The 70,605-nt window shown below is 45.5% G+C and overlaps 4 protein-coding genes, 1 long non-coding RNA gene and 4 other non-coding genes across 10 annotated transcripts in view; 8 read left to right on the forward strand and 1 right to left on the reverse strand.

The window, feature by feature from the left end:
* The first annotated feature begins 34,583 nt into the window (after positions 1-34,583).
* LOC125514252 (uncharacterized) lies at positions 34,584-38,863 on the forward strand. 2 transcript variants are annotated; one of them, XR_007286332.2, is made up of 2 exons: positions 34,584-35,212; positions 35,451-38,863. It is a non-coding gene; the product is annotated as an uncharacterized LOC125514252 (long non-coding RNA). The 2 variants fall into 2 exon arrangements; XR_015603229.1 differs by having other exon boundaries at positions 38,564-38,863.
* TRNAK-CUU (transfer RNA lysine (anticodon CUU)) lies at positions 35,298-35,370 on the forward strand. The gene has a single exon. It is a non-coding gene; the product is annotated as a tRNA-Lys (tRNA).
* TRNAK-CUU (transfer RNA lysine (anticodon CUU)) lies at positions 36,079-36,151 on the forward strand. The gene has a single exon. It is a non-coding gene; the product is annotated as a tRNA-Lys (tRNA).
* TRNAK-CUU (transfer RNA lysine (anticodon CUU)) lies at positions 36,693-36,765 on the forward strand. Its single transcript has one exon. It is a non-coding gene; the product is annotated as a tRNA-Lys (tRNA).
* TRNAK-CUU (transfer RNA lysine (anticodon CUU)) lies at positions 38,364-38,436 on the forward strand. Its single transcript has one exon. It is a non-coding gene; the product is annotated as a tRNA-Lys (tRNA).
* Positions 38,864-50,585: 11,722 nt separating the features above from the next.
* On the forward strand, positions 50,586-51,225 carry LOC125534438 (metallothionein-like protein 1). The gene is made up of 2 exons (XM_048697668.2): positions 50,586-50,744; positions 50,830-51,225. The coding sequence occupies exons 1-2, from the start codon at positions 50,692-50,694 to the stop codon at positions 50,996-50,998; spliced, it is 222 nt and encodes a 73-aa protein (XP_048553625.1). The 5' UTR covers positions 50,586-50,691; the 3' UTR covers positions 50,999-51,225.
* A 12,524-nt stretch (positions 51,226-63,749) lies between these two features.
* On the forward strand, positions 63,750-64,380 carry LOC125534449 (metallothionein-like protein 1). The gene is made up of 2 exons (XM_048697675.2): positions 63,750-63,908; positions 63,999-64,380. The coding sequence occupies exons 1-2, from the start codon at positions 63,856-63,858 to the stop codon at positions 64,168-64,170; spliced, it is 225 nt and encodes a 74-aa protein (XP_048553632.1). The 5' UTR covers positions 63,750-63,855; the 3' UTR covers positions 64,171-64,380.
* Positions 64,381-66,401: 2,021 nt separating this feature from the next.
* LOC125514276 (metallothionein-like protein 1) lies at positions 66,402-67,064 on the forward strand. The gene is made up of 2 exons (XM_048679597.2): positions 66,402-66,560; positions 66,645-67,064. The coding sequence occupies exons 1-2, from the start codon at positions 66,508-66,510 to the stop codon at positions 66,814-66,816; spliced, it is 225 nt and encodes a 74-aa protein (XP_048535554.1). The 5' UTR covers positions 66,402-66,507; the 3' UTR covers positions 66,817-67,064.
* Positions 67,065-69,222: 2,158 nt separating this feature from the next.
* Positions 69,223-70,605, reverse strand: part of LOC125514264 (uncharacterized) — a 1,424-nt gene continuing 41 nt past the window's right edge. The window contains exons 1-3 of the mRNA XM_048679577.1: positions 70,457-70,605; positions 70,223-70,348; positions 69,223-69,504 (exon numbers count right to left, since the gene is read on the reverse strand). The exon at positions 70,457-70,605 is cut by the window's right edge and continues 41 nt beyond it. Coding sequence (XP_048535534.1) covers positions 69,424-69,504; positions 70,223-70,348; positions 70,457-70,605 — 356 coding nt within the window. The 3' untranslated portion in view covers positions 69,223-69,423. The remainder of the gene's footprint in view (positions 69,505-70,222; positions 70,349-70,456) is intronic.

Below are 70,605 nucleotides of genomic sequence, written 5' to 3' on the forward strand. Positions count from 1 at the left end.
AGGTTTTGAATTTCCTCTTCCTACTGTCAACAAGAAATATGCTATTCTTATTGTTGGGGATGTGCATATCCCCGTTGAGGTAACCTAGTGTTATTCGAAATTTCTCCGATTTCATGTTATTCGAAGTGAGTTTGTTAACAAGACCTGATCAACCTTGTTAGTGGATTCCTTTTGATGAGCATGAGATGGGTGAAGTTAGAAAGCACAACTCTCTATACCCTCCTTTTACTTTATGTTATTTAGTTTAAGTAAAGCAAAAATAGTATTTTCTGTCTGTTTTTTGAATTATCCTTGCAATAAAAAATACCCCAGAAATAAAAGTTCTCCAAATGCCCTGAAAATTAAATATGACTTTTTCTAGAATATTTGAGAATATTTGGCACTAATAACACAACAGGGGGAGCAGCCATGTGCCCACAAGGGTGGAGGGCGCGCCCACCCCCCTAGGCGTGCCCCTCTGCCTCGTGGACCCCATGTGGGTCCCCTCCACTTATTCCATCCACCACACAGTCCTTCTTCCTCCCAAAAAAATCACTAGCCAGCTCAGACACGAGTTCTTGCTCATCTTGCTGCCATTTTCGATCTCCTTGCTCAAAGCTCCATTCACAAAACTGCTTTGGGGGATTGTTCTTTGGTATGTGACTCATCCAATGGTCCAATTAGTTTTTGTTCTAGTGCTTTATTTATTGCAAATTTTTGCTGCTCAGGTGACCCTTTTCTTGAGCTTGCATGTCAAATTTATGTGGTCAAAAGTAGTTTTAATGCATGATATGGCCTCTAGGCACTTGTAGGAGTAGTTGCTATCAATTTTGTTGAGTTTGGCTCACTTTAATTTTAAGTTACTAAAAATTTCAGAAAATTTTCAGAGGAAGAAATATGTTTAGGAAAATGTACCAAGGTGGTTCCTTAAGGAAACAAGGACCCAGGCCCGCAATACACGAGCCGGACAATGAACTACCGAGGGAGTCGCAAGTGCGACCTTGTGAATGGCCGTCATAGGACTTCATGGTTCGAGCGGGAATCAAGGAGGAATTTGACGCATATGTGCGTAATGGTGATCTTGAGAGCTTCGAGGCAGATAAGTGCGGTCAGTACTACTACCTCACTGATTCCTTTGGAGAAGGTTTGAATTTACATCATCACACAATTCTCAAACTGTCCTGTTTGATCTTTATGATAAATCTTATACCATGGACTTAGAAGATTTTAATACTGCTTGTAAACTCCCATAGTGGGGTAATGTTAGTGAACCATGTAAATCTGAATATAAGAATTTTCTTGCTAGTATCACTGTGGGGGAATCTAGGGAAATCATGCAAGCTACCATAGGGAGCATCCATTTTCCTGCTATACATTATTTTGCTCTCTTTATAGGTAGATGCATAAATGGTAAGGATGGAGCATGTCACATGTGTGTTCCAGATCTTAGTGTTCTCAAGAGTGATGTATTAGGAGATAGACAATATAACTTGGGGGCCATTGTTGCACGTAGGTTGCATAATAACAAAATTAATGGAGATTTCTTTGGTGGAAATTATGCAACCCGTTTAGCTGATTTTCTTGAGATACCCATTCGTGGATATGATATTGAGTTGCCTCCTGCTTATTTAGATTATGATGCTATGGTTCGTCATTAGTTCATTGAGAGGAACAATCATCCCCTCCAGTACCGACTAATCTTTGACAGACGACGCACCTATCACGTTGCTCTCCCTGCTCCTACTTTCTTTGACTTTCAGGCAAAAGGGAGATATGTTATAACCAGGGAGGAGGCGGACGAGTACGACAGGAGGGCGGAGGCAGCTCGCCTCCAAGCTGCAGCTCATCAGGCAACTGCCGCTACATCTTAGTATGACCCCAGCTACAACTTTGATCCTTGGGCATAGACCAACTTAGGCCAAAAGCCTAAGCTTGGGGGAGTACGTATCTCTCACCGACATTACATTCATGTTCACACACTCATGTCCGTTGTCGGTGCTCATGCTTTTTCATTGTATCATCCATGCTAGTTTATTTTGTTTTTAAGCTTCCTTCTTGTGTGTTTGAAAAACCTTAAGAAAAACCAAAAAAATAATTGTAGCTTTTAGCTAGTTTACTTTCCATGTGTGTAGTAGTAGTAATTAAGAAGAAAACCCAAAAAGATTTCTCGTTCTTCTTTTGCTTGTTGGGAGCTTTCCCGTGTAAATAGTTTTGTTTCTTTTCTTTCCTTTGGGGGTTGAGAGGAGAAGACCATAATGAAAATGTTGAGTGGCTCTCGTATGCATTACTGTTGATCTAACAAAGAGCCCATATTACCTTATCTTCTCTCTTGAATTGAATGCTTGCAGATTCTAGCTTAGTCCAATGCACGTGCACTATTATTATTATCCACACCGTTCGGTCGTGCAAGTGAAAGGCAATAATGATGATTATTTGATGAACTGATTGAGATGAGAAAAGTTGGTATGAACTCGGCCTCTCTTGTTTTTCTAAATATGATTAGTTCATCATTCCTAATTCAGCCTATTATGAAAGAAACATGTTTGCAATGACAATTAGAGATTGTAGTTGCTTATGCCATGCTTAATTAGCTAGGAGTTTATAATGGTTTACCTTGTGTGCCAACATGCTATTAAAATGGTTGTGATGTGGTATGATGGGGTGGTATCCTCCTTTGAACGATTCGAGTGGCTTGACTTGGCACATGTTCACACATGTAGTTGAAAAAAATTCAACATGGCCTCTAAGATATTTATGTTCATGGTGCATTATATCCTACTAATGCTTGCATTCGGTGTTGATTAATTTTAATGCATGTTCATGACTGCTGTCGCTCTCTAGCTGGTCGCTTCAAAGTCTTTTTCTAGCCTTCACTTGTACTAAGCGGGAATACTGCTTGTGCATCCAATCCCATAAATCCCAGTTGCTATGATGTTTGAGTAGATCTGTTTTGTCCTATGGGCTATTTGATGATCAAGATTGGTTTGAGTTGCATGTTTTATTATTGGTGCTGTCCTATGGTGCTCTCCGTGTCACGCAAGCGTGAGGGATCCCCGCTTTAGGGTGTTGCAATACGTTCATGATTTTCTTATAGTGGGCTGCGTGAGTGACTGAAACACAAACCCGAGTAAGGGGGTTGTTGCGTATGGGATAAAGAGGACTTGATGCTTTAATGTTATGGTTGGGTTTTACCTTAATGATCTTTAGTAGTTGCGGATGCTTGCTAGAGTTCCAATCATAAGTGCATATGATCCAAGTAGAGAAAGTATGTTAGCTTATGCCTCTCCCTCAAATAAAATTGCAATAATGATTACCGGTCTAGTTATCGATTGCCTAGGGACAAATAACTTTCTCGTAACAAAAAGCTCTTTACTAAAACTAACTTAGTTGTGTCTTTATCTAAACAGCCTATACTTTTTATTTACATAATCTTTATTATCTTGCAAACCTATCCAAAAACACCTACAAAGTTGTCGGTGTACTAGAGTAGGGGTACCCTAGTATCCCGAACTTGTGCACGGGCAGTCGCAGCTTCCCGCGGCAAGGCTTGCCGGGTGACCGCCAAGATCCTCCGTGGTTCCTTTGGAGCCATTCAAGAACAAAGTGTCCAAGTCAAGAAGACAAGACCCCAGCAAGAGGAGCTTGCCGGGAAAGCCACTCAAGGCATTTCAAGGAACTTGCCGCGGCGCACCACGTGTTCCGGCAAGACCCGGTGAGCGACAAGCTCCCGGACGCGGCAAGACAACGACCGCGGCAAGGCGCTCGCCGCGGCAAGCCACCTCTCCGCGCCCGCGCTCCAGCACATCCACCAACGTGTCGCTCTGGGGCCCTTCCAGGCGTACGTGGCGGAAGGCTGTGTAGCTAGGGACGTGCGGTGGCAAGCGGCGCTGACAAGATCGCCATCGTGGCGAACGGTGGCGTCCCTGGCGGTCCCTTTTCGCACTGTTTAGGCGACACAAACGGGCATTTAAGACCCTTGTCCCCTGCCGTCAGGGTTAGGTATGATACACTGTAGCAGGTAGTTGTGCCTACCATAGCACCTTTCCATTTTTGCCCTTTACCTCCGTTGCCACCTGTCGGTAGCCCCTTGAGCATATAAAAGGAGGCCCGTGTGCAACGTAAAAAGGGGGGGCCAGTTCGAATACTCACGCTCGGTCTTGCTGGCCGCTGGTGTGTACTGTAGCACTCTGCGCTCCCGAGCTAGAAATCAATACAAAACCATGAAGCAGGAGTAGGGTTTTACGCATCCGTGCGGCCCGAACCTGGGTAAATCGCTCGCGTGCTTCGCCTCGATTTGCTCTTTGCACGATCTCCGCCCCCGCCGAACCGAAAGGGACCCGACCCGCCGGTCCCATAGGTGCCCGTGGATCAGCACCCCGGCATCTTTGGCGCGCCAGGTAGGGGGCGTCGAAGTTGTGTGAACCAGATCCGGCGTTCTCGCGAGCTAGATCTTCATCATCTTCATCAACATGCCGCCGAAGAAGAAAGTTTCAAAGGCAGCTGCTCCGTCCGCGCCGAGCCAGCCACCGCCGGAGCAAACGGTTGGTGGGGCAGGCGCCGGCGGAAGGACACGCGTCGATGAGGGAACTCACGGTGCTGCCAGGTCCCAGGACAAGGCTGCGCTGCCCATCGGCGGCGTAGCCGGCTCCCACAATGACCGGACGCACTCCAAGACCTCGGCGTCCGTGCATGCACCGCGCCCATCTCAGGAGGCGCGGGACCGGCAGCGTCATGGTACTCACGGTACCATGCGTTCGCTAGATCAAGATCGAGCTGGTAGATCTCGGAGCGCTCAGGACCACCATGCACGTCAACCTGCTGGCGCGAGCGAGACACGGTCGCCTGGACGAGATACTGCTCCTTCTAACGTAGTTAGAAGTCCGAGCATATCCCGCTCCTCGCACCGTTCGCCACCGCCACCCGCCACCGCAGCAGAAGCTCTGGCGCGAGCTCAGCTGCTCCTAGACTACCCTCCAGCGGCGGACAAGATCGACGACTGGAGGGCCACTATCCAGAGTCTCATCGGCTTCGCCAACGGCGACACTCCATGGCAGTCGAGCACGTCTCAGCCGCGGCAAGCCAGCCAGGCACGAGCCAGAGACGACAAGACTGGTGGGGGTGCAACTACTGTGCACTCTCCACCCCGAAGGCCAAGATCGCTGACTCGCCGGGTCCACCTTGACAGCGACTCCACCGCGTCGTCAGATCCGCGAGCTCGTCGCGATCAGCGCCAAGTTCTTCAAGAACGACAACAAGAAGACGCTCGTACTCGCATCGAGCGCCGGAGAGAAGCGCGGCGTCAATCAGACCAGCGCGCTGGGCCCTCTGTTGACATGCATGCGCCAGGGGAACCAGGTGACTTGCCATACGCAGTAGGTTGCCCTACGTTCACTCGTGAGCTGCGGCAAGTCCAGTGGCCCAGTACGAAGAACTTCAAACCAGATGTACCAGAGAAGTACGACGGCAAGTCGCATCCGTCGGAGTTCCTCAGCATCTACACCATCGCGGTGCAGGCTGCTGGGGGGCGGGACGACAAGATCCTTGCCAACTACTTCCCGTTGGTGCTCAAGCCCAACGTCAGGTCCTGGCTCATGCACTTGCCGGACAACTCCATATCCTCCTGGGCTGATCTATGCCATCAGTTTGTTGGCGCCTTTACAGGCGGCCACAAACCTCATGGCCAAGAGAGTGATCTTCATCTGCTCGTCCAGAAGGAAGGAGAGCCCCTGCGCAACTATATTCAGAGGTTCAGCCGTGTACAGTACAACATCCCAGACGTCCACCCTGCCGCGGTCATCAGCGCGTTTCATCAGAACGTGCGTAACCGCAGGATGCGGGAGGAGATGGCGATGTGCAGGATCAGAGATGTCAGTGAGCTATATGCCCTGGCCGACAAGTGTGCACGCGCTGAGGAAGGGAGGAGACTCCCCGGAGAGAAGACGGGAGCAGAAGGATCTGACAGTGAGGATATTGCCCCGGCAAAGAAAAACCGGCGGCGGAACAGGAAGAAGAAAGGCAAAGAGGTGCTAGTCGTTGAGCAGCCCGGCAACGAAGGTGGCGCTAAGAAGGCCAAAGTTGGTAGCTCCGGCAAGGAGATTGCCGCATGCGCCAACTGCCAGGCTGTGGCAGCCGCCGACAAGCAGGACGGCTCCGACAAGCAATACTGCAAAATTCACCGCACCAAGGGCCATGACCTCCAGAGCTGCAAAAAGGTCGAGCAGCCTGTCCAGCAGCAAAAGGCTGAGTACGAGCGGCGAGACAAGGAGAGGGCCCAAGGTGGCGCTGCAGAATCTGGCAAGAAGCGCGCCGGCCGAGGAGGACGCCGCGGTAAGGCCAAGCAGCGGCAAGGAGACAGACCTCCCCACGGCCGTGACAACGATGAAGACGACGACGATGACGAAGACATGGATGATGTCGAGACCAGTGAGCAGGAGTTTCAGAAAGCCACAGAGGTCTTGTGCGTTGACGGCGGCACTTCCCTGCACACTTCACACCGCCAACTCAAGCAGTGGGTGCGGGAAGTCAATGCAGCGGAACCACCTGTCGAATCGCGCAAACTTCTGAAATGGTCCAGCACGCCTATCATCTTTGACATTGAGGACCACCCTGATCGCACAACTGCGGTCGGGTGTTTGCCGATGTTGGTTTCACCAACTATCCGCAACCTCAAGGTCACCAAGATGCTAGTTGACGGCGGGGCCGGCTTAAACCTGATCTCCTCCGCTGTACTCCAAAAACTCCAGATCCCCGACAGCGAGCTTGAAGAGACCGGCACATTCCAAGGAATCAATCCGGGAAGGAGCAAGCCGAAGGGGAAGGTCACGCTGCCGGTAACATTTGGCAGCGAGCTAAACTTCAGGACTGAGAAGGTCACATTCGACGTTGCCGATATTCCATTGCCTTACAATGGGATACTTGGCCGTCCAGCACTCGCCAAGTTCATGGCAGCCTCTCACTACGCATATAACATGCTGAAGATGCCAGGCCCGATAAGCGTCATTTCTGTCCCCGGCGACAAGAAGGATGCTCTTATCTGTGCCGACAAGATCTACCGGGAAGCAGCAGCCACGGCAGATCGCAATCCACTTGCCGCTAAAGCTCCCGGGGGGAAGAAGACCAAGTCCGGCAAGAGTTCTGATGCCCACTCCAGCAAGCGCACCTCTTCGGAGTGCTGCGCTGCCGTCGAGGACGCACCATCGAACTCCACCGGCAAGTGCAAGAAGACGATGGCAGCTCCGCCAGAGACGAAGAAGGTATCCGCCAAGGAGGACGGCACTGGTGGTACCTTCACCATCAGTGCCACGCTCGACCCTAAATAGGAAAGCGCGCTCGTTGCTTTCCTACGGGTGAATGTCGACGTGTTTGCATGGCAACCGTCTGACATCCCCAGTGTTCCCAGGAAGGTAATTGAGCACCACCTTGCCGTTTGTCCCCATGCGCGGCCCGTCAAGCAGAAAGTCAGGAAGCAGGCAGTGGAGCGCCAAGAATTCATTGCAGAAGAGATCAAGAAACTGGAAGCAGCAGGCCTTGTCAGAGGAGTGCTCCATCCCACGTGGTTGGCCAATCCTGTAGTCGTGCGCAAGGCAAACGGGAAATGGAGACTTTGTATCGATTTCACCGATGTTAACAAAGCTTGTCTCAAAGACCCATTTCCTTTGCCGCGCATTGACCAGATTGTTGACTCCACCGCCGGATGTGATTTGCTTTCATTTCTTGACGCATACTCAGGATATCATCAGATCTTCATGGCAGAAGAGGATGCGGAGAAGACCGCATTTATTACTCCATGTGGCACGTGCTGTTTCATACGGATGCCTTTCGGATTAAAAAATGCTGGTTCGACATTTGCAAGAGTAGTCCATGTTGCTCTTGAGCCACAAATACACAGAAATGTGGAAGCCTACATGGATGATATAGTGGTCAAGAGCAAGGACAGAGCAACCCTGATTCAAGATTTAGACGAGACCTTTGCAAATCTGCGCAAGATCAGCCTCAAGCTCAACCCAGAGAAGTGTGTGTTTGGAGTTCCCTCCGGCAAGCTTCTCGGGTTCTTCGTGTCTCAGCGGGGAATTGAAGCCAATCCCGACAAGATCAAGGCCATTGAGCAGATTGAAGCACCAAAGCGCGTCAAGGATGTACAGAAAATTGCCTGTTGCGTGGCTGCTCTCAGCAGGTTTATCTCTCGGTCTGCTGAGCGCGCCCTGCCGTTTTTCAGATTATTGAAAAAGGCAGGTCCAATGAAATGGACTCCGGAAGCGGAGGCTGCGCTGCAAGACCTGAAGAGATACCTGTCCTCCCCTCCAATACTTGTTGCACCTAAGCCACAAGAGAAGTTGCTGCTATACATAGCGGCAACCAATCAAGTGGTTAGTGCTGCGTTAGTAGCAGAGAGGGAGGCAGATGATGAGCCAACAACCGCGGCAAGCGCATCCAGCGACAAGCAGGGAGCCTCCCCGACAAGCTCTAGTCCCGACAAAGATGGATCTGCGCAGATACACGACGAGATACACAAGAAGATGGTGCAGCGCCCAGTTTACTTTGTCAGTTCCCTTCTGCAGGGGGCTAGATCAAGGTACTCTGGTGTGCAGAAATTGCTTTTCGGCCTTCTCATGGCCTCGAGAAAGCTGCGCTATTACTTCCAAGCACATGAGACCACAGTTGTCACTCGCTTTCCGCTAAAGAGGATACTGCAGAATCCAGAAGCGACAGGCAGGATTGTTGAGTGGGCACTGGAACTGTCAAGCTTTGGCCTCAAGTTTGAAAGCACTTCAACTATCCAGAGCAGAGCATTGGCAGAATTCATAGCAGAATGGACGCCAACACCAGATGAAGAAATTCCAGAAACGAGCATCCCCGACAAGGAAGCAAGCAAAGAGTGGCTGATGTACTTTGATGGTGCCTTTTCGTTGCAAGGCGCCGGCGCTGGCGTGCTGCTTGTCGCACCCACCGGTGAGCACCTCAAGTACGTAGTCCAGATGCACTTCCCCAAAGAGCAAGCAACGAACAATACTGCAGAATATGAGGGCTTGCTTGCCGGTCTCCGGATCGCGGCAGACCTTGGGATCAAGAAGCTCATTGTCAGGGGTGACTCACAGCTTGTCGTCCGCCAAGTAAACAAGAGTTATCAGAGTCCGTTGATGGAAGCTTACGTCGACGAAGTGAGAAAGCTAGAAGAACACTTTGACGGCCTACAAATGGAGCATGTTCCAAGGGCTCAGAACGCCATTGCAGATGGCCTGTCAAAGTGTGTCGCACTTAAGTTACCTGTGGAACCAGGGATCTTTGTGCTCAAGCTGACTCAGCCGTCCGTAACGCCATCAACTGGATAGAGCAAGAAGAGGAAGTTGGTTTCTGGTGACTATTTGTCGGCAGAGCTCCCCGAAGCCGCCGCCAAGAAGGTCCCCAAGATCAACGCCAAGAGTGCTGAGGAGCAGTCTGCTCCGGCAGACCCTAGGGTTTGTTCCGTTGAAGCAAGAGCTCCTGACAAGTTTTGCTCCGGCAAGCTTGCCGGGGAACGTCACGCTCCGGCAAAGCCGCAGGTTCTTGCCGTAGAAGCGGATATTCCCGCAGCGGTCCCCAAGATCAACACCAAGAGCGCTGAGGAGCAAGATGCTCCGGCAAGCCCTAGGGTTTGTTCCGTTGAAGCAGAAGCTCCCGACAAGTTTTGCTCCGGCAAGCTTGTCGGGGAACGTCAAGCTCCGGCAGAGCCGCAGGTTCTTGCCGTGGAAGCGGATGTTCCCGCAGTAGCAGATTTGCCTTTAGTCCTTGTTGTCGAGCCACAAGCTCCAACATGGGCACAGCAGATTGTCCATTTCCTTCAGACAGGAGGACTTCCCGAAGAGCAAGAAGAAGCGGAGAGAGTATCCCGGCAGTCAAGTATGTACCAGTTTGTTGACAAGACACTGTACAGAAGAAGACTCAACGGTGTGAAATTGAAGTGTATTCCCCGGGAAGATGGACAAAAGCTGTTGGCAGAAATACATGGAGGCATATGTGGTCACCACATTGGCGCAAGAGCACTTGTCGGTAAAGCTTTCCGGCAAGGTTTCTTCTGGCCAACAGCCCTCCAGGATGCAACTGCACAAGTAACCAAGTGTGAAGCGTGTCAGTTTCATTCCAAGCAGATACACCAACCAGCTCAAGCTCTCCAGACGATCCCTTTATCCTGGCCATTCTCGGTCTGGGGGCTCGACATCCTCGGCCCCTTTCCCCGAGTTGTTGGGGGCTTTGAGTACTTGTACGTTGCAATCGACAAGTTCACAAAGTGGCCGGAAGTGGAACCAGTGAGGAAGGTGACAGCACAGTCAGCAGTCAAGTTCTTCAGGTCGATTGTTTGCCGCTTCGGGATCCCTAACAGGATAATCACCGACAACGGCACGCAATTTACGAGCCGCACCTTCACGCAGTACGTCCAAGATCTAGGCGCCAAGGTCTGCTTCGCTTCTGTTGCTCACCCGAGAAGCAACGGTCAAGCGGAGAGGGCAAATGCTGAAGTGCTGCGCGGGCTCAAGACCAGAACTTTCGACAGGCTGCACAAGTGCGGAAGAAACTGGATCGAGGAGCTGCCGGTGGTTCTTTGGTCGATCAGAACGACGCCAAATCGAGCCACTGGACAGACACCTTTTGCTCTAGTCTATGGAGCAGAGGCAGTTATCCCCACGGAACTCGTATACGGGTCACCTCGAGTGCTCGCTTATGATGAGCTCGAGCAAGAGCGGCTGCGACAAGATAACGCGCTGCTCCTTGAGGAAGACCGTCTTCAGGCTGCTGTGCGAGCTGCTCGCTACCAGCAAGCTTTGCGCCACTACCATAGCCGCAAAGTTAACGCCAGAAGTCTCGAGGAAGGCGACCTTGTTCTTCGGCGCGTTCAGTCCGCCAAGAATTCCAACAAGTTGACGCCGAAGTGGGAAGGCCCTTACCGGGTGAAACGAGTCACTAGGCCTGGCGCTGTCCGCCTTGAGACCGAAGATGGCATTCCGGTGAGCAACTCCTGGAACATTGAGCATCTTCGTAAGTTTTACCCGTAAGGCGCGGTTGTCGGAACCTGTTCCGGCAACCACCTTTTGTACAAGTCTTGCCGCTGTTGCATGCAATCCTTTGTACAAAGCCGGGCGCAGATCCCGTGCATAAGTAAAGCTCATGTGCTCCGCACATTTTGTCAATTTTATGCTTTCTATTTTCTGGCATATATGATCTGACACTTTGTGCAGCACCTACTCCACGGTAAGCAATAACGAGCCATAAGGCTCCATATCTGTATTGCCTCTTCTTCCTTTTGAAAGCAAGGTTCCCCTCGCCCACAAGTTTGCCGGGGGGGAAAGGAGAAGACGATGGATGGTATGGGCCAGGCGTCGTTCAAGAAAGTTTCGCCTTGCCGGGAAGCAAACAACAGAAAAGCTAAGTTGCCAAAGTTTGAGCAATCGAATTTTTTTAAATTTTAAGTTATCTCCCTTGAACGACCACACTTTGTATGGGAAACCTGTGCGCGGAGGAACCAACTCATAGCTAGTTGCCCCCCTACTTTGTTTCGAGTCCGCTCAGCAACTTAAGTGAGCCGCTAGCGCCCTTACTTTGTTTTGAGTTCGCTCAGCAACTTAAGTGAGCTGCAACTAGTTGCGACAAGGTTTCTTGCCGGTAGCGGCACCGCCAGCAGGCTGCTGACGTTCCGCACTCAGCGCTCGCAGCTCAGGTGCCTGCACCGGCAAGTTCCCTAAAAGCGTAGGGCAAAAACATACAAAGGGAGGAATCAAGTAAAGGGAGTAACGTTGCAATCATTGCCCACAATCAAGTTACATTACAAAGATAGCTTGTCGCAGCTCTAACAGATTGTTTTCATGACATGATGGGCAGCGACAAGAAAAGAAGAAATGAGCGGCCTAATCTACGCGATCGCCTTCGACCCGCTTGATCCCGCTCACCTTGTCCACAATGGGTGCGACAAGGGCCTTGAGCTCCTCCAGATCAGCTTCTGGCGGCAAGGACCTGAGGATGTTGGTGAGGCGGAGGCCCGGATTGCGGAAGGCCACCTTCATCAACACTTTCTTGAGGGCTCCTGCGCAGATCTCGCGCGACTCGTCAGCTAGTTGCTTGGGGATCCTCTCTCGGAGTCGCTGAAGGGCCGTCGCCACGCTCTTGAAGAATAGGACGAGCTTGGCGCTAGGCTGGAGGTTGTCGTCGGAGGGAAACCCAAGATCTTCCATCCCCAGCTGCGCCAGCTCCTTGTCGATATCTGTGGCGGCGTTCACCAGACTCTCCGTCCAGTGCGTCACAGTCTCCCTGAAGGTGTTCTGGGCGGTGGCAGCGCTCTCCAGCAGCGCCTTGTCGGCCTTGATTTCCTCCTTCAAGGCCGCCTCCCGCTTCTTGGCGCTGTCCAAAGTCTTGGTCAAAGTGATTAGCTTCAACTCAAGATCCACGTTGGAGGCCTTGGCAACGCTGAGCTCCTTGCCCTTCTCAGAGAGATCGGCCTCCAGCCGCGCCACCTTCGTCTTCAACTCCTCCTTGGTGGCCTCGGCGGCGGCGGCGGCGTCCTCCGCTTGCTTGAGGGCTCCGCCAAGATTCTCCTCGTGCGAGGCAAGCTCCTCCTCGTGGGCGTCGAGATTGACCTTCCGCTGCGCCAGCTCGCCCTCTTCCGCGGCTAGCTTCACAGCGGCAAGTCGCTGGCGCTCTTCGGCTTCAGCCTTCTCGAGGAGAAAGACCTTCCGCGCTTCAGCGAGCTGCTCCCACTCCTCCGCCAGGGATCGGAGGGCTTCCCGGTGGAAACCTCTGAGATCTTCCGCGCGCTTTTCAATGTCTGCTCCCGCCTTCGCGACAAGCGCCTCGCGGGACTCCAGCTTGGCTTGTCGCGCGCGGTAGAGCGACATCAACCTGCGCAGCAGGCGCTCTTCTTCGGGCTCGTTGCTGCTGCTGCTTGGTGCGTCGACCAGCTTCAGCCCCGCGGAGGCGAGCACTTCTCTGTCGAAGACCTCCCCCTCGACCGGCGCTCTGGAGCTTGATGCCCAGGGAAGATTGATGAAGACGTCGTCGCCGGCCTTCAAATAAACGCCCGGCTGGGGCTCCTTGGAACTTGGCGCTGCGGCTTCGGCGGATGGGTCGGCGGTCAGCGTAGCGCCTGGCGCTCCTGCGGCCTCAGGGCCGTCAGTATGATCGCCAGATTCCTTGCCAGTTGCTGCGGCGTCAGCCTTGGCGGCCTCTGCGCCGGTGGCGTCTCCGGCACCGACTGCTTCATCGGCGGCGACCTCTGTCTCCATCTGCTCCACAGCGGATGGATCTGACAGCCGGAAAAGGGGAGAAGAGTCAAACAGAATCCAGCAGAAACCCATAAAGATCAAGAAAAGAAGGATCCAAGAGAAGTTTTGAAGCAAGGGGAGTACCTGCACCAGGCTCTGCGGTTGTGGTCTCCGTGGTCGGGGGGCCGCTGGCGCTGTCCCTCGCCGGAGAACCCTCCCTTGCCGGAGACTTCTCCCTCACCGGGAAGCCTTCCCTTGCCGGAGAATTCTCCCTTGTCGAGGGATTCTCCCTTGGCTCTTGGTGGGGCTGCTCGGCTCCTACACAAGTCAACAAGCAGATATCAGCAAAGACAAGTACCCATGCGCGCCTCGCCGCGGAAAATAATTCACACACTTACGCTGGGGGCTGCCATGGAGGAAAGTCGCCGGCTCTGGCAAGGTTGTCTCGGGCGCACCACCTGTTGTCACAGTGGGCTCGTCCTCGATGATGATCACCGGGGCCTTAGCTCTCTTTGCCGCTCTCTGGGCCAGAGTCCTAAAGAGGAACAGATTCAGGGAAAAGCAAGTGAGAAACAAGACCAACAGCAAGAGTTGAAGAAATGCAAGTACAACAAGAGAAGCTTACTCTTCTTCTTCTTCCTCGTCGGAGCTTAACGCGGAGAAGTCGAAGCCTGGCGCGCGCCCGGAGCGAGGAGGCGGAGGAGAAGCTTCCCTTGGCCGCTTGCCGGGAGCAGTGGCGGCGGTCTGAGACGACCCCGCTCCGGCTGTCGGCGCGGCATGAGTAGCGGCAGGGACTGAAGCGGTGGTCCGGCTAGACTCCGCTCCAGTTGTCGTCGTAGCATGAGGCGCTCCCGCGGCAACGGTGTTTGCCGTGGTCGAGCGTGTCACGCGGCGTGGCGACTGTTGGCCCGCTTGCCGCTCCGCCACATCACCAACCTTGCGGAGACGCCTTCTTGGTGGGGATGGAGGCTCTGCTTCTGGTGGGCTGTCTGAAGACGAGGTGGAAGAAGAGTCGATTTGCAACGAGCCGCTAGCGTCCTTGGCGGGCTCGCTCGGCTCGGTGTCTTGCCCGGCAAGCCCCTTCTTGCCGGCAGGCTCCCCTCGCTCGGCACGGCTTGCCGCTTCTGCTGCATCGGCCTCCTCCACAGTGAACCCGAACTCGCCCGCGGCTGCGGCTGCCGCTGCCTCCTCCAGCCTAGTGGCGATGAGCGCCATCTCCGCATCCGTGGTGTCGCGGGTGAGGCCGTCCTTCTCGTCGAGGTGGATTGGCACTTCCACCAAGTCGTCGAAGAATTGCTGCACGACCTTGTCTGCAGGCTCCTGCCAAGTTGGCACAATCCCGTGCGAGTCGCACTCTGGCATCATTGCACGGATGCGGTCGAGCGTGGAATTGTTGCACAAAGGCACGACGCCCCCGGCAACCTGAACACCTCGGGATGCTGGGGGTCATATTTGAACAGCTCCTGCAGCATCGCGTTGAGCTCCAGGACTGTGAAGTTGTAATTGATGCCTGGCCGCAGCCTCATGATGTCTGCCGCGTTCTTGAACTCCCAAGTGGGCCTCCCCCGTTCCTGCAGGGGAGCGATGCGGCGGCGAAGGAAGTCTGCGCCAACAGCGCCAACAGTAAGCCCGGCAAGCCTCAGGCGCAGGATCCTGGTGATGGCAATCTTCAGCCTGGCGTCCTCCGGAGCCATGTCACTCCAATCGCTGCCGCGTGCTACTGGGGTTCGGCGTCGGAAGGTGAATGGCTGCGGGCTCTCCTCGTCAATCCAGCACCAATCAGCTCTCCACTCCTCCCACTTGCCGCGGAATTCTCCCTCTAGATAGGTCTCTTTCTTGCCGGGCCTTGAGATCCAGGCAATCCCCCCGGATAGAGGCTCTCCTCTCTCTACTCGGGGTATGAAAAAGTGGCGGAAGAGGGCTACGTTGGGTAGAACTCCGACAAAGTTTTCGCAGAGGTGTGCGAAAACTGCCATTGTCAGGACGGCGTTGGGGGTGAAGTCAAGGAGATGGAATCCATAGGTGTTCATGATGTCGCAGAAGAAATCAGAGAAGGGCGGGCAGAGCCCGCAATAGAAGAACAATGCGAAGAAGGGGTACCCATTCGGAGCCTTCTTCCAAGCGGCGGCGGGGAGAACCTTTGTGCGCGGATGCGCGCGCGTCTCCGCCGACCAGAACAGATAGTAGTTCTCCCTCAGCTCCTTCGCGCCGAGCTTGGGAGGGAAAACGGACCGCTCCTTCCGCAGCGCCGCGAGCCGCTGCGCCTCGGTCGTCTTCACGGTCTTCCCCTTGTCGGCTTTTGGAGCCATGGCGGAAGTAGTGGAGGAGGTCGACGGCGTTGGTGGTGCTAGTGGCGATGGGGGGCGGAGCGCTGCTCTCTCTCTCTCTCTCAGCTTTGGGGAGGCAAGGGAGCGGCGGAGATTTCTGAGATTGGGAACGGCAACGGGCGAGTGGGCCAACTGCCCCTGTTTCCCCTGCTTATAAAGGGGGAGGGGGCGGACGTTCCGCATTTCCGAATAAAGAAACCCCCACGACCTCTCCCACGACGCCGCATTCAACGCGTGCCGTTCGGGGAGGGCGCGGTGGATACGGAGTGAGATACGGCGTAACCTAGGCCGCGCGTGCCCGTGCCCTGTTTTGGGCCTGGCCCAACAGCGCTCGGCACCATGTATGGCCCAGGCCCGGGGGCTCCTGTCAGTGTACTAGAGTAGGGGTACCCTAGTATCCCGAACTTGTGCACGGGCAGTCGCAGCTTCCCGCAGCAAGGCTTGCCGGGTGACCGCCAAGATCCTCCGTGGTTCCTTTGGAGCCATTCAAGAACAAAGTGTCCAAGTCAAGAAGACAAGACCCCGGCAAGAGGAGCTTGCCGGGAAAGCCACTCAAGGCATTTCAAGGAACTTGCCGCGGTGCACCACGCGTTCCGGCAAGACCCGGTGAGCGACAAGCTCCCGGACGCGGCAAGACAACGACCGCGGCAAGGCGCTCGCCGCGGCAAGCCACCTCTCCGCGCCCGCGCTCCAGCACATCCACCAACGTGTCGCTCTGGGGCCCTTCCAGGCGTACGTGGCGGAAGGCTGTGCAGCTAGGGACGTGCGGTGGCAAGCGGCGCTGACAAGATCGCCATCGTGGCGAACGGTGGCATCCCTGGCGGTCCCTTTTCGCACTGTTTAGGCGACACAGACGGGCATTTAAGACCCTTGTCCCCTGCCGTCAGGGTTAGGTATGATACACCGTAGCAGGTAGCTGTGCCTACCACAACACCTTTCCATTTTTGCCCTTTACCTCCGTTGCCACCTGTCGGTAGCCCCTTGAGCATATAAAAGGAGGCCCGTGTGCAACGTAAAAAGGGGGGGCCAGTTCGAATACTCACGCTCGGTCTTGCTGGCCGCTGGTGTGTACTGTAGCACTCCGCGCTCCCGAGCTAGAAATCAATACAAAACCATGAAGCAGGAGTAGGGTTTTACGCATCCATGCGGCCCGAACCTGGGTAAATCGCTCGCGTGCTTCGCCTCGATTTGCTCTTTGCACGATCTCCGCCCCCGCCGAACCGAAAGGGACCCGGCCCGCCGGTCCCATAGGTGCCCGTGGATCAGCACCCCGGCAAAAGTACTTCTAGTTTCATACTTGTTCTAGGTAAAGCGAACATCAAGCATGCGTAGAGTTGTATCGATGGTCGATAGAACTTGAGGGAATATTTGTTCTGCCTTTAGCTCCTCGTTGGGTTCGACACTCTTACTTATCGAAAACTGGTGCGATCCCCTATACTTGTGGGTTATCAAGACCTTTTTCTGGTGCCGTTGTGGGGGAGTCATAGTGTGGGGTGAATATTCTATTGTGTGCTTGTTTGCTTTATCACTAAGTAATTTTATTTGCTGTTCTTAGTTCTTCTTTATCTTTAGTTATGGATATGGAACACGAAATACCACAAAAATAGGTGTACTTGCTGCTCATGGAGATGAGGAACCTCCTAAAACCCTCGATGCTCGTTATGTGACAGATATTATGTACTACTTTGATAATCCAGAGAAAACCCCATTCAATTTGGTAATGGGAGACACGTTGGATCAACGTGAATACTTTAGGGATTATCGCTTGACTCAAAAAGGGAAACTATTATGGGATCAAATGTATATGTTATATTGGTATGCTAGGCAACTATGCTTGAGATATGATTATACTTGTTGCTCTAGGATGAAGTCTCCACACCTTCCCTTTTCATGTAATTTTAATGATAATTAAACCTTGGCTTCTTATGCTAGAGGTATATATGACTACTATGATGTGGAACAAATAGAAGAATTTGTTGCTTTTATGGGTGCTTATGAAATTGAATCTATGTTCAAAGAATATGAAAATCTTTATGATGCTGTTTACAGACCTGAAAATTTAGCTATCCTTAAATATTGTTATGAGAATTATGAATACAATTCCGACATTGATGCGTTTATTGAGAAAGTCTCCGCTGTCCAAGAAGAGACTAATATTTTGCAGGAATCTATGGAAGAAGAAATTGATGAAACTGTGAGCTCACTGGATGAAAAAGATGAGGAGGAGAGCAAAGAACAAAAGGAGGAAGAGCGGATTGATCACCCGTGCCCACCTTCTAATGAGAGTAACTCTTCAACGCATACATTGTTTAATTCCCCTTCATGCTTACCGAAGGATGATTGCTATGATAATTGCTATGATCCCGTTGATTCTTTTGAAATATCCCTTTTTCATGATGCTTGCTATGCTTGTGGCCAAGATGCCAATATGAATTATGTTTATGGAGATGAACTTGCTATAGTTCCTTATGTTAAACATGAAATTGTTGCTATTTCACCCACACATGATAGTCCTATTATCTTTTTGAATTCTCCCGACTACACTATATCGGAGAAGTTTGCCCTTATTAAGGATTATATTGATAGGTTGCGTCTTACTATTACACATGATGATTTTGATAGATATAATATGCATGTGCTTGCTGCTCCTACTTGCAATTATTATGAGAGAGGAACTATATCTGCACATCTCTATGTTTCCAATACAATAAAATTGCAAGAAACTGTTTATACTATGCATTGGCCTTTACTTTGTGTGCATGAATTGTTCTTTTATGACATGCCGATGCATAGGAAGAGATTTATACTTCGTTGTAGCATGATATACGTTGCTTTGTGCTCACTACTAAATTACAAATCATTGCTAATTAAAATTGGCTTTGATATACCTTGGGATCCGGGTGGATTCACTACTTGAGCACTATATGCCTAGCTTAATGGCTTTAAAGAAAGCGCTGCCAGGGAGACAACCGGGAAGTTTTAGAGAGTCATTTATTTCTGTTGAGTGCTTTCATATAGTTTAAAAACAAAAAAATAAAGAGGGGAACCCAAAACTTTTCAAAAAGAAAAGTGAAAGTGAGATAGACGAGCATTGTGAAAGTGGGGGACGTCCTTGAACTTTGTTCATGCCCATGGAAACTTTTTGAATCTTAATTAAAGAAACTTTTCAACAAAAATAATCATCCCCTTGTAAAATTCCATTGTACTATAAAAATAATGTGCCAAGGTTTGCCTTTAGGATGTTTACTTTGCTTGTTGGTTTGTACGGTGCAGGACAGAAACTTTGGCTGTAGCGTGTGATTTTACTTTTTTTTACTGGAACGTCGAATGGTTCTGATTCTTTTTGCACTGTCTTTCTATAAAAATTGTTTATTTTTCCTAATTTTGGCAGAATTTTTCAAGTATCATAAGTATGGTGAATGTTCAGATTATTACAGACTGTTCTCTTTTAGACAGATTCTGTTTTTGATGCATAGTTTGCTTGTTTTGATGAAACTCTCGATTTATATCAGTGGATTAAGCCATGAAAAAGTTATATTACAGTAGCTAAAATTCCAAAACAAAATATGAATTGGTTTGCAACAGTACTTAGAGTAGTGATTTGCTTTATTATACTAACGGATCTTACCGAGTTTTATGTTGAAGTTTTGTGTGGAGGAAGTGTTCGATGATCGAGAAGGTCTCGATGTGAGAAGAAGGAAGAGAGGCAAGAGCTCAAGCTTGGGGATGCCCGAGGCACCCCAAGTAAATATTCAAGGATACTCAAGCGTCTAAGCTTGGGGATGGCCCGGAAGGCATCCCCTCTTTCTTCAACAAGTATCGGTATGTTTTCGGATTCGTTTCGTTCATGCGATATGTGCAATCTTGGAGCGTCTTTTGCATTTAGTTTTCACTTTTCTTTTATGCACCATGCTGGTATGAGACAGTCCTTGGTTGATTTATAGATTGCTCATTGCACTTCACTTATATCTTTTGAGTATGGCTTTATAGAATGCTTCATGTGCTTCGCTTATATCATTTGAAGTTTGGATTGCCTGTTTCTCTTTACATAGAAAACCGCCATTTGTAGAATGCTCTTTTGCTTCACTTATATTTGTTAGAGCATGGGCATATCTTTTGTAGAAAGAATTAAACTCTCTTGCTTCACTTATATCTATTTAGAGAGATGACAGGAACTGGTCATTCACATGGTTAGTCATAAAATCCCATAAAACTTGTAGATCACTAAATATGATATGTTTGATTCCTTGCAATAGTTTTGCGATATAAAGATGGTGATATTAGAGTCATGCTAGTGGGTAGTTGTGGATTAGTAGAAATACTTGTGTTGAGGTTTGTGATTCCCGTAGCATGCACGTATGGTGAACCGTTATGTAATGAATTCAGAGCATGAGGTATTTATTGATTGTCTTCCTTATGAGTGGCGGTCGGGGATGAGCGATGGTATTTTCCTACCAATCTATCCCCCTAGGGGCATGCGTAGTAGTACTTTGCTTCGAGGGCTAATAAACTTTTGCAATAAGTATGTGAGTTCTTTATGACTAATGTTGAGTCCATGGATTATACGCACTCTCACCCTTCCATCATTGCTAGCCTCTTCGGTACCGTGCATTGCCCTTTCTCACGTCGAGAGTTGGTGCAAAATTCACCGGTGCATCCAAACCCCGTGATATGATACGCTCTGTCACACATAAGCCTCCTTTTATCTTCCTCAAAATAGCCACCATACCTACCTATTATGGCATTTCCATAGCCATTCCGAGATATATTGTCATGCAACTTCCATCATCATCATATACATGACTTGAGCATTCATTGTCATATTGCTTTGCATGATCGTAAGATAGCTAGCATGATGTTTTCATGGCTTGTCCATTTTTTGATGTCATTACTATGCTAGATCATTGCACATCCCGGTACACTGCCGGAGGCATTCATATAGAGTCATATCTTTGTTCGAGTATCGAGTTGTAATATTGAGTTGTAAGTAAATAAAAGTGTGATGATCATCATTATTACAGCATTGCCCCCCAAAAAAAGAGAGGCCAAAGAAGCCTAATTAAAAGGGGGGCAAAGAAGCCCGTAAAAAAGAAAAAAAAAAGAGAAAAGAAAAAGGGGCAATGTTACTATCCTTTTACCACACTTGTGCTTCAAAGTAGCATCATGTTCTTCATATAGAGAGTCTCTTGAGTTATCACTTTCATATACTAGTGGGGATTTTCATTATAGAACTTGGCTTGTATATTCCGATGATGGGCTTCCTCAAATGCCCGAGGTCTTCATGAGCAAGCAAGTTGGATGCATACCCACTTAGTTTCAGTTTGAGCTTTCATATACGTATAGCTCTAGTGCATCTGTTGCATGGCAATCCCTACTCCTCACATTGACATCAATTGATGGGCATCTCCATAGCCCGTTGATTAGTCGCGTCGATGTGAAACTTTCTCCCTTTTTGTCTTCTCCACACAACCTCTGCCATCATATTCTATTCCACCTATAGTGCTATGTCCATGGCTCACACTCATGTATTGCGTGAGGGTTGAAAAAGCTGAAGCGCATTAAAAAGTATGAACCAATTGCTCGGATTGTCATCAGGGTTGTGCATGATGTGAATATTTTGTGTGGTGAAGATGGAGCATAGCCAGACTATATGATTTTGTAGGGATAACTTTCTTTGGGCTTGTTATTTTGAAAGACATGATTGCTTTATTAGTAGGCTTGAAGTATTATTGTTTTTATGTCAAATGATAGACTATTGCTTTGAATCACTTATATCTTAATATTCATGCCATGATTAGATTATGTGATCAAGATTATGCTAGGTAGCATTCCACATCAAAAATTATCTTTTTTTTATCATGTACCTACTCGAGGACGAACAGGAATTAAGCTTGGGGATGCTGATACGTCTCCGTCGTATCTATAATTTTTGATTGTTCCATGCCAATATTCTACAACTTTCATATACTTTTGGCAACTTTATATACTATTTTTGGGACTAACATATTGATCCAGTGCCCAGTGCCAGTTCCTGTTTGTTGCATGTTTTTTGTTTCGCAGAATATCCATATCAAACAGAGTCCAAACGGGATAAAAATTGACGGAGATTTTTTTTGGAATATATATGATTTTTGGGAAGAAAAATCCACGCGGGACGATGCCCGAGGGGGCCACAAGGCAGGGGGCGTGCCCCTGACCCTCGTGGCCACCCCGTAAGGCGGTTGATTCTCTTCTTTCTCCGAAAGAAAGCTAATATCTAGATAGAGATCGTGTTAAAATTTCAGCCCAATTGGAGTTACGGATCTCCGGGAATATTAGAAATGGTGAAAGGGTAGAATCTGGGAATGCAGAAACAGAGAGAGACAGAGAGACAGATCCAATCTCGGAGGGGCTCTCGCCCCTCCCACGCCATGGAGGCCAAGGACCAGAGGGTAAACCCTTCTCCCATCTAGGGAGGAGGTCAAGGAAGAATAAGATGAAGAGGCCCCCTCTCCCCTTCTCTTCCGGTGGCGCCGGAACACTGTCGTGATCATCATCATCACCGCATCTTCACCAACAACTTCACCGCCATCATCACCAACTTCCCCCCCCCTCTATGCAGCTGTGTAACCCCTCTCTTACCCGCTGTAATCTCTACTTAAACATGGTGCTCAACGCTATATATTATTTCCCAATGATGTATGGCTATCCTATGATGTTTGAGTAGATCTGTTTTGTCCTATGGGCTATTTGATGATCAAGATTGGTTTGAGTTGCATGTTTTATTATTGGTGTTGTCCTATGGTGCTCTCCGTGTCACGCAAGCGTGAGGGATCCCCGCTGTAGGGTGTTGCAATACGTTCATGATTTGCTTATAGTGGGTTGCGTGAGTGACTGAAACACAAACCCTAAGGGGGTTGTTGCGTATGGGATAAAGAGGACTTGATGCTTTAATGCTATGGTTGGGTTTTACCTTAATGATCTTAAGTAGTTGCGGATGCTTGCTAGAGTTCCAATCATAATTGCATATGATCCAAGTAGAGAAAGTATGTTAGCTTATGCCTCTCCCTCAAATAAAATTGCAATAATGATTACCGGTCTAGTTATCGATTGCCTAGGGATAAATAACTTTCTCGTAACAAAAAGCTCTTTACTAAAACTAACTTAGTTGTGTCTTTATCTAAACAACCCCTATTTTTATTTACGTAATCTTTATTATCTTGCAAACCTATCCAAAAACACCTACAAAGTACTTCTAGTTTCATACTTGTTCTAGGTAAAGCGAACATCAAGCATGCGTAGAGTTGTATCGATGGTCGATAGAACTTGAGGGAATATTTGTTCTGCCTTTAGCTCCTCGTTGGGTTCGACACTCTTACTTATCGAAAACTATTGCGATCCCCTATACTTGTGGGTTATCAACGGTATCTACCTGCCGTTCCAAGTAAATTTGTATGTGCCAAACTCTAAACATTCAAGTAAACATTCTGTTTTCTATACTCGAATAGCTCATGTATCAACTAGGGTTGTCTGTATCCTCCATGCTAGGCGGGTTATTCTCAAGAGGAGTGGATTCCGCTCCTCACTCACGAGAAAATGGCTGGTCACCGGGATGCCCAGTCCCATGCTCAAATCAAATCAAAATAATTGCAAACAAAACTCCCCCAGGATTGTTGTTAGTTGGAGGCACCCGTTGTTTCGGGCAAGCCATGGATTGATGCTTGTTGGTGGTGGGGGAGTATAAACTTTACCATTCTGCTTGGGAACCGCCTATAATGTGTGTAGCATGGAAGATATCGAGATCTCTCGGTTGTTATGTTGACAATGAAAGTATACCGCTCAAAATATTATTCATCTCTATTTCAAAACCAAGCTCTGGCACCTCTACTAATCCCTGCTTCCCTCTACGAAGGGCCTATCCATTTACTTTTATGTTGAGTCATCATCCTATTAACATGAAAAGTGGCATTGCCTTTGTTGCAATCAATAACAGCCCCTGTAGTATTCAAAAAGGGTCTACTAAGGATAATCGACATACTATCATCCTCGGGAATATCAAGAATAACAAAGTACGTTAAAGTAGTAACGTTTGCAACCTCAACAGGCACATCCTCACAAATACTGACAGGTATTGCAGTTGATTTATCAGCCATTTGCAAAGATATATTAGTAGGTGTCAACTTATTCAAATCAAGTCTACGATATAAAGAGAGAGGCATAACACTAACACCGACTCCAAGATCACATAAGCAGTTTTAACATAGTTTCTTTTAATGGAGCATGGTATAGTTGGTACTCTGGGATCTCCAAGTTTCTTTGGTATTCCACCCTTAAAAGTGTAATTAGCAAGCATGGTGGAAATTTCAGCTTCCGGTATCTTTCTTTTATTTGTAACAATATCTTTCATGTACTTAGCATAAGGATTCATTTTAAGCATATCAGTCAAACGCATACGCAAAAAGATAGGTCTAATCATTTCAGCAAAGCGCTCAAAATCCTCATCATCCTTTTTCTTGGATGGTTTAGGAGGAAAAGGCATGGGTTTCTGAACCCATGGTTCTCTTTCTTTACCATGCTTCCTAGCAACAAAGTCTCTTATCATAACGTTGATTCTTTGATTGTGGGTTATCAAGATCAACAGCAGGTTCAATCTCTACATCATTGTCATTGCTAGGTTGAGCATCAACATGAACATCATCATTGACATTATCACTAGGTTCATGTTCATTACCAGATTGTGTTTCAGCATCAGAAATAGAAATATCATTGGGATTCTCAGGTGTGTCAACAACAGGTTCACTAGAAGCATGCAAAGTCCTATAATTTTTCTTTTTCTTCTTCTTAGAAGAACTAGGTGCATCAATATTAGTTCTCCGAGAATCTTGCTCACTTCTCTTAGGGTGGCCCTCAGGATACAAAGGTTCCTGAGTCATTTTACCCCCTCTAGTCATAACTCTAACAACATTATCATTTTTCTTATTATTTAATTCATTGAGCAAATATTCTGAGCCTTGAGTACTTGTTATACTTGAGTGGTAACCATAGAAACATGTTTACTAATAGGTTTAAGTTCACCTTTAACTCCAGACATATAATCACTCAAGTGTTCAAGCATATCAGCATTGCGTTTCAATTGTCTACCAACATAAGCATTGAAGTTTTCTTGTTTAACAATAAAATCTATAGAGAGACTTATTACAAGGAATATCACCTTCATCAAATCTATAGAGAGAATTTACCTTTACTACCTGTGTCGGGTTATCAAGACCATGTATTTCTTCAATAGGTGGTAAATTCTTAACATCTTCGGTTTTAATACCTTTTTCTTTCATAGATTTATTTGCCTCTTGCATATCTTCGGGACTGAGAAATAAAATACCTCTTTTCTTTGGAGTTGACTTAGGAGTTGGTTCAGGAAGTGTCCAATCATTTTCATTATTCAACATACTATTCAATAGTAATTCATCTTGATCAACTATTCTCTCCTTGAAAACACAACCAGCACAACTATCCAGGTGGTCTCTGGAAGCATTGGTTAGTCCATTATAAAAGATATCAAGTATTTCATTTTTCTTGAGAGGATGATCAGGCAAAGCATTAAGTAATTGGAGTAGCCTCCCCCAAGCTTGTGGGAGACTCTCTTCTTCAATTTGCACAAAATTATATATTAATCCCTTAAAGCAGCTTGTTTCTTATGAGCAGGGAAATATTTAGCAGAGAAGTAATAAATCATATCCTGGGGACTACGCACACAACCAGGATCAAGAGAATTAAACCATGTTTTAGCATCACCCTTTAATGAGAACGGAAACAACTTAAGGATAAAGTAATAGCGAGTTCTCTCATCATGAGTGAACATGGTGGCTATATCATTTAATTTAGTAAGATGTGCCACAACAGTTTCATATTCATAGCCATAAAAAGGATCAGATTCAACCAAAGTAATTAACTCAGGATCGACAGAGAAATCATAATCCTTATCAATAATAAAGATAGGTGAAGTAGCAAAAGCAGGCTCATATTTCATTCTAGCATTCAAAGACTTTTTTTAAGCTTAGCTAATAATTTCTTAAGATCAGATCTATCATTGCAAGCTAAGAAGTCTCTAGCAGTTTCTTCATCCATAACATAACCCTCAGGCACAACAGGCAATTCATATCTAGGGGAGAATCTTCATCATCACTTTCATCAATATTATCAGTTTCAATAATTTCATTCTCTCTAACCCTAGCACATTGTTCATCAAGAAATTCACCTAGTGGCACAGTATTATCAAGCATAGAAGTAGTTTCATCATAAGTATCATGCAAAGCAGAAGTGGCATCATCAATAACATGCAACATATCAGAATGAATAGCAGGAGTAGGTGTCGCAAGTTTACTCAAAACAGAAGCTGAATCAAGTGCAGAGCTAGATGGCAGTTCCTTACCTCCCCTGGTAGTTGAGGGAAAAATCTTGGTTCTTTTAGCTTTCAAGTTCTTCATAGTGATCAACAGATATAAATCCCAAGTGACTCAAAGAATAGAGCTATGATCGCCGGCAACGGCGCCAGAAAATAGTCTTGATAACCCACAAGTATAGGGGATCGCAATAGTTTTCGAGGGTAGAGTATTCAACCCAAATTTATTGATTCGACACAAGGGGAGCCAAAGCATATTCTCAAGTATTAGCAACTGAGTTGTCAATTCAACCACACCTGGAAACTTAATATCCGCAGCAAGGTATTTAGTAGCAAAGTAATATGATAGTAGTGGTAACGGTAGCAAAAGTAATATTTTTGGTTTTATAGTGATTGTAACAGTAGCAACGGAAAAGTAAATAAGCGTAGAACAATATAGGAAATGCTCGTAGGCAATGGATCAGTGATGGATAATTATGTCGGATGCGATCAATCATGCAACAGTTATAACATAGGGTGACATAGAACTAGCTCCAGTTCATCAATGTAATGTAGGCATGTATTCCGAATATAGTCATACATGCTTATGGAAAAGAACTTGCATGACATATTTTGTCCTACCCTCCCGTGGCAGTGGGGTCCTATTGGAAACTAAGGGATATTAAGGCCTCCTTTTAATAGAGTGTCGGACCAAAGCATTAACACATAGTGAATACATGAACTCCTCAAACTACGGTCATCATCGATAATGGTCCCGATTATTGTCACTTCGGGGTTAACGGATCATAACACATAATAGGTGACTATAGACTTGCAAGATAGGATCAAGAACTCACATATATTCATGAAAACATAATAGGTTCGGATCTGAAATCATGGCACTCGGGCCCTAGTGACAAGCATTAAGCATAGCAAAGTCATAGCAACATCAATCTCAGAACATAGTGGATACTAGGGATCAAACCCTAACAAAACTAACTCGATTACATGATAAATCTCATCCAACCCATCACCGTCCAGAAAGCCTACGATGTAATTACTCACGCATGGCGGTGAGCATCATGAAATTGGTGATGGAGGAAGGTTGATGATGACGATGGCGACGGATTCCCCTCTACGGAGCCCCGAACGGACTCCAGATCGGCCCTCCCGAGAGAGTTTAAGGCTTGGGGCGGCTCCGTATCGTAAAACGCGATGAATCCTTCTCTCTGATTTTTTTTCTCCCCAAACACGAATATATGGAGTTGGAGTTGAGGTCGGTGGAGCGTCAAGGGGCCCATGAGGCAGGGGGCGCGCCCAGGGGGGTACCACGCCCCCACCCTCGTGGACAGGGTGTGGGCCCCCTGACGTGGATTCTTTTTCCAGTATTTTTTATATATTCCAAAAATAATCTCCGTTGATTTTTAGGTTATTCTGAGAACTTTTATTTCTGCACAAAAATAACACCATGGCAATTCTACTGTAACAACGTCGGTCCGGGTTAGTTCCATTCAAATCATGCAAGTTAGAGTCCAAAACAAGGGCAAAAGTGTTTGGAAAAGTAGATACGACGGAGACGTGTCAGCGTCGTGAAGGGGGGAGGGCCTCAATCCACTCTTCTCCGGCGGCTACACATGCGTATGTGGGTTGCATGCTCAATGATGAGGGCGCCACGCCAGCTTCGGCCAAACGTGGCTCGGGGAGCTCGGGTAGGCAACCCAAGAAGACGGCGGGCAGGAAGCCGGGGCCCAAGGGCTCGACTCCGGCGGTGCCCAGCGCGGCGGCTTCCTTGCGTGGTGTGCTAGTGACGGAGTTGGCGGCGGTGGATGTGGGCATCAAGGCCAAGCGGTCCAAGGCGACTCCCGTGGTGACGCGGGAGCCGAGCGCCAGGGCGAAGGCCAAGCTGGGTGATCTTTCTTCCATGGAGAGCGCCAAGCTTTGTGCTGCTGACAAGAATCTGGACGTGTCAGGTAACCCGTTACCCTCCTTCAGGATCCTTATCGCGTTTTCGGATGATCATCTTGCATCGATTCTTAATGACAATGGGATAGCGGTGGTGGCTAGTTCCAAGGATATAGTTTCGCTAGTTCGTGCGCGAGAAGAGGCTCAAGCAGTGACCACGAGCCCAGGGGGCAGTTGGTGGATCCTAGGCCCGAAGGGGAGGTAGAGGCGAGGGAGGCCTCTGACATCCCCTTTTCTAGCCATGGCCCAGCAAGGAAGAGAGTGCCTAAAGCGGTGAGATCCCATGGAGTTCGCCTTCAGAAGCAGATTATATGATGAGATACATTTTTTGGAACATCCGGGGTTGCGGACACATAGGGCGTCGTCGGCAGCTTAGGAAGTACATGGCCAAGGAACGTTTAGATGTTGTGGCGCTGCAAGAGACGATTAAAGCAGACTTTACCTTCCGCGATTTAATCCCGTTAGATCTGTTACAAGGGTTTGATTGGCGCTGGGTTCCTTCTTCTAGTCATTCGGATGGCCTTCTCATGGGATGTAAGCGTGATGTCTGTGATGTAATCCTATGGGAATTTGGCATGTTTTTCATTGTGGCTACGATTCGACATCGCGCTTCGGGGCTTATCTGGGTGGTAGTGTGTGTTTACGGTCTTGCGGATCACTCGCGATCCGCGGCTTTTCTGGATGAGGTCACCTCGCTGGTAGGGGCCAAGCGGAAGCCAACCTTCCGGTGATAGTGGGAGGTGATTTCAACTTGATCCGCTTAGGAGCGGACAAGAATAACGCTAATGTGGACTGGTCAAGGGTGACAATGTTCAACAACGCGATTGCGGCGGCATCATTGCGAGAGGCCGCTCGTACGGGCACGAGGTTTACCTGGACAAACAAGCAACTTTGCCCGGTCCGTTGTGTGCTTGATAGAGTGTTTTTCATGTCGGAATCGGAAGTGTTGTTCCCTATATGCTCTTTGGTGGTGGAGACTAGGATAAGTTCCGATCGCATCCCGCTCATCTTCTCCTCAGGGGAGGAGTCGATTCGGTGGAGTAGTAGGTTCTACTTTAAAACCGTATGGTTCGAAGTAGAGGGCTTTGAGCTCATGCTAAGAGAGCGATGGGCAAATGTTTCATCATAGGTTGGGCCCCAACGGGGCCCGGCCGAGTTCTAGACTCCGACGGCGGCCAAGATGCGTGCTTTCCTCAGGGGTTGGGGAGCAAACCACGGCAGCGAATCCAAAAAAGAGAGAGCTAGGCTAACTGAGGAGATTGCGAGCCTAGATCTTGCGGTGGACGTGAGAATGTTCTCTGAGCTGGAGTGGGCACATCGGTATTCTCTTGAAGACCAGGTGCTGAGCATCTTGAGAGAGGAAGAGGAGTATTGGCGCCGTAGGGGCGGCGTTAAGTGGGTGACAAAAGGAGACGCGAACACGGGCTACTTTCATGCATATGCTAACGGGCGGAAACGGAAGAGCTCTATTTTGTGCCTTAACTCCGATAATGGGGTCTTGGTCACCCAGTTTGAGATTAGCAGTCACATTTATGATTTCTTTATCGGGCTGTTGGGGATGGCCGAGGAGAAAAAATGAGTCTTCGGGAGGATTTGTGGGATCCTTCCGAGCAGGTGTCCCAGGCAGAAAACGGACTCGCCTTGTCCTTCCTCCTGGAGGAAATTGACCAGGCGTTGGCCTCCATGAAAACGGGTACTGTGCCAGGACCCGATGGGTGGCCCGTGGAGTTCTTTAAGAGATTCTGGACTTGCTTTAAGCACGTTTTCCACGCAATAGTTAACGGATTTGCACTGGGTCAAGTTGACCTCTCCCGCCTTAACTACGAGGCTATTAGTCTAATTCCTAAAGTTAAGGGCACGGACAACATTAAGCAGTTCAGGCCTATAACGCTTATCAACGTCCCGTTTAAAATGTGTGCCAAAGCATACGCCACGAGGCTGGCCCCCATTGCTCAAAGGGTAATCCAAAGGAGTCAGGCTGCTTTTCTCAAGGGGCGCAATATATTGGAGGGCCCAATTGCGCTTCTGGAGATTGTGCACAAGCTGAAACATTTGAAGGGGAAAGGGGTTCTGCTCAAACTAGACTTCGAGAAAGCCTATGATCGCGTGAACTGGGAGTTCGTGCGGGAGGTGTTGCTCAAGAAGGGCTTCGAGGCGGGTGTATACATGATCTCTGAATTTGGCATGCATACTTCTAGATGCTTGGCTCTCATAATGATCTCAGTGTCCTCTAGCGATCTCCTCTTTTTGCAAGGCTTGTTGCCAGTGACAATCCACCTTGCAACTATGTTCTCAATGACGAGTACAACATAGGATACTACCTAGCCGACGACATCTATCCTCGATGGAACACATTTGTGAAGATATTTCACCATCCTAAAAGCACCAACAAACCTCAATTTGCAACTATGCAAGAATCTGCTAGAAAATATGTTGAGAGAGCTTTTGGTGTGCTTCAAAGACGCTTTACGATTGTCCATGGATCTATTGCATATTGAAAGCCCGCGATCTCATGGAATACCATGACAACATGTGTTATCTTACAAAACATGGTCATCGAGGATGAGAGAGAGGGTCCATAGGACTTTCGATATCTCTTTAATGAGCACTCAGTGGAGCGGGGACATAACCCAAACAGGATCGAGGCCTTCCTCCAAGGACATTGAAGGATAGAGAATCGTCAAGCTCACAATGGACTTCAAGAAGATCTTATTGGGCACCTTTGGCGCCTTCGTAGCACTTGATTCTTATGCCTTTTATCATGTTATTTGGATCATTAGTTCATTGACCGTCTGTTGTGTTTTAATTTGCATGGTTATGTTTGAGAACATTAAATTTGATGTGTATTTGAATTGTGTACTTGATTTTTTTTCTTAAGTATTGCCCTAATATGTTGTGATGAGTTTGGAAATGGTTGGATGAGTGATAAAAGAATATTTTTAAGGGACCTGCTAAGCTTGATGTAACTCGAACTAGTTCACGGACACATACATGATTTTTTGCTGGACCTAACAGGTCGAAACTGACTCAAACATGCAGCACATGCTCACTTTTTGGTAGTAATTTAATATTAATACTTATTAAACTCATAATTAATTTCTTGCAAAATAGAAAAATCAAATAGGAATCGTATATTTTGAATTGCGCCACATCCCACCCGCCCAAGTCTCTCTATCTCTCTCTCTCCCTCCCTCTCCCTCTCCCCTCTCCCTACACCATTTATCTCTGAAAAGATTTGCAACCGCCCCGTAATGTTTGCTAACCACATGCTCATGAGTCGTGAGTGTAAAAAGTATGTAAAACCTTTATGTACGAATAGCACTGCTCATCCCCCCCCCCAACACTCCCACTCTCAGCCTCGAACGGGCCAACCCACATCTTCCCTCTATTTTATTTTTTTCTTTCACGAAATTATAGTTTCCACCCCAAATCCATTTAGATGTCGTCATATCTCCAAAACCATATAATTTACACCCCAGACATGTCAAAATACCACTAAAAACATGTCAAAATAAGATTAATCAAGCCTAAAGTGTCGTTTCACGTCCCATCATAGGCTGATGCGGGCTGCCCCTGCCTGCAGTAAAGGTCCGACCCATTAGTGCATATACTAAAACAAGAGAAATAGGGAGGGAATCGATCTCAGGTGGCCTCAGTGGTGGGTGGTGCTTCTAGCCATTGCGCCAAGGTCGGGTTCGTGTTAAGATAGGAGGTGCAACCAACTAGAGGAAAAAGACATGTTTTTCTCCTTTTTATTTTCTTTTGTTTTTTGTTTGATTTTCTTATTTCTTCTCCGATCTCCTTTTTGTCGTTGTTATACTTTGGTTTTTTTCTTTTCTTTTGGTTTCACTTTGTTTCTTTCATTCATGGGTTTTATCTGTTTTCTTTTCCTTCTCATTTTTCTTATTTATTTTTTATTTTCATTATTGGTTTTCAATTATTTTTCTTTGTTACTTTATTAGTTTTCATAGTTTCTCAAATCTTTTTGCATTGTTTATTCAGGTTTTTTATATTCTTTTTTCTTCTGTTTCTTTTTAGTATTTCTTCTTTCTTTTGGTTTCATTCCACATTTTTGCATATGTCAAGATAATTTTTCTAATACATGTTTAACATTTTTAAATACAAGTTTACCATTTTTTGAATACATGGTCAACATATTTTAAAGACACTTTTTTTAACATTTTTCAAATGCTTGATTAACATTTTTCAAATACAAGATTACCATTTTTTGAATACACGGTCAAACAAATTCCTGGACACTTTTTAAAACATTTTCCAGATGCTTGATTAACATTTTTCAAATACAGATGCTTGATTAACATTAACAGTTCGAGAGTGATAGTGAACGGCTGTGAAGGTGACAAGTTCATACATGCCAAGGGTCTTAGGCAAGGGGATTCGATTTCACCCTTGCTCTTCGTTATTGCCATGGATGTACTTACGGTAATCATTATCAAGGCACATGAGGCTCGAGTGATGAGTACCATCAATGGATGTAGCCCGATGCAGCGCTTGTCCTTATATGCGGATGATGTGGTTCTTTTCATTGAACCCACATGGCCAGACCTCCTGTTCGTTAAGGAAGCTCTCACCATCTTCGGAGTGGCATCCGGGCTCAAAGTGAATTTTTCCAAATCAGCGGCAATCATGATCCGGGTGGAGGACGTGGATGAAGAGCTGGTGAAGTCGGCACTATCCTGGAAGATTGCCACTTTCCCATGCAAATATCTAGGGCTCCAGCTAAGCATAAGACAACTCAAAAGATCCGAGTGGCAGCTGGTGGTGGATGCGGCCTTGCACATCTTGCCGGGATGGCAAAGGGGCTTGGTGACTAGACCTGGAAGGCTTATCCTTGTCAACCAAGTCATGAGAGCTCGGGCCACTCATCATCTCATGATTGCGGAGGCGCCTAAATGGGCTCTAGAAAGAGTGGACAGAGGATGTAGGGCCTTCTTCTAGGCCGGGACAGAGGAAGTGAATGGTGGCAAATGTGTGGTATCTTGGGCAAGAGTATGTAGGCCAAAGCACATGGGAGGATTGGGTGTCATTGACCTCTTTAAGCATAGCATTGCTCTAAGATTAAGATGGGAATGGCTCCGACGTACGGATGCTTCCAGGCCTTGGCAGGGTCTCAACTTGACCACGGAAAAAAGGTAGATCAAACATTCGGGAGCCTGGTCAAATGGAAGGTGGGAGCGGGAGAGAAAATACTGTTTTGGAAAGATCGGTGGCTCCACGGTGCAACCATCATGGATATTGCCCCTCTGGTCGCGGCGACTGTCCGTACCCAAGTGGCCAAGGAGGTTGGTGCGCTATGCTATGTGCATGCACGCATGGATGGACAATGTGGTGGGTAACTTATGCACGGAGGGCCTAACCCAGTTCATTGGACTTTGGGAGATCATTTCGGAGGTGCAACTTGACGCTCAGACTGGGGACAGCCCCATCTGGGCGTGGAATGTGTCCATAGTCTACTATGCATCTTCAGCTTATAAGATGCTTTGTGAGGGAGTTCGTTTCCACTCTTTCGGAGCCCTCTGGATATGTTGGGCACCTCTTGCGTATAAGATCTTCATGTGACTGGCAGTGCAATATCGATTATAGACGGCGGATAGAAGGACTAGACATGGGTTGCAAGACCAACGTCAAAATGCTACCTATGTGACCAGGAGGAAGACACGGTCGACCATATTTTGCAGCAGTGTGTGTTCTCGCGGCAAGTGTGGTCTAGTTGCATTGCTAGGATGGGATTGAGGATGGAGCTTTGCCCAGCAAATGATTCTAGGTTGGTGCAATGGTGGTCAGAAGCCAGAAAGCTGATACACAAGCAAACTCGGAAAAGATTTGACACGTTCGTAATGCTTATATGTTGGACCCTATGGAAACAGAGGAACGCGAGGGTGTTCGGATCGGGCCAGATCAAGAACGAGTGTGATACGGTGGACATGATCTTCGACGACTTGAGGACTTGGGCCACGGCAAGAGCGTTTGGAGAACAACCTGTATCCGAGTAGTAGAGTAGCGTGAGGAGTGGAGTGGAGGCTTGGTTAGGGTCGGATGTGACTCTTAACCAGCGCTATTGTAACCTCTTGTACATATTTTTCTCTCTTTTATAAAGCTAAGGTACGTCTTTGGCGTACCCTAAAAAACATTTTTCAAATACAAGATTAACTTTTTTAATACATGGTCAACATTTTTTCTATACATATTTTAAACATTTTCAAATGCTTGATTAATATTTTTCAAATACAAGATTAAGATTTTTTTAATACACGATCAACATTTTTCAAATACAAGATTAACAATTTTTTTAATACATGGTCAACATTGTTCTGTACATATTTAACATTTTTCAAATACTTGGTAAACTTTTCTCAAATGCATGATTAACATTTTTCAAACGCTTGTTCAATTTTTTTTAATGCTTGATCAAAATTTTCCATACACATTTTTTATGCATTTTTTGTGTACGTGATAAACATTTTGTCTATACCCATTTAACATTTTTCAAATGTTTTTAAATATTTTTCAAATGATTTATGTACACTAATTTTTGTAATATATTTATTTAGAATAACTGAAAGTACAAATAAAAGCCAAAAAAAGTGAAAAGAAACAAAACAAAAAACGAGTCTGTTGTTCCCGCGCCCCTGGGCCGACCCAACTCTGTCTCGCGTGAAGCGAGACATAGGGGCGCCTGACGAGCCCGGCAGCTCGCCTGCTTCCGAGTCCCGCACGAGCACGCAGCAGCAATCAATCCTCAACCACACCACGACGTCCCTCCTCCCCTCCACGATCAAATTGTGCCAAGCTAAGGATAGGATAGGATAGGATAGGATGGTTTGCATCGCACTCCTTTGGGCGTTCCTCCTCTTTCCATGTGTAGCACCTGTCGCGTGCCTCCCCTCCACGATCGAAATAAGCCCGACGGCAGCGCGGGTGCTACTCCCCTGGGGCTTGTCCAGCAGTGCAAGCGTGGGCTCGAGCCTCGCGCTCTGCCCCAGCCTCCCAGCCACTCCGGCAATCGGTAAGCCTCCTCTCCCGCCCCGTCCGCGGCACCTCCATTGGCAAGACTTGGAGCCCTGCGGCCGCGGACAGGTAAAATCTTGGCGCGGGGAGTACGGAGTAAGCGATTTGTTAGCTGCGACATCGAATTAAGTCAAATCCTGAGTCTCTTCTGCAGCTGTCCGGCCCTGATCTACGTTTTTCTGGGCAGGAATCGGAGCGTCATGGAGGATCCATCCAACTCGATCTGGGCGGCAACTCCCAGTGCCAGAGACATGGAGGAACCATCCAACCACCATGCCCGATGGATCCTCAGCAGCAAGTCCGCATCCCCGCAGAGATCTCGTGAATCCGAGGTATGATTTTCATGGATGACGATTCGAGTAAGGCAGGGATTGTCGCATCCAAGTAAGTGGATGAATCGAAATGGATCTGCACCAAGCCCGTCTAGCTCAGTTGGTAGAGCGCAAGGCTCTTAACCTTGTGGTCGTGGGTTCGAGCCCCACGGTGGGCGATTTCAATTTTTTTTTCCATCTTTTGGTTTGAGTTACTTATTTTCTTTCCCTTTTCTGAAAAAAACTACTATCATTTCAGCCTGAAGTCTCTGACAGAAGCGAAGCTCCTTTCCAGAGCAAACCTCCCTCACACTATGTGCAGCTGTGGTGAACGTGTTTTGCTCATGTTTGAATTACATCTCTTCATGCTTGCCGATGTTCATGTAACGACTTTACATTTTAGTGACTTCAGGCGATTCATGTAGATTCTGTTGCATGCACCATTACCATGCCTTGGGAGTACTACCTCGTCCGGGTTTATTAGGTCCCTAGTATTTTGAGCCAAATTTTCATCATTCATATGACTAACAAAATATAGATTCTATGCTACAAAAAGTACACTATTGGATTGGATTTGTATTTGAAAGAGCTTTTCGAAGGCATAATTTTTATGACATATAGTTTACATTTTATTAGTTAAATTTGTTGATTAAACTTTAGCCCAAAATGAGAGGAGGTCTAATAAATCCGGACGGATGTACTCCCTCCGTTCCAAAATAGATGACTCAACTTTATACTAATTTTGCTACAAAGTTAGTACAAAGTTGGGTCATCTATTTTGGAACGGAGGGAATAGTATTTTTGTTAGTGGTGCATTCCCAAGATTTCTGTTCCATTTTGCTCTAGTTACTTAGGTCTACATTGTGAACGCGAAATTGGTATGCAAAGCTCGTCTAGCTCAGTTGGTAGAGCGCAAGGCTCTTAACCTTGTGGTCGTGGGTTCGAGCCCCATGGTGGGCGCTTCCATATTTTTTTTTTTTGGAAAACTACCATCATTCAGCCTGAAGTTTCTGATTCTGACAGAAACGAACCTCCTTTCCAGAACAAACACCACTGCTAATCCCGCCATGTCAACCATGGTGAACGAGGTCAGGAGCTACCTGACCCGAGATCGAGAGATCTTGTGTGCTACGGGCTACCCATGCCCGTGGTCAGAGCGGGTTCGAGCCATGTGAGCTCACTGTCCGTGCCATCATTTAGTTGCTGATGTTTGTGTTCGAACTAAGGTTCGAAACATGTGAGGTCATGTTCGCAACTGAAAATGTCTTCATGCTTGCGGATGTTCGTGTAACTTTGGTGCTTCTGCAAGTTGCTAGAAGCCCGGAAGGATGCAGAACCGACTTTTACATTTTATGGCTGCCTTTCATATAATTTCCGTTGCATGAACCATTGCCATGCCTGGAAAAAAAAATTGGTTAGTGCTGCATTTTTAAGATGTAACCGTTCCATTCTGCTGTAGTTGCTCTCTCTTTGAATATTGAACGTAGGAGCAGCATGTCAGGCCCGTCTAGCTCAGTTGGTAGAGCGCAAGGCTCTTAACCTTGTGGTCGTGGGTTCGAGCCCCACGGTGGGCGCTTCCATTCTTTAGTGTTTTTTGCAAAACTACAATCATTCAGGCTGAAGTTATTCTGACAGAAACGAAGCTCCTTTCCAGAGCAAATATCACTGCTCATCCCGCCATGTCAACCATGCTGAACGAGGTCAGGAGCTACCTTTTTTTTTGAACCGGACATTACCCCTTTCCATTACTTTTCATAACGGAAATAACATCAGTTCGACTTGAGAGCTACCTGCCCGAGATCGAGAGATCTTGTGTGCTACGGGCTACCGATGCCCGTGATGTTTGTGTTTGAACTAAGGTTCGAAACATGTGAGGTCATGTTTGAACTAAATCTCTTCATGCTTTGTAGATGTTTGTGTAACTTCGGTGCTCTGGAAGTTGCTGGAAGCCCGGAAGGATGCAGAAGCTACCTTTTTTTTTGAACCGGACATTACCCCTTTCCATTACTTTTCATAACGGAAATAACATCAGTTCGACTTGAGAGCTACCTGCCCGAGATCGAGAGATCTTGTGTGCTACGGGCTACCGATGCCCGTGATGTTTGTGTTTGAACTAAGGTTCGAAACATGTGAGGTCATGTTTGAACTAAATCTCTTCATGCTTTGTAGATGTTTGTGTAACTTCGGTGCTCTGGAAGTTGCTGGAAGCCCGGAAGGATGCAGAAGCTACCTTTTTTTTTGAACCGGACATTACCCCTTTCCATTACTTTTCATAACGGAAATAACATCAGTTCGACTTGAGAGCTACCTGCCCGAGATCGAGAGATCTTGTGTGCTACGGGCTACCGATGCCCGTGATGTTTGTGTTTGAACTAAGGTTCGAAACATGTGAGGTCATGTTTGAACTAAATCTCTTCATGCTTTGTAGATGTTTGTGTAACTTCGGTGCTCTGGAAGTTGCTGGAAGCCCGGAAGGATGCAGAAGCTACCTTTTTTTTTGAACCGGACATTACCCCTTTCCATTACTTTTCATAACGGAAATAACATCAGTTCGACTTGAGAGCTACCTGCCCGAGATCGAGAGATCTTGTGTGCTACGGGCTACCGATGCCCGTGATGTTTGTGTTTGAACTAAGGTTCGAAACATGTGAGGTCATGTTTGAACTAAATCTCTTCATGCTTTGTAGATGTTTGTGTAACTTCGGTGCTCTGGAAGTTGCTGGAAGCCCGGAAGGATGCAGAAGCTACCTTTTTTTTTGAACCGGACATTACCCCTTTCCATTACTTTTCATAACGGAAATAACATCAGTTCGACTTGAGAGCTACCTGCCCGAGATCGAGAGATCTTGTGTGCTACGGGCTACCGATGCCCGTGATGTTTGTGTTTGAACTAAGGTTCGAAACATGTGAGGTCATGTTTGAACTAAATCTCTTCATGCTTTGTAGATGTTTGTGTAACTTCGGTGCTCTGGAAGTTGCTGGAAGCCCGGAAGGATGCAGAAGCGACTTTACATTTTATGACTGACCTTCATATAATTTCCGTTGCATAAACCATTGCCATGCCTGGAATGTTTTTTTTTCTGGTTAGTGCTGCATTTTTAAGATTGAACTATTCCATTCTGCTGTACTTACTCTCTTGTAAATTTCGAACGTAGAAGCAGCAACATGTCAGGCCCGTCTAGCTCAGTTGGTAGAGCGCAAGGCTCTTAACCTTGTGGTCGTGGGTTCGAGCCCCACGGTGGGCGATTCACTGTTTTTTCGTACTCTTTTGAATTTCAGGAATAGTTTTTTTTTTGCATCAAATTTTCAGGAATAGTTGAGTTATTTGCTTTCCCTTCTTTGGATAACTACAATCATTTCACTTGTATTTAGGAACGGAGGGAGTATATTTATCGAGCCGAGGAGCTACCTGACTGGAGATCGACAGATTTGTGTGCTAACAGCTAAGGCTTGCCCAAGGTTGAGCCGTGAGCTCGCTTCCTTTCAAAGAGTCCAGGCTTGTACGAGCCTAACCACGACTGTTCCCAAGGACTGTAGCAGCCACTCGAGAGTCATTTTCCAAAAATGTAGCATCCAAATTTAATATATAAACCTTGCTGGAGGTTTCTCCCATTTAACAACCACCTCATTACTCTGGAGTGGACACTTTGCAAAATTTGATGTGATTGTGTTTATACTTCTGGGATCCTGGACAGTTTCTCTTCTCTGCCGCCAAATATACCAAACAGCCACTACAACAGATTCTCTTAGTCCCAGCTGCCCTATCACTGGCGACTGCTTTGTTGATTGTGCTGGCAATTTCTGCTAGAATAACATATGGAGTGATTCTCGTAGTCCCACCTGCCCTATCACTGGTCTGATCTGCCCATATCTTGAACCCAGCAATAACCTCCTGAAACCAAGAGCACTCCAAATCTCCTGTGTACGAAAGCGAACAACATATGGCACACATCTTCAGCACCCGTCAATAGACTGGATATTCAGGAGAGACCTTAGTGTGACAATCAATAAGTATATCCCTACCAACAAGGATATCAGGCAGCGCTTGCCATGTGAAAAACTTGAACTTACTTGAAACCTTATCTGTTGTGGAGTTTGTCTACTTCTCAATTCTCATTAGCTCTCCATGTGTACGACAAGTTTGAAGGATCTAATTTACATAATATTACTACTTCATTGTGATACCATTTTGGGTGTTCAATATTTACTGTAAGTGACATTTTATTGTTACTAGCTAAATACGTGTACGTTGCAATTAATACATAAATAAAAACTAATAGACTTGACAACCACATGTGTTGAGCACAACATATCGTGACAAATACCTCCATCTTCTACATGTTTCCTCTATGATTACATCCAAGCAACCATTGAAATTTTCAAGAATGCTAACCCGACCAAATAATAACAGTAACGGTCATCTTTATCTTGCCCAAGGAAAGGGTGGACAAACAGCGGCATGAACTCCTGTTGTTGGCGAGGTTGATGATATCATGGTGCAGTGTGAAGGTGGTACTTAGATCAACTCTAGCAGAGTCATCATAATGGGCCAATCGCCATAATAACTGCCAATATGGCGGTTCTGACCAAAAATGGCACTCTAACAGAACGAAAATACTAGACAGACGACACTCCACGCACGATGCATGCACGATTCACAATCAGATGGATGTGAAGCACTTTATTCTCTGATTCAATGGCTGGATGTGGAGCATCGTGCCTGGATCGTCCAAAAACATCGTGTGTATAGCAGCTCTGCTAACAGAATCACCATACCTATCAGAAACGACATAATTTATGGACCGCCATCCATATCTGGTCTTTGTGTATGGAGTGAAGGAGTCTTCACATGGTGATGGCACGGAGATTGTGGGAAAAGGATGTCCAATTGACGAGTGGATCCCATGATATGAAGGCAGCCTAAATGGAGACTTTGAGTTTGTGCATCACCTCGGTAGCCTCCATAATGCACATGGAGCGTGCTTTGTGTGCATAAGGAGGCTGCCAATACAACGACTCTACTAAAGTTGCCCTTATACACCAATGTCGGATTCCACTACTACCGATACAACAGTACTCTAACTTTAAGTACTCCTCCGCTCTGTGTGTGTCCACCATGCACCACCACGGGTAAGTAGCTCGACCCCGGCGGCCGACATCATCGTTGACGAGATTGACATGAGGGATGTACCCCACCCGTTTATCAAAAAGAAGATCATTGTACGCAACCACACTCCTCCAAGTTGGATGCATTGTTACCTTAGCCCTGGAAGGACGAATGGCGTCGACCAAGTCAGTCTCCGTCTTGATTTAGTTCTTGAAATTGGATGGATTATGAAGTCAATATGGTATCAGAACCGAGAGATCATTGTATAATATCGTATAAGTTTGAGATAAGATTTAGATATAGAATAGGTTTAAACCATATACGACTTGTCTTCTAGTCTGTTCTCTCGAGTACAAGACCCTGCCAATGAAATATTAAAAAACATTGCGGTCCACATCAAACGTAGGGTCTAAGTTCTAAAAGAGCCCAGACATGAGGATGAGTTTTGAAATATATGGCATGCCTCTCTCGATCAGCTAATTCTCACTTCAGAAAAAATAGATTACAAGGATGCGCACCTACACAACAATGCACAAACCCATGCACGCCCTTACTGAAACACTCAGATATGTAGTTCACGGACTGTAGGTGACGATATCAATAGCCCTGATAGGGTAGAGCGCAGAATCGGAAGTTCTAGAACGGAATGCCTCAGGGGGAATTTACACAGGTTCGAGCCCTCATCATGGAGGTGATACCCTACTCCTGCTTTTGTTTTGATTGATATGGGGAACGCCCCGTGTGAGGGGGTTACAATATGCATGGAGTTGTTTCAATCGAGGCTATGACTAGATGTCAGATGCCTCGAGCTATCCCTGGTCTTGCCTTATAATTAAAGGGGGACGAGACCTAGGGTTACACAGTTTGCTAACCGACCAAGAGCCTTGATCGAATGAGGGGTTCTTGACTTGCATGCCAAGATGAAGATCCTTCTGGAAGGACGGCTTCATGTGGGACGTGGGGCCCTGGTCACACCTTGGGCGCTAGGCCCTGAGGCCGGCCCAACGATGAGCCTCTTAGCCGATGGGCCACCAACGGTTCAATCGTCAGTAGGACACAACGAATTTGCATGGGAAAGAAGGTGTGACAGATAGTGTTTAATCCAAAAATTGAACCATCATAATCCTCACCGACAAGCCAAAGCTCACTTTTGATGGTAGTTCTTTGTATTACACTATCACTATGTATTGCATTATTTTTTCTATAAGGCTATGGATTAACTGGTTTTTATTTGAAAACTCCTTTCAGATAAAAAGAGTTAGTATTTCCTTTCTCATTTGTGTGAAGTGATACAAAAAAATGCTTATTTATCAAGAAGACGCTAGTTCCTTTGAGTCAAAATAGATGGTGATTTGAGATACAGAGCGGTTGTTCTATTGGGATCAAGGTCTAAGGACAGAGGAGGGTGAATAGGGCTACAAAATAATGCAACTACCAAACTTTAGGTTGACAGTTTTTAACTTAAGGCAACAAGGACTAGACAACCACAAGCACTTAACATGCAAGAGATCAAGAGTAATAAGGAGGGGAATTGTAAGAATCTTGCAAGTAGGAGGTAGGGTTTAGACATGAAAACACTCGTGAAGCGGCAAATTTTCCATGCTCTGGATAGTTGTCTCTATCTTGCGTCCACGTTGATGGAGGTTTCAAACCAAGATGTTCTAGGATCCAAAGATCCCGGCTGCGTCGCCGACCAAGCGGCACATGAAGCACAACCAGCATATTCCATAATGGCTTGTACTTAGAAGCCCCACTAAGGGTACATCTCCACAAAGTGGGCAATCTCCGGGCACATACAAACTCTTGAGTCCTTCACAGATTGAACTTGATAGAATCACAACTATCTTCTGACCATCTCGATGCACTCACCATCCAAGCGTAATAAACAAAGCAAAGTCACTTGGTAAGAACACCTTGAAATATTCCCAAACAAAGCTTCTCTCTAAACTCCTAAGAAACAGTCTCTCACATGAATAGGAATGTGTTGAAAGAGATGATCTCGAGGTATAAGTATTCAAGAGAGGAGTTCTTGACTGTCAAAGAATCAAGAAGTGAGTCATGGAATCATGCAACAATTCCTTCTTCTTCTCATGTCTTGGATCCCTCTTTCTCTATGTAGTCGATGGATTGACTGGAGTTGAATTCGATGTGGTGGCTTAGAGTGGTTGGCAGGGAGTGGAATGAGTAGAGTGAACTGAATGAAGTGGTTATGATGGATGTGGATGGTTTCCAACTCGAATGTGTATGGTAGGGAATATACAGAGGAGATCCAAAACCTGATCATTACTCAAATGTAACATAGGCTTGGAAGCACTATAGGATTCTAGCGGAACCAAGGAACCGCGTCTAATATATTTGAACGGACAAAGCATTGTTCACAAGCATGAAGAAATACATCGCTCGAAAGTGCCGATGGAGAATGCGCAGTGGTTCCAAACACAAAAAGGTAGCACCTTTTCTACTAAGACATAATGGCTCAGAATTACCAATGATACATATATCTCAGTAGAACATGATACGTCTCAAATGCATCTATAATTTTTGATATGTTCATGCTACTCTTATATCATGTTGGCATAGTTTTAGCACTATTTTATATCTTCTTATTGGACTAACCTATTAATCGAGTGCCCAATGCACGTTGTTGTTTTTCATGTTTTTTAGACTTTTTTTAAAATCACCGCTTCACGAGAGGAAAAAATAGAAAAATATTTTTTTGGAGGTTTTACACTAAGATGAAGCCAGGGGCACTAGAGGGGGCAAGGAGGCGCCCAAGGTCTCCCCCATGCGAACTGCTTGTGGAGCATGAGGTGGGGCCACGTAAGGCCCCTAGGGCACCTCCCTTTCCGTCTCTCGGTCCCCCATGCCTTTATATTCTTCTGAAACCCTACAAAATAGTTATCAAGGAATTTTTACGCCGCCGCTACCTCCTATTCCGCGTTGATCCAATCTAGAGGCCTTTTTTGGTAGTCCCCTGGGGGAGGAATTCATCGTTGGAATCATCTTCATCACCCTTGTTGCCACCATGTCCATGTGTGAGTAGTCTTCCATGGACTATGGGTCCATAATATTAGCTAGATGGCGTCATCTATCCCTTGTTATCAAGACAATGATCACATGAGCTTCCTAACATGATTGTGATCATCTGATGTGATTAATGGTGTATTTTTTGCGCTGTGATGAATTTTCATCTTATGATCAGGTTCATGTATGATTTATTTTGGATTCATGTGAGTTCTTTATTGCATGACTTATAGACAAATATGCTTCCCGATCAATTAGTCTTCGCACTGGCCATGTTTAGATGAATGATCACTGAGAGGGAGCTGTGTAAGTTAGTTTGGTTTAACCTTGCAAGTTAGATATGCATGTTGGATAGTGATTTATAGACAAAAATTCTCTTAGTGACAGAAAGAGAAAAAAAAACTTGTATTGTGTTATCACCACTATGGATAAAAAGATAGTTCGATAGTTGTCTCGGTGATGATCTGGAAGTAAACATAATATACTATTAACATTATGCCACCTTACTTAATGCAATGCTCTATTTTTATTTAATACTTTGATATGCATGTTGGATAGTTGTTTCTAGTGGAGTATTAGCCATAGTTGCATATGGATAACTATATGTAGATATAAGGTCGCAATGTCTATGTGAAATCATGAATGATATGATCAATCATAAAAACTTCAATTTAATCGATATGCAACAGTAATTATTCACCACACCTATGTTATGATTTATAAGAGATGTCACTAGTGAAATTATCTAACTCAGTCCATTATTCCTCATAAATTCAACCTTGATCATTTGTTTTCTTATTGTTTACAATCTAAAACGTTTTATTACTTACATGTAATCATCACTTCCAACCATAAAATACATTAATATTTGTAACTAGCAAGACTAGCAAGGTTGACACCCTTACTAGGAGTTTTGGGACCAAGTGAAATGTCTTAGTGTGTAGGTACGGGTCATTGGCTGCAAACCAAGACTCCACGAATTGATGGTTTTCAACTTAGGGAAATTTTGCCTCTTACTGCAAACCCTTCATGGTCCAACCATCCACGTTCATAAGAGTAAGGATATCAGCAGAGAGAAGCAGTATCCTGCAAAAAAGAGTCATCGCAAGACTTCATAAATTTCCAGAGAAGAGCTAAGTCACTACTCGAAAGTTCAATACGAATAAGCATATTTATCAAATGTATACTATGACCAGTTGATGAAATGTGATGCTTGGAATGTCGAACAAAACAAGACGTTTTTCAAAGTGGAATATAGGGATTGATAGCTCCGAAACAAAAAGAACGATGGTTCTGAACAATTGAGTCTGGGTAATCTCTTAAGAGTACCTCAAGAAAATCTTTGGAGGTACCGAGGCTTAGAGAAATCCATACAACGATGGCTTGGAAGTGGATTTTGGATAACTTTGTATTAGGATATGTTATTGGAATTCAAACCAAAGTATTTTCTTGCGCCCCTATTCATAGTATGATTGTCTTGTACTAAATGTGATTCTTGGATTCACCAAAATACCTAGAAAGTAAAAAAATATGAGCTTGATGAGGACACCAACTAGAAAAGTTGTTTTGGGGGTCATAAATCATTTCTCATTTAGCCATAGAGAATATGAAAATTGGTCTAAGGTCTTCAAATAAACTCATTGAAATCATCAGTCCTCGTGTGCCTAGCACCGACGGAGGACATGTGGATGTGTGTTTCCGGATGATATGATTGGGTCTGGTCAGCGTTGGCCTCTAGCAGATCTGCTTGGATCTGGTGAGCTTTGTCTCTCGCGGGTGTAACGCCCAGAATGCGACTATATCTCCCACGTGTCGAGGCATGACTTAGAGGCATAACCGCATTTTGGTATGGTCGCAAGAAGGATCATCTTCACACAATCCCATGTAAATGAACAAGTAAACAGTTGGCTTACAATCGCCACGTCACACAATGATCAAATTATTCCTACATCATTCAGAGTACACACAAGGTCCTACTACGGATGGATCCAAAAGAAAAGAAGACAACCCCAAATACTAAATCCCGATCGTCCCAATTGGGCACCACTACTGATCATCCAGAAAGGAAACATAGTAACGGCCAAGGTCTTTGTCGAACTCCCACTTGAGCTCAGTGACATCGCATGCACTGGTATCATCGGCACCTGCAACTGTTTTGGTAGTATCTGTGAGTCGCGAGGACTCAGCAATATCAAAACCTGTGAGATCAAGACTATTTAAGCTTAAAGGTAGGATGTGGTTATAAGGAGGAGTTGCAAAAGGCACTAAGCAAATATGGTGGCTAACATATGAGTAGAAGAGTAAGATGAGAAACTACGCAACTGACGCGGAGCTAGAAGTGATCCTGAACTACTTACGTTCATACATAACCCAACTGTGTTCACTTCCCGAACCATTTTAATTAAGTCAACTGTCAAGTTCTCTACAATCGGATATTAACAAATTCCATCAGCCACATAACCGCGGGCATGGCTCTCGAAAGTTTAAACCCTGCAGGGGTGTCCCAACTTAGACCATCACAAGCTCTCACGATCAACGAAGAATATTCCTTCTCCCGGAATAACCCGATCAGACTCGGAATCCCGGTTATAAGACATTTCGACAATGGTAAAACAAGTCCAGCAAGGCCGCTCGAATGTGCCGACAAATTCCGATAGAAGCTGCGCGTAGCTCGTTCTCAGGGCACACCGGATGGGACAAGCTAAGCTACGAGTAAAACCAACCCTCAAGTTTCCCTGAGGTGGCCCCGTAGGCTGCCCGGTACGGACCAACACTCAGAGGAGCACTGGCCCGGGGGGTTGATTAAGAATCCTCGGGTTAATTACTCCCTAGGCAAACTTTAGTTGTTATTAGGCAAATGGTAAAACCAAGGTTGGGCCTTGCTGGAGGATTTTTATTCAAAGCGAACTATCAAGGGGGGCCCATAACCCCAACCGCGTAAGGAACGCAAAGTCAAGGAACATAACACTGGTGTGACGGAAACTAGGGCGGCAAGAGTGGAACAAAACACCAAGCAAAAGGCCAAGCCTTCCACCCTTTGCCAAGTATATAGATGCGTTAATTAAATAAGAGATATTGTGATATCCCAACATGTCCATGTTCCAACATGGAACAATCTGCACTGCACCTGCAATTAGCAACGCTATAAGAGGGGCTGAGCAAAAGCAATAACATAGCCAAACAACGGTTTGCTAGGAAGGTGAGTTAGAGGTTTGACATGGCAATATGGGAGGCTTGATAAACAAGTGGTAGGTAGCACGACATAGCGATAGAGCGAACAACTAGCAAGCCAAGATAGAAGTGATATCGGGGGTAATGATCATCTTGTCTGCAAAGTTCTCAGGGTTGTCGAAAGCTTGCTCCTCGTAAACATACTCGACAGGATCCTCGTTCACAAACTCGTCTCCCGGATCTACCCAAAGCAAGAACACAAGCAACGGAACAACAATCAATCACGGTGCAATGCACAAGCAACATGATGCAAGACATGGCATGGAATGCAAGGTATGATGTGTAATGCATATGGGTACTCCAGAAGGGAAAAGATGATAACGGCGTCAACTTGGCAAACCAAGCATGCCACTGGATAGGTTGAGAGATTTCAGTTGAAATCGATATGAAGATCACCGGAAATGGATGCACGGTTTGGAAATGACGAGCAAAACAAGAACGATGCAAAATTGCGCTTAACAGCAACATAGCACTTAAGATACATCATGAAACTATGCTACAACACTCCAATATAACAACAAAACACATGGCAGTGAAGTACAAGTGAAGCTCTATAAATCATGAACACTGAGCTGCTGCTAGAACTTACTAGAACAAGTCTAAAACAGCATGGCAAAAAATGCAAATGACAACAGTTTCACATACTTGGTGAAAATATTGAACATGGCATAGACAACATCAGGTAGCAATGTTTAGAGCTAGTAAACTACATGCTACAGAAACCTATCATGGCAAACTTGAGGATGGCATGCTAGTACTAAAAGCAATGAACAAAACTCCCTTACTGAACTTAAGCCAAAGATGCACAGAAAAGATGGTAGCATCAATGCAAACATGGCAAGTGATATGAACAGATTCAGACAGAAGAAAACATGGCATGGCAGAAACAGATTCATGATAGCAACTTTGCAAGCTTGTGCCACTCACCACAAGGCATTTCATGGCATAAGAAAGCAACTAACAGTAACAAGACACATTTATGAAGCTAAACATGGCAAGAGCATAGTCATAGGGTGCATGGATCACTAGCAAAACACATGGCAAAAATGCACTTCCTGTTAACAGACTGACAGTAATAATATTTAGCAAAAGGAGAGCACGGTAATGACAATATACAGTACCCCATAATTACCAACAAAGACATGAATGAATAGATAATAACCATATCTTCAAAATATCCTTACTGAACTTCATCAAAATATGTATGGATTCACTAGAGGCAACACGTCAACATGGCAATCTAATGTAACAGGAAAAGACTTAGCAAAAAAACTAAGTGGATGAAATCAGCAACATCAAGTGGCCTACTTGCATGCCTATTCTAGTCACCACAGGGCACATAAAAACAAAGATTGCACCACTGTAAAGATGGCATGAAGATGCTCCTAAAACATGTAGACATGATGCTCAAAGGACAAACACACAAAATGCTATGAAAAAGACAAAACCACAAGTTATGATGGATTCCAGCAAAAAACATCATTTAGCACTTTTGCAACGAAGATTAGGGCATAAATATGGACAGTAACATGCATGCAAATGACACTAGCATGTAGAGCATCACTAGATGAACATTTCGGTATATCATGCACGCAAAATGGAGCTACGGGCACGAACTTATGGACGGTCGAACATGTGCACATGAGATGAAATATTTCGGGGAATTAGAGAAAAAACGACCTCTGGATCTAGGGTTTGATTGGGCGCCCGAACCGAGGCGGGCGGCGAGGTCGGATCCGGCGACGAGGGAGACCGGTGACAAGGTGCGGCGAGGCGGGATCCGGCGACGACGGCGGCCGATGGCGAGGTGCGGGGCTCGGGGAGCTCCGGCGAGCGGGGGCAAAGGTGACGGCGGCGACCAGCGACGAGGTGCGGCGGTGAAGGCGGCGGAGCGGCTGCGGGATGCGGTGGCGCGGGCCGGGAGGCGGCGGCGCGACGGCGGGGAGCGGGGAGCGGCGCGCGGGCCGGGAGGGCCCCGCGCGAGCTCGGCGGGCCGGCGGCGGTGGAAGGAGCGGGGAGGCCACGTGGCAACCCCCGATTGGTCCGGGCGTGGCGGCGCAGACGCGTCCGGTCTGGGCGGACGTGTCCGGCGGCGGAGGGGAGCGGAATGGCTATGGTTTGCCCGTGATTTCGGAGGGGGGGATTTTTATAAGTAGAGGGAGTTAGGAGAGTCCAAATCAGGTGCGGTTTTTCCCCACACGATCGTGATCCAACGATGGAGAGCATGAAAGTGGTTTAGTTGGGCTAGTGGGTTGTTTTGGAGGGGTGTTGGGCTGCAAAGAAAGAGGGGTTTCGGCGGTTACACGGTTAACTGTTTGGGTATCAAACGACCTCCAAATGGAACGAAATTTGACAGACGGCCTACCGATGATGTACCAAGGCCACTCGATAAATCTCGGCCCATTCCGTGAATGTTTTTCTCCCGCTCACGAAACGGGATTTTAAAGGTGCAACGGGTGCATGTGTGAGTGTGGGATTCTGAAACGAACAACGGGGAAAATGACTGAATGCATGAGACAAACACGAATGCAAAAGTGATGCACATGATGACATGAGATGAAATGCATGATATGAACAAAATGCAAAACGAAGACAAAACCCAACCACGGAGGATATAACATATAACATTGCCGGAAATGGCAAGAGTTGGAGTTACAATTATGGAATGTTATATCCGAGACGTTACAGCAGGTCCGTTTGAATTCGGCCAGCGCTTGTGGTCGTTGGTGTATTTGTATGTGCAGTCCTTTTGTTATGCCCTTTTTTCGTCGCTGACGGTTGCTGCACTGATGTATTGGCATGTTGGACCTCTTAGCACGATGACTCCCAGTTGTCAATTACGACAAGAATTTTCCCGTCTCTGGTGAGGGAGGGGCGGTGACAGTGGCATACCTTCGGCTTGTCTCTGTGTTTGTAGTCTTCGCCAGGTGGTCCGTCGACCTAGTTGTAATTTTAGTTACTCTTAAAAATCTTTGTACTATTGTTATATATTATTAGTAGATGGAAGGACTTTTCTTATAAAAGAAATGATGAGTCCAATAAATATTTCTTCATCTGAACGTTATTGGTTCCTTTTGAGAAAGGTTGTGTGTATGACTCGATGCACATGCCGAGGGATATTCCCTCTTTTTAAAGAAAAAAATGGTTCCTTTTGAGGCAAAAAATAATCAAAGTAAATGATGGTAAGCATAAGAGATCACAACACAAAGAAGGCTCATTTTTGCAGGCGTACAACGACCACGATGTTAGTAATTGTAAAATGACTTAAAATAGTGTCACAATCTTATTAGCTCTTGATATCGTACGTTCACTAATTAATCGACTAACGTTAGTGTTGGTGCTATATAATCAAAAGGGAAGGAAAGTCAACTACGCATTGTTGCTTTAGTAGAAAGCTAAGACCTTGTTTTCGTTTTTGTTAGGTTCAACGTCTTAGTTGGGGCTGTGTGGTGGTGGTGATATCACTCAATAGGAATAATGTCTCCCACGTCATATCCCTGCCCTAATGGTGCGAATAGTGTCGTCGGAGAATGTGTGGAGACGTGTCTCCGTCGGATCTCACGGAATTCGGTCGGTGCTGGTCTTCGGTGGATCTATTTGGATCCGGTTTTTGTTTGTCTTTCGTTCGTGTGGTTACAGGTTTGATGATTCCGATCTACAACGCTCTTCATCAGCGATGGTTGCTACTCTGATATGCTAGTCATTTGGGGCCTTAGCACGACAACTGCCCGACTATCTACTACAACAAGGTTTGTCCGGCTTCGGTGAGGGAGGGGCAATGACAGCGGCACGTCTTCGGCTCGCTCCAGTGCTTATAGTTGTCGCTGGGTGTTTTTTGTACTGCCATGACTGATGAATAGATTGGAAATTTCTCTCGGGAAAAAAAAGCAACCATATCCCAGCACAATATAGTTTGAAATTAACACACTGAATTTAGAAAGCGCCATTGGATGAAAAATAACTTGTGACGACCTATTCCAGGCATATGCATCGTGTACATACACGCAACAACGCCTTTTCCAACACACTAGCACGCCTATAAATAGAGGTGCACAAGCCGAGCATATGCATCGCCCACTGCTCACCATCCCAATCAAGTCTTTCATCTTCGACGGCCGAGCTTACAGCATCACGAAGGATGTCTTGCAGCTGTGGATCAAGCTGCGGCTGCGGCTCAAACTGCAACTGCGGGTATGCATGCTTTCTCTCTCTCTTGTAAACTAGGGTGAGTTGCCACTGAGTAGTTGAGCTGATTATTTTGATTCGCCTGATGCAGCAAGATGTACCCTGACTTGGAGAAGAGCGGCGCCACCGTGCAGGCCACCGCCGTCGTCCTCGGCGTCGGGCCTGCGAAGGTGCAGTTCGAGGAGGCCGCCGAGTCCGGTGAGGCCGCCCACGGCTGTAGCTGTGGCGCCAGCTGCAAGTGCGACCCTTGCAACTGCTAAGGTGCAAGCGGTTGATGCGCTTCTGGTGATTGTGCCGTGTGTGATCGAGTGCGAATAATGAAACCGGCGCCGGCCGTCTGGTTGGTGCTGTGGTGTGGTTTGCTATTGGTGTCTTTGTGACTTGTGAAATTTTGTGTTTGTGTGCGCGGAGTCTATGTGTGTGTCTTTGAAATGGTCCATCTGAACTGAAGTGAATATATACAAAACAGGTTCGCGCAAAGTGTGAATTATTAGCCGCGTCTTACATATTTCTATCTTATTTCGTAACATAGAAAGATGAAAGATAAACATAATTCTTTCACAAACAGGTGCCAGTATATTTCTCTACATGAACATATATTTCTTAAAAATAAGTTACTACAAAGGTTTGGAAGTAGAGACAAGCCTGGTGATGGGAGAGAGAAAGATAAAAACAAGTTATGCATTAAGTAGGCTTAAGGATTGTGTTATTACCATGCAATTTGAAATAATTATCATAGTACTTTATTTCTAAATATCATATATCATCGGTTCATCACATGCAATGAGAGTAGAGGAGGGGGTACCATTTTTGAATGATTCCCGAGTGGGTAATTTCACCACTTGTGTTGCAAGGTGAGCACAACGGGCCTTATGCACGCAACCAAACAAAAGGGTTTGACTTGTTTCGGCTTGTCCTCAGTGGTTTGTGTGGGAACTCCATGCAACCAAATGTATCCCTAAGAGCATCTCCAGCCGTTGGCCCCCCAGGGGGCGCGTAAAATCGCCGCCTGGGGGGCGAGCCGGCGCTAAAATCGGCGTGGGGGCAAGCGGGTTCCCAGCCGCCGGCTCCAGGGCCGCCCCCAGACGCCATATTTTTTTAAAAAAAGGTATTCGACAAAGTTCGGCAAATTTGACGAAGTATTTGGCTAAAGTTTGGCAAACTGGACATATATTCGACATATTCAACATTACATAGCAAAGTTATTTAAAAAAAGGCCGCAACTACAACTAAGGGGTGAAGAAGTCGCTGAGCGCGGCGAAGTCGCCGACGTCGCCGTCGGCGGCGGCGGCCTTCTCCTCCTTGATGCGGACGCCCCTGCTGGACCCCTGCCCGGCGTCGCCCTGGCGGACCGGTGGCGGCGGCGCGTCGTCGTCACTGTCGTCGAGGACGACGACGCCTCCCTTGTCCCAGCCACGGCGCCGAGCTTCGAACCACTCGTAGGCGAGGCGCTGGCGTTGCACCTCCTTGACGCCGCCGGCGAGCCCCGGCTCCATCTTCACGACGGCACACCCCGGCTCCGTCTTCACGGCGGCGATCCCCGGCTCCGTCTTCGGTTTGACGTAGCGCGAAGGAGGTGAGGAGGAGGCGCGCCGGCCACCCTCGTTGATGACAATGCCAGCGCTGCAGGTGCGCCGGCCGAGCGGCGTCTCTATTGCAGGCTCGGCCTTGACGCTGAACACCGCCGGCGAGCCGGAGGAATGGGAAGAGGAGCGGGAGGAGGAGTGAGAGGAGGAAGACGAGGAGGAGCCGAACCTCCTGGGCATCCATTGCCCGACACTCCGGCGGAGGACCGGGGCGGCCGCCGCGACATGGTATGCCAGCGGCGGGTCATTGCCGCCCTCGAGGTGTTGGAGCACCTCGTGGAGCATGCGGCCGGGGGCGCCCCATCATACGCGGCGTCCCTCGCTGTTCTTGACGCCCCCCACCACCGGCGCCCCGTTGGTGGATGCCAGCCGCTGCGCCTGCCGGTGCTAGAAGTACGCCGCCCACGACGCGTGGTTGTCAGCGGCGTACTGGGGGAGGGCGCGTTGCTCCTCCGTGGGGGACGCCCGCACGCGGTCGACCTCGACGGCGAAGATGGCGGGCGCGCATCGACGTCGGGCACCGGGGGAATGGGCACGCCCCCGTTGGTGAGCCTCCACCTTGATACATCTCCAACGTATCTATAATTTTTGATTGCTCCATGCTATATTATCTACTGTTTTGGACTATATTGGGCTTTATTTTCCACTTTTATATTATTTTTGGGACTAACCTATTAACCGGAGGCCCAGCCCAGAATTGCTGTTTTTTGCCTATTTCAGTGTTTCGGATAAACGGAATATCAAACGGAGTCCAAACGGAATAAAATCTCCGGGAACGTGATTTTCTCACCGAACGTGATCCAGGAGACTTGGACCCTACTGCAAGGGATCAAAGAGGTGGTCACGAGGGTGGGAGCGCCCCCCCCCCTAGGGCGCGCCCCCTTGCGTCGTGGCCCCTCGGTGCTCCACCGACGTACTCCTTCCTCCTATATATACACACGTACCCCCAAACAATCAGAACAGGAGCCAAAAACCTAATTTCACCGCCACAACTTTCTGTATCCACGAGATCCCATCTTGGGGCCTGTTCCGGAGCTCCGCCGGAAGAGGGCCGTCATCACGGAGGGCTTCTACATCATCATAGCCCCCTCCGATGAAGTGTGAGTAGTTTACCTCAGACCTTCGGGTCCATAGTTAGTAGCTAGATGGCTTCTTCTCTCTCTTTGAATCTCAATACAAAGTTCTCCCCCTCTCTTGTGGAGATCTATTCGATGTAATCTTCTTTTTGCGGTGTGTTTGTTGAGACCGATGAATTGTGGGTTTATGATCAAGTCTATCTATGAATAATATTTGAATCTTCTCTGAATTCTTTTATGTATGATTGGTTATCTTTGCAAGTCTTTTTGAATTATCCGTTTGGTTTGGCCAGCTAGATTGGTAGTTCTTGCCATGGGAGAAGTGCTTAGCTTTGGGTTCGATCTTGCGGTGTCCTTACCCAGTGATAGAAGGGGCAGCAAGGCACGTATTGTATCGTTGCCATCGAGGATAACAAGATGGGGTTTATTTCATATTGCATGAATTTATCTCTCTACATCATGTCATCTTGCTTAAGGCGTTACTTTGTTTTTAACTTAATACTCTAGATGCATGCTGGATAGCGGTCGATGAGTGGAGTAATAGTAGTAGATGCAGAATCGTTTCGATCTACTTGTCACGGACGTGATGCCTATATACATGATCATGCCTAGATATTCTCATAATTATGCACAATTCTATCAATTGCTCAACAGTAATTTGTTCACCCACCGTAGAATACTTATGCTCTTGAGAGAAGCCACTAGTGAAACCTATGGCCCCCGGGTCTATTCTCATCATATCAATCTCCATCACTTTTATATTGTTTTGCTATTTACTTTGCCTTTAATTTTTACTTTGCATCTTTATATCAAAAATACCAAAAAATATTATTTCTATCAGATCTCACTCTCGTAAGTGACCGTGAAGGGCCTGACAACCCCTAATCGCGTTGGTTGCGAGTAGCTATCACTTTGTGCAGGTACGAGGGACTTGAGCGTGGGCTCCTACTGGATTGATACCTTGGTTCTCAAAAACTGAGAGAAATACTTACGCTGCTCTGCTGCATCATCCCTTCCTCTTCGGGGAAAACCAACGCAAGCTCAAGACGTAGCAAGAAGGATTTCTGGCGCCGTTGCCGGCGAGTCTATGCAAAAGTCAGCATACCAAGTACCCATCACAATCCCTATCTCTCGCATTACATTATTTGCCATTTGTCTCTCGTTTTCCTCTCCCCCAATTCACCATTGCCGTTTTATTTGCCCTCTCTCTATCCTCCCTCTCTGTTTGCCTTTTTGTTTGCTCGTGTGCTAGTTTGTTTGCTTGTCATCATGACTAGTCTCATATCTTCTCCGTTGTCTCCCGAGAGTGAAGTTCTAAATTTTAAACAAAGGGAGGGAGAAAATCTAAAAGATGCTTGGTATAGAATTTGCAATGCTCAAAATAGATCTACCAGGAAACAATCTACCTTAGTTCTTCTTCGCAATTTTTATGTAGGTGTTAATCCTTGGTATAGAATATTCTCGATACCATTACCGGAGGAAACTTCTTGGGTAGCCATACTTTTGATTCTTATAATGCTATGATAGATTTATTTGGCTCACCACCTCTTTTGGTTAATGGAACCATGTTAACTTTGGAGCATGTTATGCAAAGACTTGAAATTATCGAACATAAAGTTTCTACTATTGAATTAATTGAAAATCTAGATAAAAATATCCACAATCAAATTACTCAATATGGATCTAAGGTAGGAATGACCTTAAAAAATATTAAGGAAAAGGAACCCATAGTTAATGAGAAGATGAACTTGGATTCTACTATAATTGATAAACTTGAGAGTATCATTACAAATTTGGGAACCGCGTTTTCTTCCGTAAAGAATACTCCTAGCCCTCCTACTAAAATTGCCAAGCTTATGTATGTTCCTAAAAATAAGGGTGAATCTTCTAGTAAGGAAAATGCTGATCTTAAATCTATAAGTATTCATCCCAATCTTTTTGCTATCGTTAAAGAACCATTTATTACAAATAAATTTTTTGATCTTGTGCCTAAAAGTTTGATAATTAATAAAAAGAAAGAAATTCCTAAAGATGGTAGATGCCTAATTGAAGAATTGCCTACCAAAGATGGCAATACCTAGATCTATTCTTGCTCGTTATGTCTAGCTAGGGGCGTTAAACGATGGCGCTTGTTGGGAGGCAACCCAATTTTATTTTTGTTCCTTGCTTTTTGCTTCTATTTAGTAATAAATAAATTATTTAGCCTCTGTTTTGGTTGTGTTTTTTGTGTTTAATTAGCGTTTGTGCCAAGTAGAACCGTTGAGAAGACTTGGGGAAAGTTTTGTTGAACTTGCTGTAAAAAACAAAAACTTTAGTGCTCACGAGAACTGCTGTCATTTTTATTTGAAGAGTGCTATTTAGTTAATTATTTTTGCAGGTGATTAATAGATAAATTCCTCACGTCAAGCAATTTATTTTAGAATTTTTGGGGTTCCAGATTTTGTGCTAGCTACAGATTACTACAGACTATTCTGTTTTTGACAGATTCTGTTTTTCGTGTGTTGTTTGCTTATTTTGATGAATCTATGGCTAGTAAAATAGTTTATAATCCATAGAGAAGTTGGAATACAGTAGGTTTAACACCAATATAAATAAAGAATGAGTTCATTACAGCACCTTGAAGTGGTCTTTTGTTTTCTTTCGCTAACGGAGCTCACGAGTTTTCTATTTTGAGTTTTGTGTTGTGAAGTTTTCAAGTTTTGGGTGAATTCTTTTGATGGATCATGGAACAAGGAGTGGCAAGATCCTAAGCTTGGGGATGCCCATGGCACCACCAAGATAATCCAAGGACACCAAAAAGTCAAAACTTGGGGATGCCCCGGAAGGCATCTCCTCTTTCGTCCACTTCCATCGGTAATTTACTTGGAGCTATATTTTTATTCACCAACATGATATGTGTTTTGCTTGGAGCATCTTGTATTATTTGTGTCTTTGTTTGTTAGTATGCCACAATCATCCTTGCTGTACACACCTTTTGAGAGAGCCATACATGAATTAAAATTTGATAGAATACTCTATGTGCTTCACTTATATCCTTTGAGCTAGATAATTTTGCTCTATGTGCTTCACTTATATCCTTTGAGCTAGATAGTTTTGCTCTATGTGCTTCACTTATATCTTTTAAGCTAGATAATTTTGCTCTATGTGCTTCACTTAGACCTTTTAGAGAACGGTGGTGGATTCGTTTTAAAGAAACTATTGATCTCTCATGCTTCACTTAAATTAATTTGAGAGTCTCTTAATAGCATGGTAATTTGCCTAATAATAATATGCTTGGTATTCAAGATTTGTGAAACTTTCTTTTGAGTGTGTTGAATACTAAGAAAAGATTGAAGCATGATAATTGTTTTGAGATATGGAGGTGATAATATTAAAGTCATGCTAGTTGAGTAGTTGTGAATTTAAAGAATACTTGTGTTGAAGTTTGTGATTCTTGTAGCATGCACGTATGGTGAACCGTTATGTGATGAAGTCGGAGCATGATTTATTTATTGATTGTCTTCCTTATGAGTGGCGGTCGGGGACGAGCGATGGTCTTTTCCTACCAATCTATCCCCCTAGGAGCATGCGCGTAATACTTTGCTTTGATAACTTCTAAAATTTTGCAATAAGTATATGAGTTCTTTATGACTAATGTTGAGTCCATGGATTATACGCACTCTCATCCTTCCACCTTTGCTAGCCTCTTTAATACCACGCACCTTTCGCCGGTATCATACACCTACCATATACCTTCCTCAAAACAGCCACCATACCTACCTATTATGGCATTTCCATAGCCATTCCGAGATATATTGCCATGCAACTTTCCACCATCTAGTTCATCATGACACATCCATCATTGTCATATTGCTTAGCATGATCATGTAGTTGACATAGTATTTGTGGCAAAGCCACCATTCATAATTCTTTCATACTTGTCACTCTTGATTCATTGCATATCCCGGTACACCGCCAGGAGGCATTCATATAGAGTCATACTTTGTTTTAGTATCGAGTTGTAGTCATTGAGTTGTAAATAAATAGAGGTGTGATGATCATCATTCAATAGAGCATTGTCCCAAAAAAGGCCAAAGAGAAAAAAAAGAAGGCCCAAAAAAATATAAATAAATAAAAAGGGGCAATGCTACTATCCTTTTTTTCCACACTTGTGCTTCAAAGTAGCACCATGATATAGCAAGTCTCATATATTGTGCTTCAAAGTAGCACCATGTTCTTCATATAGAGAGTCTCATATATTGTCACTTTCATATACTAGTGGGAATTTTACGTTATAGAACTTGGCTTGTATATTCCAATGATGGGCTTCCTCAAATTGCCCTAGGTCTTCGTGAGCAAGCAAGTTGGATGCACACCCACTAGTTTCTTTTGTTGAGCTTTCATACATTTATAGCTCTAGTGCATCCGTTGCATGGCAATCCCTACTCACTCACATTGATATCTATTGATGGCATCTCCATAGCCTGTTGATATGCCTAGTTGATGTGAGACTATCTTCTCCTTTTTGTCTTCTCCACAACCATCATTCTATTCCACCTATAGTGTTATATCCATGGCTCACGCTCATGTATTGCGTGAAAATTGAAAAAGTTTTGAAAAAATTAGAGTATGAAACAATTGCTTGGCTTGTCATCGGGGTTGTGCATGATTTAAATACTTTGTGTGGGAAAGATGGAGCATAGCCAGACTATATGATTTTGTAGGGATAACTTTCTTTGGCCATGATATTTTGAGAAGACATAATTGCTTTGTTAGTATGCTTGAAGTATTATTATTTTCTATGTCAATATAAACTTTTGTCTTGAATCTTTCTAATCTAAATATTCATACCACAATTAAGAAGATTTGCATTGAAATTATGCCAAGTAGCACTCCGCATCAAAAATTCTCTATCATTTACCTACTCGAGGACGAGCGGGAATTAAGCTTGGGGATGCCTGATACGTCTCCAACGTATCTATAATTTTTGATTTCTCCATGTTATATTATCTACTGTTTTGGACTATATTGGGCTTTATTTTCCACTTTTATATTATTTTTGGGACTAACCTATTAACCGGAGGCCCAGCCCAGAATTGTTGTTTTTTTGCCTATTTCAGTGTTTCGGATAAAAAGAATATCAAACGGAGTCCAAACGGAATAAAATCTTCAAGAATGTGATTTTCTCACCGAACGTGATCCAGGAGACTTGGACCCTACTGCAAGGGATCAAAGAGGTGGTCACGAGGGTGGGGGGCGCCCCCCCTAGGGCGCGCCCCCCTGCCTCGTGGGCCCCTCGGTGCTCCACCGACGTACTCCTTCCTCTTATATGTACACACGTACCCCCAAACGATCAGAACAAGAGCCAAAAACCTAATTCCACCGCCGCAACTTTCTGTATCCACGAGATCCCATCTTGGGGCCTGTTCCGGAGCTCCGCCGGAAGAGGGCCGTCATCACGGAGGGCTTCTACATCATCATAGCCCCCTCCGATGAAGTGTGAGTAGTTTACCTCAGACCTTCGGGTCCATAGTTAGTAGCTAGATGGCTTCTTCTCTCTCTTTGAATCTCAATACAAAGTTCTCCCCCACTCTTGTGGAGATCTATTCGATATAATCTTCTTTTTGTGGTGTGTTTGTTGAGACCGATGAATTGTGGGTTTATGATCAAGTCTATCTATGAATAATATTTGAATCTTCTCTGAATTCTTTTATGTATGATTGGTTATCTTTGCAAGTCTCTTCGAATTATCCGTTTGGTTTGGCCAACTAGATTGGTAGTTCTTGCCATGGGAGAAGTGCTTAGCTTTGGGTTCGATCTTGCGGTGTCCTTACCCAGTGACAGAAGGGGCAGCAAGGCACGTATTGTATCGTTGCCATCGAGGATAACAAGATGGGGTTTATTTCATATTGCATGAATTTATCTCTCTACATCATGTCATCTTGCTTAAGGCGTTACTCTGTTTTTAACTTAATACTCTAGATGCATGCTGGATAGCGGTCGATGAGTGGAGTAATAGTAGTAGATGCAGAATCGTTTCGATCTACTTGTCACGGACGTGATGCCTATATACCTGATCATGCCTAGATATTCTCATAATTATGCACAATTTTATCAATTGCTCAACAGTAATTTGTTCACCCACCGTAGAATACTTATGCTCTTGAGAGAAGCCACTAGTGAAACCTATGGCCCCCGGGTCTATTCTCATCATATCAATCTCCATCACTTTTATATTGTTTTGCTATTTACTTTGCCTTTAATTTTTACTTTGCATCTTTATATCAAAAATACCAAAAAATATTATATCTATCAGATCTCACTCTCGTAAGTGACCGTGAAGGGCCTGACAACCCCTAATCGCGTTGGTTGCGACTAGCTATCACTTTGTGCAGGTACGAGGGACTTGAGCGTGGGCTCCTATTGGATTGATACCTTGGTTCTCAAAAACTGAGAGAAATACTTACGCTGCTCTGCTGCATCATCCCTTCATCTTCGGGGAAAACCAACGCAAGCTTAAGACGTAGCAAGAAGGATTTCTGGCGCCGTTGCCGGCGAGTCTACGCAAAAGTCAGCATACCAAGTACCCATCACAATCCCTATCTCTCGCATTACATTATTTGCCATTTGCCTCTCGTTTTCCTCTCCCCCAATTCACCCTTGCCGTTTTATTTGCCCTCTCTCTCTATCCTCCCTCTCTGTTTGCCTTTTTGTTTGCTCGTGTGCTAGTTTGTTTGCTTGTCATCATGACTAGTCTCATATCTTCTCCGTTGTCTCCCGAGAGTGAAGTTCTAAATTTTAAACAAAGGGAGGGAGAAAATCTAAAAGATGCTTGGTATAGAATTTGCAATGCTCAAAATAGATCTACCAGGAAACAATCTACCTTAGTTCTTCTTCGCAATTTTTATGTAGGTGTTAATCCTTGGTATAGAATATTCTCGATACCATTACCGGAGGAAACTTCTTGGGTAGCCATACTTTTGATTCTTATAATGCTATGATAGATTTATTTGGCTCACCACCTCTTTTGGTTTTATAGCCCCGCGCTGTGTGTACGCGTGGCGGGAGGGGAGGCATCGCCGCGCCGCCCGTGAGGAATCAATGGCAAGGCTGACCCCATTGATTCCCCGCGGGAAACCGAGGCGTTCTGAGGACGATGAGGCGCGTGTCGCTGACTCGGCTGGCCCGCGGCTCTTTCGCGCCAAAACGCTCGCCCTGGCGCCCCCCAGCACGCCGGGTTCGACCTGGGTCAGCCGGTGCCAGTTTCAGCCCAAATCGACGAAAAACGGCCTTCTAGGACGTGACTGGGCCGATTTTTGGGCGTCGGCGCTGAAAAATCGCGTGGGGAAGGCTTGTTGGGGGCATGGGTGGAGATGCTCTAAGCATGCATGTTAGTTGTACCGTTTGTTGACATACTTAATTACTATCATAATTCAGGTTGGGAGACATTAGATAAGGGTATATTTGATTCGTGTGATACCAAAGACAAATCAATAAGATAAATGTAGGGCTCCATTGTCATGTCCACTTGAATCCCACGAGATTGAATTCCCACCAAGATTTCGTCGTGAAAAAAACACTCTTCTGATAGTTTAAGTAAATGGAATTTTGCTTTGAAATGCAGTGCAAAGGAACAAGGAGTATAGTTCTACAAACCAAACAACGTACTTGAAAATGTTACTAAGAATTCCAACCCTCTAAAATTTCTAAAAATCCTTTGAGTCATTAAGACTCTCTCTCGGCACATAGTCAAGTCCTAACAAACTAATGATCCAAGGACATAATCAGATACCAAGTAGACAAGTGTTGGTCATACAATTTCTAAACATCAAATGATGTATTTCTCATACATGAATGGTTCTCGGAGAAAACGAACATATGACTAAACATAGAGATAGGTATCTCTAATGCATGGTCCTGGTCAATACAATTTCTTAACACTAATAGATGGAAAAACAGTTCTTAAGAAGGAAACATGTAGGGAGGTAGGAATTGTAAATTGGATAGACACACGCACTTGTGCGTGTTCAACCAAGAGTTATTGAAACGCGAACCAACCTATGGTTGGATGTTTAGAAGCACAGTGCTATCACCCGCCCACCAGGGTTTAAGTTTTTTTTTTGAAACGGAGGCAAAAGCTTTGCCTCATCCATTAAATAAGAGAGAATAGAGTTTGTTACAAGCCACCGAAATACACCACATGCAGATTACTCGCGCGCAATAAAAGACCCTAATTTCTTAGCTCCGGCGATGACCCAAAGGTTTGCCTCGGTAGAGATGGACGAGAGCAAGATTGGCGGTGGGGCACTCTTATGCTTAAAAACCCTTGCGTTCCGCTCGTTCCAAATTGTCCAAGAGACTAGCATGGTGATGGAGGCCTTGGCTTGACGATCTGGCATTCCTTCGACACAAGTGCTTGCCCACCAGTCTTCAACCGTTTCAAACAAAGGCCAAGCGGAAGTGTCGAGCCCGAGCATGGGGAATTTCCCAATGACCAGAGACCAAAGGTGCCGGGTGTAGCGGCACTTGAAGAAGAGATGGGGCCCGCACTCTTGCACTCTCTTGCAGAGAGGGCAAACATCACAATTTGGCCATCCTCGCTTTGCCAATCTATCCGCCGTCCAGATTCTATCTTGAAGAGCTAGCCAAGCAAAAAAATTTACTTTTGGAGGCGCCCAAACCTTCCAAACCATCCTGTCCATGGGCGACAGGACCATCCCTAGGAATTGTGCTCTGTATGCGGAAGTCGCCGAGTACTGCCCATTGCTCGTATGCTTCCAAATGATTTCATCCTCGGTGAGCTCGTCAAGGTGGACCTCATTAATAAGCATCCAAAGAGTGAAGAACTGTGTGATGTGCTCGGCGGTTACGTTGGTGGGGGTTTTGATCTTGAGGATCCATGCGTTGTGCTTGAGGGCCTCCCTGACCTTCCAACTTTTTCTGTTGGAGGCTTCGAAGATGAGAGGGGCAATGTCTTTTGGCGAACGCCCAAGGAGCCAAGGAGAGTCCCAAAAGGGTGTCCTCGCGCCGTTACGAACGGTGATGGTGGTTGAGGCATAGAAAAAATTGAGGTCCTCCGCATCACATGGGTTTCCCATCCCCACCCACATCTTGTTGGGCTCTTTCCATTCATACCACGTCCATCGTAACCGGAGAGCCCTCGTAAACTTGGAGGTGTTCAGGACCCCAAGGTCTCCGTACGAAAGAGGCTGGCAAACTTTCTCCCAGTTCACTTTGCATTTGGCCCCCGATGTCTTTTCCGAGCCGGACCATAGGAAGGCTCTTTCAAGCTTGTTGACGTTGTGGAGGATGGTTGGCGGTATGACCAACGGGGTGGCGGGGTAGACCACTAGACTTGACACCGGTGCTCGCATTTTTCTGGATTTGTTTCAGGCCTTTCTACGACGTGCATTCAGTGGGAGGAGACATTCCCGTCAACTATAAAGACGTATGTGATGACTTCGTCAATCCCAAGATGATGTGCTGGCTCAGTCTCTTAGAGGTGCTCATCGGGGTAGGGTATGCATGTGTGTTCATATATAAGGATGAGTGTATGTGCACAGTATAAGCATATGCGTTCTGTGTTCAGAAAAAGAGTTACTGAAATAATGACAAGAAGTAAGAGTGAGTCAGCAAAATGCGTTCAGAAAAGAGTTACTGAAATAATGACAAGAAGCAAGAGCGAGTCAGTAAAATGCTTCTTATCTGAAGGCTACTTTGAGATAATAAAATACTTTATTTTCTAAAAACTTGTTCCACTGAGAATAAACAGTGATGGTAATAAGATTGTAAGGGTTATATAAAAAAGTAATGATAAGGGTAAAAAACAAAGAAGGCACATTTCTGGCCGGCAGCCTAGCTGTTGTTGAAGTCAATCGATACAAAATGAATTAAAATGTTAGTATTTTCTTATTAGGTCTTGCTTGCATTAATTTAGCAGTTAACGACACATAGCTTCTTTGAACACGCATCTAAATACTTGTTATTTCTTATAAAGAAGGAGAGCGTTAGGATGACACATACCACGTGTCGTCGCTTTAGAAGAAAGCAACAATAACACCATAAATGCCCCCAACGTATAGAAAATTATTCAAGAATCATTAGGACCCATGTCAGGAACACTCACAATTGTTGGCGATTTATTCAACATGTTTTGTTCTTTGAAAATAGAAGTTTTCATTCATCAAATTGAATATTTTTCTGTACGTCAAATTGAATACTTGCAAGGATAAAATTATCAAATCGCAACGTTTTATTCAATCGTTAGAAATTCATATTAGATTGACCAAATCTCCTAAAGACTCATTCTAGGAAGCCTTTGTATAGCACCGTGACACGCAACAAACGTCCTTTCAATCACACTAGTTCGCCTATAAATACTGGTGCATAGAGAGAGCCTATGCATTGCTCATTGCTCACCATCTCAAATCACTTATTCCTCTTCCATCTTCAACAAAACTTACAACAGAACTAAGGATGTCTTGCAGCTGTGGATCAAGCTGCGGCTGCGGCTCAAACTGCAACTGTGGGTATGCATGCATACTTCTCTCTCTTGCAAACTAGAGTGGGTTGCTACTGAGTAATTTCTTGTGCTGATTATTTTGATTCACCGGTTGCAGCAAGATGTACCCTGACTTAGAGGAGAAGAGCGGTGCCATCGTGCAGGCCACCGCCGTCGTCCTCGGCGTCGGGCCCGCGAAGGTGCAGTTTGAAGAGGCCGCCGAGTCCGGTGAGGCCGCCCACGGCTGCAGCTGCGGCGCCAGCTGCAAGTGCAACCCTTGCAACTGCTAAGATGCAAGCGGTCGATGTGTCTGTGGTGATTGTGCCGTGTGTCATCGGGTGTGTGAATAACGAAACCGGCGCTGGCCGTCTGGTTAGTGTTGTGGTGTGAATTGTGAAACTATTGCTACCGCTTTGTGTTTGTGTGCGTGAGCCTATGTGCGTGTGTCTTTGTAATGGTCCATCTGAACTGGGGTGAATATACAAAACAGGTTTGCGCAAGTGTGAGTTAACCACGTCTTACCGATGATTTTCACTTCCATTGAGATTTCGGTGAATTCCACTAAATTTCAATAATTTTAGTAGACACCGAAATACTTACCTTTCGATCAAAATATTTCAGACAAAGGAATTCAAATTTTTTCGAATTTTTTCACAAAATTTTTGAATTTTGGTATGTGCTGAAAATTTTCTGAAACTGAAATTTAAAACCATATACCGACTCTTATTTGTAAGATAGTAAAGATAGAGATAAACATATTCTTTCCTAATGCAGGTGTCACTATATTTCTCTACAATGAACATAAAGGAAAACGCTAAAAAAACTGGAAACTTCCATCTGCAGAGGGATTGAAATAAAGAGGGAGTAGCTTATTAGCTAGACAAGCAGCTCATAGTTCATTTACTTATAGCGTATTTGGTTACATGGATTGACCATAACCAGCCCTGCTAGATGCAAACTCCCGATGTTTGGTTGCCTAATCATCCCTCAGGCGGTGCTTAAGCTTCCCTCGGTCAAGCCCGCTAGGAACGTCTCGCCTGGATGGGTTCTTACATTATAGGAGTAATTGTTATACTAATGAAATTACTAGCAGCAATATGTTTTCTTAGAAGTGTTGGATATGTATGCTTGTGATCAGTTTTGGCCTTCTTCCATGACGAGCATGCTTATTTAGCAGTGTCACGATGAAAAACAGCTTGTCCACTTTGGAGGCTATGCCGCATTGGAGTATGATTTGAGAATGTTGGCTAACTATGATTCACCTTTAGCCATGCATCTTGAGCATTAGTTCATTATTCAGTAAAAGGAATGTTGATGACTATCCCAACAGGTAGAGATAGGAATCATGTACTAAGAATTCCAATCCTCTAAAATATCGACGAAAATCATTTGCATCATTAAGACCCTCTTGGCAGCACAGTCAAGTCCTAACGAACCAAATCAGATACCAAGTATACAAGTACCGGCCAATTTTTTATTTATTTTGAAGTCGGCACTAATACAATTTCTAAACATGGTTGTGTGATGTATTTCTCATGGACGGTTCTGCGAGAAAACGAACATATGACTAAACATGGAGCTAGGTATCTCTAATGCATGCTCCTAGTCAATACAATTTCTTGATAGTAATAGATGTAATAAACACTTCTTCCATCTATTAGTGTTTTCTTTCTAAAAAGAACACTAATAGATGGAAAACACTTCTTAGTTAAGAGGGAAACATGTAGAGAGGTAGGAAATGTAAATAGGATAGACACTGGAGTTCAATCTGTTCAACCGAGAGTTACTAAAAGAATGACAAGAAGAAAGAATAAGGCAGGATAGCGAGTAAAATGCTTCTTTATCTGAAAGCTACTTTCAGACAAATAAGTTGCTATTTTCCCATTTGCGCAAATTGATACGCAACAAAATGTTTCTTTTTCTACAAACTAGTTCCACTGAGAATAAGCAGTGATGGTAACAAGGCCGTAAGGGTTATAAAAAAGTGATGGTAACGGTAAAAAACAAAGAAGGCACATTTCTGGCCGGCAGCCTAGCTGTTGTTGAAGTCAATCAATATAAAATGAATTAAAATGTTAGTATTTTTTTATTAAGTATCGCTTGCATTAATTTAGCAGCTAACGTACATAGCTTCTTTGGACACGCATCTAAATACTCGTTATTTCTTATAAAGAAGGAGAGCGTTAGGATGACCCATACCACGCATCGCCGCTTTAGAAGAAAGCAACTATAACACCATAAACGCACCCAAATGTACAGAAAATTATTCGGGAATCGTCACGACCCACGTCAAGAACACTCACAATTATTGGTGATTTATTCAGCATGTTTTGTTCTTTGAAAATAGAAGTTCATTCAGTAATTTGAATACTTGCAAGGATAAAATTATCAAATTGCGAAGTTTTATTCAATCGTTAGAAATTTATATTAGATGGACCAAAGCTCCTAAAGACTCATTCTAGGAAGCCGTTGTATAGCACCTTGACATGCAACAAACGTCCTTTCAATCACACTAGTTGGCCTATAAATACTGGTGCACGGGGAGAGCCTATGCATTGCTCATTGCTCACCATCTCAAATCACATATTCCTCTTCCATCTTCAACAAAACTTACAGCAAAACTAAGGATGTCTTGCAGCTGTGGATCAAGCTGCGGCTGTGGTTCAAACTGCAACTGCGGGTATGCATACTTCTCTCTTCCAAACTAGAGTGGGTTGCTAACTCAGTATTTCTTGCGCTGATTTTTTTGATTTGAATGTTGCAGCAAGATGTACCCTGATTTGGAGGGGAAGAGCACCACCACTATGCAGGCCACCGTCGTCGTCCTCGGCGTCGGGCCCGTGAAGGTGCAGTTCGAGGAGGCCGCCGAGTCCGGTGAGACCGGCCACGGCTGCAGCTGCGGTGCCAGCTGCAAGTGCAACCCTTGCAACTGCTAAGATGCAAGCAGTCGATTTGTATGTGGTGATTGTGTCGTGTGTCATCGGGTGTGTGAATAATGAAACCGGCGCCGACCGCCTGGTTAATGTTGTGGTGTGGTTTGCTCTTGGCGCCCCTGTGCTCATGTAACTTGTGAAACTATTGCTACTGCTTTGTGTTTGTGTGCGCGAGCCTATATGTGTGGGTCTTTGTAGTTTGTAATAGTCCATCTGAACTGAAGTGAATATACAAAACAGGTTCGTGCAAAGTGTGCATTGTTAGCTAGAAACGGTGCTTAAAGCATCCCTCGGTCAAACCCGCTAGGAACATATTTCAATGTTGTACCCCCTCCTCTACTCCCATTGTATGTGATGAACTGGTGATATATTTCTGTAAAAATACAGTGCAAAGGAATATATTTCTACAAACCAAACAACATACTTCCTCCGTCCGGAAATACTTGTCATCAAAATGAATAAAAGAGGATGTATCTAGATGTATATTAGTTCTAGATACATCTTTTTTTATCCATTTTGATGACAAGTATTTTCGGACGGAGGGAGTACTTAGCAATGTTACTAAGAATTCCAATCCTCAAAAGTTTCCATAAAAAATCTTTGAATCATTAAGACTCTCGCAGCACATATTCAAGTCCTAACAAACCAACGATCCAAAAGGACATAATCAGATACCAAGTAGACAAGTACTGGTCAATGCAATTTCTGAACATGGAGCGGTGTATTTCTCATGGATGGTTCTGTTGGAAAACGAACATATGACTAAACATGGAGCTAGGTATCTCTAATGCATGGTCCTGGTCAATACAATATCTTAACACTAGTAGATGGAAAAACAATTCTTAGTTAAGAAGGAAACATGTAGAGAGGTAGGAGTTGTAGATAGAATAGACACATGCAGTTAGGTCTGGGTTTTTTTTTTTTTTGCGGGTTGCAGTTCGGTCTGTTCAATTGAGAGAGTTGCTGAAATAATGACAAGAAGCAAGAGTAATAATGACAAGAAGCAAGAGTAAGGCGGGATACTGCGTAAAATGCCTCTGCATCTGAAAGCTACTTTGAGACCCAATAAGTTATTATTTCCCCATTTGTGTAATACGCAATAAAATGCTTCCTTTTCTGAAAACTACTACCTTTGTTTCTAAATGTAAGTTCAAAATTGAACTGTCAAAACATCATACATTTAGGAAGATAGAGTGTAGTTTCATTGAGAATAAGCAGTGATGGTAATAAGGCCTTAAGCGAAAGAAAGCCATGGCAAGGGTAAACAAGCAAAGAAGGCACATTTCTGGCCGGCAGGCTAGCTGTTGTTGAAGTCAACCGACATAAAATAAATTAAATGTTGTTTTCGTATTAGGTCTTGCTTGCATTAGTTTCTTTGAGCACATGTCTTTCTTTTTGCGAGTTGAACACGCATCTAATTACTCGTTATTTCTTATAACGAAGGGGAGCGTTAAGATAATGCGTACCATGCATCGTTGTTTTAGAAGAAAGCACCAATGACATCGTAAACGCCCCAAACATACAGAAGTTTATACAGAAATCATAAGGACCCACGACAAGAACACTCACCATTATTGGTGATTTATTAAGCATATTTTTCTTCTTTGAAAACGGAAGTTCATTTCGGAACTTCAATACTTGCAAGGATAAAATTTCGAAATCGCAAAACTTTATTTAATCGTCGGAAATTTACATTGGAGTTCCTTGTGCAAATATGCTTGGATACCTCTGTTCTGTCTTGCAAATTACTAATAGTTGTTTCAGGAGAGTTCCCCATGCTGATTTTTTTTTGTTGCAGCAAGATGCACCCTGACTTTCAGAGTAGAGCAGCGCCACCGTGGCCGTCTCAAGGAGGCCGCCGAGTGCGGTGTGGCTGGCCATGCCTGCAGCCGCTGTGCCAGCTGCAAGTGCAACTGCTAAGATGCAAGCGATCGGTGCGCTTGTGGTAATATTGAGACCGACCGGCGCAAGCGATCAACTGGTGCTCAAGCATGCATGATTGTGGTGTGGTTTGCACGCACATGTGTTCTTGTAATGGTTCATCTTAAGTGAAAATAGAGAGTAGGGTCGGTACGACAACAAGAGCAACTCAGCACTAAAATTGGCGCACCCCTGGTGAACTTCAACATGAACTGGAAACTTGATGAGCCATGTGCATTTGGTTGAAATGTGAATCTTAAATCTTACAGTGCTAAATAGAGGTGTGATCTACTACTATTAGTCAAATGATAATCAACCAATTGCTTGCCGTGGATTTGATCATCTGGGCCACTGTTGTTATCATGTTTTGAACCTCATCGGTCAGCATAACGGGAGCTCACAGGAATATGCCAGTGTACCACAATACATGTTAGATTCCAATCAAGTATAGATCACTGATGAACAAACCACACCAAATAGACTGCTCAATGAAGAACAATGCATGCAAAGACACATTTTATAGATAAAGAAATTCTCATAAAGCTGCAAATATCATTTCCAATCCAGCAGCATGACAAAACTTAGGTAACGACATAGATATTCTTTGGTCATACAGAACACTGGATTAAGTTCAAAACAGTAGATCCTAGCGATACATGAGACATATCGACCACCAGAAACTCGTCCATCTTACTTCTCAACCTCTCCCTCACCAGCCTTGACGTTGTGCTTCCTTGAGTACCTCAGGTTCCTCAGGAACTTCGGGTCCATCTAAAAGGAAACAATAAAGAGGCATATATCAGTAGGCGCAGACAAACAGAAATCGCAAATATTTCACAGGCTAAACTCCCAAGCCTTGCATTAGATCCCTACCACACAGGGTTAGGAATAGAAAGTCCAATAGAAATAAGATGCGGGTAACAGACATACACGAGACATCAAGAACTGCTCTATCACAAGCTGAGTATTTTCAGACACCAATGTCATCACTTAACATACCAATTCAAAAACCAAATCCTAGAGTACACTCTCAATTGCAGCATGATAGGGCACTGCAGTTATAGTTCACATCATACCTACGGAATAATAACTAATCTACAGGAGAAAACTAGACCAAAGGGCCTAGATTCTTGCACATAATACAGTTTCATCCAGAAATAAATGACCCATTTTGACATAGCGCCAACTATTGACCACAACAATTATCTAATGTAACAACAGATTTGAACAACCTATCTGTCCCGTGCACTAGAATCGAACAATGCTACCTCATATTTCAGGGTCGTACTCCAATTTGTCCACGACAGGTTCACATTTCTAGCATGATTACAGATAATTGCAGGAAAGAAACTAACTAACCCAGATTGAAGGATGCACTGCAAACACTTATCCACGACATGAACAGCAAATCTGAACCAGAAAGTAGGGGAAAACAGAACAGAGACAAGCTCGGGATCTAGGGGCTGCTTGCTAAGCAGGATGAACGTACCCCCTTGGTGGAGGCCTGGCGCTGGCGCTTGGGCTTCTTGATGCCGTTCCTGTGCGCCTTGTACGACTGGTTGTGCGCCGTGTGGTTCTTCGACTTGGCCATCTCCGATCCCTTCTGCTGCGGCTCCTGCCAACCACAAGAGGAACGAGAAACGGCTATCAATTCAGATGATGCGCTCGGATGAGACGTGAAGCGACGAGACGGAGAAGAAGGGAGGGGATGAGAGTTTCTCACCGGTGCGCTGGGGTTCGGCGGCGGCGGAAGAAGGGCTAGGGTTTCGGGAGATGGCGTGACCTCGATGCCTGGTTTTATATAGACGAAGGGCTGGTTTGCCCTAGCCCGCTTATGGATGGGCTGGAACCCCGCCCATTCCAGACCCACGG

The sequence above is a fragment of the Triticum urartu genome, chromosome 1A, assembly GCF_056163025.1.
Source record: "Triticum urartu cultivar PI428250 chromosome 1A, HENAU_Tu73, whole genome shotgun sequence".
NCBI lineage: Eukaryota > Viridiplantae > Streptophyta > Magnoliopsida > Poales > Poaceae > Triticum > Triticum urartu.

Bases quoted from the DNA above. Each gene is read 5' to 3' on its own strand.
- LOC125534438 (XM_048697668.2), top strand. From the start codon at position 50,692: ATGTCTTGCAGCTGTGGATCAAGCTGCGGCTGCGGCTCAAACTGCAAC. The intron at 50,745-50,829 runs GTATGCATGCTT...CGCCTGATGCAG, and splicing joins GGCTCAAACTGCAACTGCGG to CAAGATGTACCCTGACTTGG.
- LOC125534449 (XM_048697675.2), top strand. From the start codon at position 63,856: ATGTCTTGCAGCTGTGGATCAAGCTGCGGCTGCGGCTCAAACTGCAAC. The intron at 63,909-63,998 runs GTATGCATGCAT...CACCGGTTGCAG, and splicing joins GGCTCAAACTGCAACTGTGG to CAAGATGTACCCTGACTTAG.
- LOC125514276 (XM_048679597.2), top strand. From the start codon at position 66,508: ATGTCTTGCAGCTGTGGATCAAGCTGCGGCTGTGGTTCAAACTGCAAC. The intron at 66,561-66,644 runs GTATGCATACTT...TGAATGTTGCAG, and splicing joins GGTTCAAACTGCAACTGCGG to CAAGATGTACCCTGATTTGG.